Raw genomic sequence first — 69440 nt, 5'->3', positions numbered from 1 at the left:
CTCCCTGGAGATCAGGTCCCCAGTGAATGAGGCAGGCAGTGGTTTGCAGCCCACGTGCTTCCCACCATCACGCTTTCAGCTCATAGCAGAGCCAGTTTCACCCTGCTTGCTCATATTTGCCCATCATGGAAAGAAAGCATCCCTTGGCTGGCAGCAGGGAAAGCCCCGGCAGAGGCTCTGCCCTGGCGGGGGGTAGCCACTGCTGGCTGCTGACGTGAAGAGGATGTGAGTTACAGCTCTTTTGAGGAGCAAGCCCTTCTGCAAACTCACTTGCCTCTTTCTCACAGTTTTTCCCCCACCACAGTTCACTCCTCACCAAATCAGAGGCAGCAGATCAGATTTTACTTGCTCTGGCCAGGTCTGCCTTGTTTCAATATTCAAAGTCAGTCAAAAACAGCTCTCCATCGACACACATGGGTGTCAGTAAGGCTGCTGTTTGTCTCCCGCCTCAGCAGTGCCTCTGAAGGCCAACACCAAAGGGCCCCATCCCTGAAGGAGATTACTACCATTCCTTGCCAGAAGAGCTGAGCGTGGCATCTCCTCCAGCTTTCCAGGCTCATCATTTCTATTTTAACCACCCCCAGAGGCAGCTCGCATTTACAGGTGTTCAGCTTTGATGCTGCCTTGGTGGAGCCCTGGGCTCACTCCTGCTTTTTGAGCACATTTATGCCTGAACACAAGGGTTTCCAGCTCCTTGCAGCATCTCAGGGAGCCCCACCAGTAGGTGCTGAAAATCCTTGGGCCAGACCACCTGCAGCTACATCTCTGCCTCTCTGTAAGCTGATGTGCTTCTGCTCATCCACCAGATCACCAAGGAAGGCCTGGTCTGCTCTATTTTCTTACAGATATTTCCTCTCTCCCATAGGATTTTGAAGTGTCAGGAGGTTTTTTCTCTACACAAAATAATACTTTTTCCCCCATCCTTGGGCAGCTCAACACCTAAGAGTAATTCCTTTCCAGAAGCCTTGTGGGTTAAATCATGTGTTGTCTGCTCTGATTGTCATTAATAACACTGGATTATTATTGTCCTTAATACATCCCATTCCCTGGGGCTCTGCTGAACTCACGTGCTCACAATTTCCTACTGGAAAAATCACAACAGGGATGTAAAAAAGGTCTGAGGGAAACATCCTTTCCTTCTCACCAACTAGCCAAGAGGAGCTGGCAATAAAAGACCAGGTATGGCTGCTCCCTGGGCTCCATTTTATTTGTGTTTCCAGCTCGTGGAAAGAGACTTTTGGTGGGCACAGAAGTATTTTGAAAGGCTGAGCTTACAGTCTATCCAGCAGGTACTGTTGAGGGTTTAAAAAAAACATATCAGGGGCCACCCAGAGTACACAAAAGAGAGGGACTGACTGAGGTCAAGCTGCAGCATGGAGCTTAAGAAGGGGAGTAGGAGAAGAAGGAGCAGCTGGATTTTCAAATACAGAGAATTAGTTGTCTGTGGACTTCACACTGCCATGTTAAATTGTGTTATTTAAGCCGTTGTCTGAAACCAATCACATCCAAAGGTCCTGTTGCAGGTTCTCCTCGTTCATGTCCAGCCTGAGCCCAGCTGTTCATGCAGATACACCAGAAAACGCTGCAGAGCACTGCTGCCCCTTTCTCTGACAAGTTCCTATATTAAAAATAAATCCTGGAGAAAAGATGCACCTTCTGGGGTTGGGAAGGATATTTGTATGAAAGCAGCACCTCAACAGCAGAGCATAAAACCAGCTGAACTCCTGTCAGCACTGCCAAACGCCTTGACCATCAGAGATGTGTAGCACTGTTGCTGGTAATTCCCAGCTGGCACATAAAGCAAAAGCCTTCACATAATCACACAGCCAGCCCAAGTCCTGGCCTCTGTCCATATCACTGACAGCTCAGTGATAGCAATTTGCCTTTCTGGAAAGAGGAAACAGGAGCTGACACAAGAACCACATCACTGCTGGTAGCTGCAGCCATCAGCAGCTGCCAAGCGCATTCCCTTTCTCTGCCTCAAAGGAACATGCACACCCAGAGTGGCCAAGAAAACCAGAACCAAGTTCAGATAAGCCTGTGAGCAAGCAGGTTACCAAATCAGCAAGGCCAGCCTGCAGAAGAGCTGTGGCACCCTGCCCAGGAACAAGAGCACGTCAGTCTGGGGAAGGGAGTCCTGAGCTAGGAAGAAGAGAGGTCTAGGAAAAGGGGAAGCTTCCTCAGAAACACAGAAAAATTATTATCAGGAAATAGTGTAGTCAGCAACGCTGTGAGAAGCACAGATATGGTGCTGCCCAAATAGCCATAAGCAGCTGGGAGCATTGCCATAATTAATAAGAATTGCAGGTTACACTTGATAAACTCAAAAAGAAACAGACGCACTCCACTGAGAATCGGCCCCCGAGAGAAGCCACTGCTGAGAAAAGCCTGTTCTGTACCTCAACACAACCTGTGCAGAGTGGGGCCACATCCCTGAGGTATGAAAGCCTCAAACTCCCCTTCTAAAAGCGCAGAAATCTGTCTGAAGGGCAGCCACCTTTCAGGAAAAGGGACCTTTACTGTAATAGCTCCACTGCACTCACCCCAATTTCTCCCTCAGGAGCAAACAAGATGTCACATAAAAGCATTTGTGCTTTTCTTGCACTGCAATGGCAAAGATGCCTTTGGCCACCACAATGCTTCAGTAAGGAGAGTCCAGGCTCTGCTTGCTTGGAGAAAGAGGGTGTCCCCAGCAGGGATAAAGCACTGCTCCCCACTGGTGTTCAGAGTGACAGTCATTTCTGCCAGCTGGCAACAGGGATGGCCAAGCCTGGATCGCACAGAGGTTTCCCTGGCACTGCCTTTCCTCAAAAGAAGAACCTGAAAGGAAAGAGTGCTGGTAAAAGCCTTGCCCCCAGGAGAGGGGTGAGCAAGGAACTCTTCCATCCTGCCCTGTTCTTTGCCCATACTGGAGTCCAAGTGGCTGCCAGCGAACCTGCAGCCAAAATCATGCCCATGATGGGAAATTCTGAAGGTCACAGATGCAAACAAATATTTGATGAGTTGATACAATGCAGCCTTGACCAGTGCACGGCCAGCATCGGGGAGGACACCCCTGTGCCGTGGCTGAGTGTGAATGCCCTCCAGCAAACCACCCACACTCTGTTTGAGCTGCCTGCTGTGTCCACACCACTTGCTTTGTTAATGTTTAGACTTCCCCCGAGAAGGCCTGTCTGGGCTCACTGAGCAGGAGTCAGCAACAGGAATTAGCAGGCCACAAAGTGTCCATAAATACTGCTGTTATCTCTCTTCTGTGTAGGTGGAGGAGCCACGTTCCTCCTGCGCTTCTCTAGGTGACCTTTCCCTTCTCAGCTCACCTTCTCCTGGGATCATTTGACCCATGCTTCACCCACTCTGGCCAACAGAAACCCATCTGGCCACCTTCTTTCCAACCCTCCTTCCGAGCCTGACCAGCCACAGCCCAGCTCCTGAAGCTGTCTGAAGGGCATTGAGGGGAAAAACACATCGGCCCTGCTTTGATGAACCTGCGATGCTGGTGCATGTGTGACTTTGCCCTCGGGATGCATGAGACTGCTCACAGATGCATGAAGGTCCAGAGCAGTCTCAGGATGTACTTGAACTACTTTTGCTGAAAAACATGGATTTTGTCCCTGTAAAGTCGTGGAGGTTTGTACAAGATGCCAGGAAACATGATTTTGACATGCTCAGTAACCTGCTCAATATCTCAGTCTCTCCTTGTACCCAGCTCTCTGTCTCTCTCCATGTTTGCTTTGCCTCTTCCCTCCCTTGTCTCCTTCCAATCTCTCTGGGATTTCTTTCAGCCTGACTCCAAGGACAACCAGCAGCAGCTGGACAATCAGCACTGGATCCTGATGCAATAATATCATTGCTTTGGGTGTAGGCCTTTTGCTCCCTCAGGACCTGCAAAATGGGGGAAATATTCTACCCCTCTTAATTTTGCTGTGGGAGGCCAACAAATTGCATGTCACAATGTTCTCACGTGAGGGAAACCTCCTTCATGACATGAAGAAGAAGGAGAAAGCATTTTCCTGAAAGAAGAGACTTGGTGGGATGGAGTTTGTGTCTTGTTTCCTGGCTCTGAAAACTTAAGTGAACCCAAGAGTGGACGTGCCTCAAGCAACTGCTTGCTCTGCTGGGAGTTTTGTGCAAAGCTACAAGAGGGAAGTTTTAGGGTTGCTTTCCCCCCTGTTCCTTGTAAAGTGTCATATAGAAAAATAAGCCTGACCATCCCACAGGCCCTCCAGTCAAATTTACTGCCCCATCACTGTATGGCAGGAGAGAATGAGACCCAGCAGCTTCTTCCAGCTGCCCACCCAGCACAGCTCATCCGACCGCAGCACGAACTCAGGGTTATGCTGCAGCTATCCTGAGGAAAGTCCAGTTTAAAAGGAATTAAGAGGATGTTACAGCATTTTTAGAGGATTAGTTTAACTGATATCTGTATCTCAGACAGCAATAAGCCCCAGTGCCCTGGTGAGCTGTAATACCCCTTGCTGCAGGATCTGGCCACTTATTCTCACCAAATCCCCCCAACCCTCCTCAGCACGGAGGTGCAAGAGCAACAAAATGCCCCTTGGACCATTTTTTCCCCCGGCCCTGCTTCATCTTCCCAGCAAACCAGGTTTGCAACAGATTGTGTTTGAATTGTCCAGCTATGTGGCTTTTTCTTCTTTAATGCCTGGCTGCCCAAGCACAGCCGTGGGGCTCAGTAAAGCAGGCTTGACTTTCAGCCTTTGAGGTGGTTTCAGACCCAAACCACCTAAAATCCTAGTGCTAAAAATACACCTTGCAACTTTCAAGAAATAAAAAAAGTGGCTGGTAGTCGTGTTAATTCACCTGTTGCCTGGCTTTAGCATCCCCATATGTCTGCAAGGAGCTATTTCCCGCTCTGAAGAGGCGTGTTCTCTTGTATCTTTTTTCACTTTTGGTATTAGCTTGTAATCTGTGATGGAGGGGCCATTTAAAAAAGCATCCTGCTCTTCTGCAGCAGTTTCAGGTGATCCAGCTTCTCCAAGCCACACAGCTGCATGGGTCTCTGGCCAGAGGCCCGTGTATAATAACTATTTTTCTTGAAATCTTCTCAAAAATGCCAATGGGCAGCCCAGCACCAGGATTTCCAGGCTGACAAATGGGCGTGATCCCAACTTGCCAGCCTTGAGTGCCCTGGGGCTGGAGCCTCCCACCTGAGTCTGGAGCAAACCTTTCACTTGTGGACCCTGTCCAGTCCAAAAACATCAGGACTAACTAACCTTAGGCAGAAGGAATTCCCGGGTTCCCCCTAGGTAACAACCTGCCTACTCTGCGTGGTCCAACCAAAGCTTGATGCACCCAGCTGCAGGGCACGAGGAGGATGTGAAACCTGGCTCTAGGGCTCTGTGAGCAGGAGTATCCCAGCCTGCAGATCACCAGAACCTCCCACACCCACCTGGGCACCAGCTGAGCACCAGCAGACGTCAGCATGGCTGCTGTAAGCATTGCTGTTGTCACACAAGTATTGTCACAGCACTTGGCAGCCCCATCTGCAGGGTCACTGACATACCTAGAAGATAAATTATTCAGTCTCAGCTGTTTCTACACATTTAGGCCAAGTTCATCTTGTATTACTGCAGGATCTGTGCCGTGGGAATTCCCTGCAGTTACTGAGGTAACACCACAGATGTGATGGAGCACTAAAATTGGAGTCGTGCATCAAAGGCAGTGACCTGGCTGCAAACTGTGTTTTAACGTTCTTGCATTTTAGCTCCTTGCCTGGGAGTTCTTCTGTAGCTTAGTGGAATTTGAGCAAAATTGGACAACAGCTGCAGAAGGGACGTTTCCCAGCCCTAGTCTGGGAATAAACCCCACCAACAGGTGGGAATCACCCTGACTCGGTGCAGCATAACCCTTGGGGAAGGAGAGGAGTGCACCAGCAGAAATGTAGGGTAATTCCCCTCCTGGAGACCCTCTGGTGCAAGGTAGGTCTCAGCCTTTGCCTCTGTAGCCCCACTCTGGTGGTGGGCTTAGGTCTTAGGTGGTCTTAAGAGGCAGCTTAGCTGAAGGAGCTGTCTCCATGTTTTATCACCCCAGCACAGCACGGTCTGGAAAAACAGCAGCAGATGTCTGTCTGCTGAGGCTGAGGCAGAGATTAACGTGCTCAGGGCCAGGGGAAGGCATCAAAGGGGACTCTGGCCATGGGTTTCCCAGCAACACGCCTTGCATGAACATGTGCACCCTGTCACCCGGGCAGAGGCAGCAACAGAGAGCTGAGAACATCCCCTGCTCTCGTTACCCACTGATGTAAACGTGTGAGAAAAGGGTGAGAAACCATTTAGCTCAAGCAAAATGAAAATTGATATTTTGAGAGACAAATTGTAAAAGCAATTGCTCATACAGTTGTCCCTGCAACCAAGAGAGGAGGCAGCTGCAGAGGGTTTGGCGGGTTTTTTAATGTGAAACCAAGCGGAGGAAGTGTGAATCAAACCTCGCAGAGCTGAGATTTTGCATATGGACACAGAATTGCAATACGCAATGTGTGCCTTCCTAAGTATTCCCCCATCTTTCCTGGGACCTCTGGCACCAGCCTGCAAGAGTTGCAGTCTTCAGCAGCCAGCTATGCTTTTGGTGGCTCTTAGGGACACCCATCAACTCAGGGCTGAGTCAGATCCCTGGCACACCCTTAGGGCACCTACCTCCCCTCTGAGCTATCAGAATTAAGCATCCTGGGGTCTTGCTTCCCTGTCCTGGCTCTTACCCTCTCCCAGTCCCTGTCCTTTCAAGGGACCCCACCAGCAGAGCTGCTCCCCACCTCCTGCTTGGCTTTGCCTCCACGCCAGGACCACGTCACCACCCACAAAGAAGGGCCTGTGCAGGAGCTGGGGCTCGTGCTGTGCTGAGAGGAGTCATAAAGCTCCTTTTAAGATGTCCAGTACAAAGCTGAGCCTGTTCAGCCGCAGGTTGGGGGCTGCTGCCTCCCCTCCCTGCCTCTGCCAGGCACTGAGTCATCACCCTGCCATGGTGCTGCCAGCCCAGCGCTGCAGAGAGGGCCAGGGCTGGTGGCCGAGAGCAGCAGACCTGCCCCACTCACTGCTGCAACAGCCAAAACCTGTGCCTCAAAATACTGCTTCTTTCCAGAGATGCAAGTAGGAAATATCATGGAAAAGACCCAGGGAAAGGGGCAGCCACATGGAAGGGGGGTCAGCCATGAGGAAGAGGTAATGTGAAATCTTCCTTGGGTTTGTATTTACCACCACAAATCGCTCTCGATGCTCTTTTTGACACAAGGAATGAAGCAAAGATTTCTACCTGTGTCCTTCTACAAGACAAGAGAGGGAAAGTTGGAGATATTTTCCAGCTTGCAAGACCCATGGCTCTTGTGGTGTGGGCTTCTTCCTCAATGACCAAAGCCAGGGTTGCAAAAAATCTCTGCTGTTTTCTAGAGCAGCACAAATACAAGAGACACACAATCTTGTGCTTGCAGAGAAACAAAATATTAAAGGGTGGATCTCAACATTCTATCAAGTTTTTAAAGCACTTTCATGACTGATTTTTATGACACTGAGCTGTCAGGAAAGCTCACAGGTCAGGGATTTTACTGGCGCCCGAGGAACCAAGGTGCTGGTTCTTCAGCTCACTCAGAAAGTAAAGTCTGGTTCCCTAAGTGTGGATGGAGACCTCTGTAGAGATGTGATGCCTCTCATGAGCAGGCAGGAAGCAGAGCCAGAGATACACACTGTGATTTCAATCTGCTGTCTGTTAAGTCATAGAAATGTAAAAAATAGATGAAAGGCAGGATAAAGCTGGGAAAACGGTCCTGCTCAGGGCCAGGAATATGAGGTGGGTTGGAGAAATGCAGTCCTGACTCCTTTACCCTCCCATGCCTGCAATTCAGGTACACACTCCCTTAAACACCAACAGAAACAACAGGAAACAGCAGCAGCCAATTTAAATTGAGGGAAATAAGAGACTTGGAGAGAAAAAAATAAACCCCTTGAGGACATCACCTGTGCCCAGCTGTGCAAGTTCAGCAGCTGGGAGCCTTGGGCACTCTCTGGTGCAAAGGCTGAGTCACACTCCCAAGAAAGCCCCAACTGCCTGGTTTCACTGAGTAATTGCCTTTTCAGATCACAAAATTGAAAGCAGGAGGTGAGGGGGGAGACAAGCCAAGCAGCTTAGAAGCCTGCAAGTTGAGGGAAAGTAACTTCAGCAGAGCAAAAAGAGAGACTCAGTGCCAGGCAGGAGATTCATCCTCTCCATTTATGTTTTATCTGCCTGATTCTGCTTTTCCTCTCTCTATAAAAGTTATTTAAGACAGGAGAGCTTCTGCCAGCATCACCCTGATGTCCTTCCGAAAATATAAAGGCAAGGCAAGGACCAAGGACCAACTTATAAACTGGCATGGGTGCTGCATGAGCTGACGAAGGCTTCCCACACTCTGCCCTGAGCTGCACCCAAATCCACACCACTTCTGAACCCATAGATATCATGGGTGTTCTTTGACAAGGAAGTGGGGGTTTGTCTGATGCTATGATCCTGCCTGGACTCAAGCACAGGTCCTGTTCTTCTCACAGGGATCACAGATTTTAGTGTTGACCTCCCTGGTCACAAGAGGCCAATCAGCCTTCACGCACACACCCCCCCACACACCCTTTTTTTGTATTCTCAACTGAATTAACTGATTTTTAACTGATTTTGCAAGGACATGGGCTGGAATAGGACTCACCACCAAAGCTATTTTAAACCAGGCTTCCCTTTGCTTTCCAATGGTCAGCAATTCCCTCTTCCCAGGAGGATGCTCTGCCCACACAGCCCACAATGCACTGGAGCACTGAGGCACAGTGGGGAGGGAGGACTGCAGAGCTGCTGGACCATCCAGGACTCCCAGCAGCTCTTGGCTCTGCCGCCCCTTCCCAGCCCCCAGCTCCACTCTCTGCTCAAAGTCCAGGGGATGCTGGCTCTGGCTGGGAATCTCAAGCTGCAGCAATGCCAGCAAGTCTGCCTGAAGATGCCTTAGCCCCTCCATCACAGCCAGCCAGGAATGGTCTCCCCTGAAACACATCTGGCGAATCCAAGCTGGATTTGCCATTCAGTGAGCTCCTTCAACAGCACTGCAAAGTGTTGCAGGCAGTCAAGAGCAGAACAACCAGCTGAGTCACTGCTTGCCACCCTCAATTTGCCGGAGGTCCAAATTAACCTCACTGCACTCCTTCCCCCTCTGCAGCTTCTGGAAGTCACTACATGCTGCTCCCTGAGCCCTGGCATCCACCTCTCCCAGGCCTCCTCTCAAAGGACATTTCCTTTCAAGGAAAAGCCCAGGCAAAACATATCCTCTCCCTCCCTTTAAACACACTCCTGTTTAACTTCATAACTTTGTTGGGGCTGGCTGTGCTCCACAGAAAATCCATGTGGGTATTCCCATCTCTGGGCAATGCTTCATCCAACAGGGGATGTGTGAGATTTTGTGGGGTGGTCTGTGCTACTTAGAGCCAGACACTTGGTAGGGAAGAGAGTGAGAGAGGTTCCAGCTTGCTGTGGGTGAGCACTTGGCCACCAAGTTTAAATTAAAAGCTACTTGATTTTGGTGGCAAATCTTTCCTTTCCCCATTCATAGGAAGTGAAGCCAACCCTGCTGCTCATGGCAGTAACTTTTAACACCTTTACTTAGAAAAGAGCTTGAATATGTATTCCATTCCAGGCACACAATAAACACAGAAATCAGATGGGAGCCTGCTCAGGGAACCTCCAGGCACTGATGTGCAGAAAGTCCTCACCTGGCTGAGTCCCTTGCGAGGCCCTGACCCGCAGCCTTGATCCAGCACCTGCATGGAGAAACTGCAAAATTTCTGTCCAGGCACTGCAAGAGAAGGAGCTGCCCAAGCTTGGCATTTGCAGAAGGCACTGAGGTGAAGAGCTTAATCCTTACCCTATAAAGGCAGCTGTCAGCTCAGGAGTGACACTGCTCCACCCCCCTGCCTCCCCAGTCTCTCTTCAGGATACTTTCCTAAAGCTCTTTCCCAGATATAAATGTCCAAGCAAAGCAGCACTGACTTCAGGGATGAAGAAACTTGGTCTTCTGCATCCCACTCACCCAGAAAGTCACAGAAAGTCCCAGAAATTCTGCCCAAGGGAGATAAGAAACTGCCACCCAAAGTGACTGAAACATTCTTCCAGATCCCCTCCTCAACCCCCCACATATCAATTGTTTTTATTCTTCCCATTTTTTATCAACCTTCACTTTTCACATAGTCTCAACCATGCTCACTGGGGATGTGCTGGCTAACCACCCTCATGGGAGTGGGAAACTCCACCTCAAACAGGACTGGGATCTGAAAAGAAGCCACGAGCCCCCCACAGGGGTGTGGAGTCTGATGGGGCAAGTGTTCAGTGTCTTTTCAGTAGCAAAGCCTGATGTGTGGTAGACCTCACTCTACTCCTTTCCAGCTGGTATGTGCTGCCTGACGAGGTTCCTTGGCCTACAGAGACCTTCCTGCTCATCCCCTAGGACAACGAAATCCTCCTTGAAACCCTGCTTTTGGGCAATGAGCAGGGTGGGGTGGACCTCTATCAGCTCTGGTCCAGTTGGGAGACAGTGATCCACCCACCATGGAGCTGTGCCCTGTGCTGCTCTCATCTCTTGCTGGCTGGAGATGGGAAGGAGGGGCCACAGTGTCTGTGTGCCAGAGATCCTTCCCTTCCCCATCACACTGACGGTGGCAGTCATCTTCAGCCTCCCTTCCTCCTACTTACCTTAATTTTTCTTTCACTTTTAAAGATTTTTCTCACCCCCCTGCCCCTCCTTCGGGCCCCAGATTGCCTCTGTGCCTCATTGCTGGGTGCCAGAGGTGGCTTTTCTCTGCATGGAGGTGATTTTGCAAACCAGCCCTCGCAAGGGGCCGACAGCCACCAGCAAAGAGTGCAGAAAGTGCCTGCAGTCCTGGCCCAGAGAGGACAGCACAGCCTGTTTGGCTGCAGAAGGATGACAGAATATATTGAAAGAGCTTGTTAAACTACTTTGGTCATGCTCCAAAGCATGTTGGAAGTCAGGAGAGAGAGTCCCCCATTGACATGGACAGGGTTTGGACCAGGGTTAATTCCATTAACCTGGGTGCTTGGTAGCTGCTGAGCCCCGCTGAGTCCTGGGGTTATTACTGTGTATGTAAGCTGTCCCTAATAAAATAAAGAAGACAAACTGGCCACCTGTGTTTAATAAACCGTGGTGACTTGTGAATCATCAGTGTTTGTTAAGATCCATCTCGTACAAAGACTCATCTTTCTCTCGCTAGCACCCAGCTCATCCTTCCCTATGGAAACCACAGCCAGCTTTCCTGCAGAAGGTGAATTCCTTCCAGAGTTGCATTTAATCTGCTGCAAGCTAGCCCTCTAAATCCAGGCTTTTACATCCAGTCACTCCAGAGAATATGAGGAATGCCTCTGCTGGTTTTTCACTGAGCCTATTTAGCCTTTTTTGGACAGAAGGAAGCATCTGAGAGGGAGGGCGCATTTTTCCTTCTTTAAATCACAGAAGGAACACCACAGCTCATTCTTCATGTCCAGACTGCTTAACTCTTCCCATATCCTAGCAGTCCTGTGATAGCACTGGAGCCCCTGGCTATCCCTTTGCCTCCTGGTCTGAAAGCCTGGCACATATCTGAGGGACCCTGGGACACAAAGGTGTGGGGTTTTCCGTCCTTTCAGGTCTGTAGCCAAGACAGTTGTCCCCATCCTGATCCTGGCATGCAAACTCAGCCTGACAGGCAGCCCCACAGCTCCTTGCACAGCAGGGCCCCAGGCAAGAGAGATTCTTCTCTCTCTGAAACAAGGAAAGAGTGTTTTTCCCTTCCCACTCGTTTATCCGCTGCCACAACAGCTGCTCTCCACGGGCTTACTGCAGAGCCCTCAGGCTTAGCTCGGTTTTCAAGAGCACTAAATTTGCATCCACGCCACATGACCCAGGCCTTAAGCCTGCCCACATGGCTGGCAACGAGCTCCTGGGTGTAAGTTTGGCTGCAGGGACCGACTTTGTGATGACCATAGCATTACTAAGAGATTCCCTCACCCTTTTCTCCTCCTCACACTCCCATGGGATCGTGTGCTGTGCCAAATTTCTGGGCTGGAGAGCACAGAGAAGGACAGAGCACCAGTTGTGGGGCTCTGATTTTATGTATACACAGAAGGTGTCCTATATAATTTTTTTCCTAGTGTTTGAGTAGATGTTAAATTACCCATACAAGCAAAATTAAGATTGAAAACAAAGCAGATCACATCTCTCTGCCAGGGCCTGGAGAGTGACAGAAGCTGGCCACGTTCTATAATAACAGAACCTGGGGGGTTTGTACACCATCCTTAAGTTAAAGCATTCCCGTAAGCTGGCCCTGAGATGTACTTTTTTAACCGAGATGGTGATGGAGATGCTTGTTTGGTAAAAGCCCTGCTCTTAATAAATAGAAAATCCCACATGACAAAGCACTGACAACATGAAAATCTGACAAATGTGCCTGCTTGAAAGGCTGCAAAGTGAAATTATGTAGCAACAATTTTACAGTGAAAGAAACAATTGATTTCAGATGCTGCGAGCTCTGGGGACTTAAAGAATTCTCACATCTCAGCTGTGCCACATCAGCAGCTGCACCTGCACTCCCAGCAGTGGGGAAGACCCAGGGATGGAGCAGCACTGCCTGCTGTGAGACATGATCACAACCAGTCTCCCATCCCAGCAGGCTGTGCCAAGACACAGGGAGAGCATCCAAGTGCCAGAGCTGAATGTCCACCATCAGGAACACAGCATCTGTGCACCAGAGCGCTCAACAGCATACATTTCATCTCAGTTTTGCCTGAGCAGAACATCTAATTTCTACCCAATTAGACATGGTTGATGGAGTTTATGTTGTCTCTGTGCAGGAAAACAGGCAGCCCATGGTCCAGCATGAAGTCAGTGGGACATGGAGACAGGCAGCTTCTGATGTGGCACAGGGCCTTCCAGTCAGACAGAAATATTTAACAAATCTGAACCAGAAAAGTGAGTTTGCATCGGTCATTAGAGCCTTGTGTCACAGGGCTGGGATATTTTCTGATGTGGTTCCCAGGAGCCTTGAAACCACAGCCTGCAGCCCAGGGAAGGAGCATGGCAAAGGGCAGGAGGTGACACAGGATTCACCATGTGGCAAAACAGCACTGCTGCCCTCCCTTCATTCTGGAGGGCAGAGCTTTGGAATATGGTTATGGGAGGACCACACAGATGAACAAACAAATTTCAGCTGCTCCAGTGTGCTTCCAAAAGAGCCTAAGACACTGAAAACAGTAAAAAAACCAGCAGGAAAAAAATACCTACAAGGTTAGAGACACCCAAGATGGCAGAACAGCAGCTGTGCAAAACATTTCTAAGCTGATCAGACTTCTGCAGTTGTGATGGTTTCTGCAGGAGGTCAAAAGCACAAGAATAGTCTCTTTCCCTTAACAACTTCATCAGCCCAAGGCCAGGACCCCTCCTCTGAAGGGACACTGAAGTGGGGCGTGCTGAGGGAAGGGGCTTTCCCAGCACTTTCCCTTTCAGGTGCCCCATAAACCAGTGATGCAAGTACTCAACAGATTTGTACCTCCCCAGTCACCACCACTTTTCAAGGACAGGCACCAAGCAACCGAGGAGAACAAGAGGAGGAAAGGTTTCCTCCAGCGTACTCTGGAATCTCCTCTGGAAGAGGAAAGCCTGCTGGAGAACAGCAACAGCACTGCCAGCTCTTCCCAGGGTTGCCACACTTCCTTAGGTTCTAAATAAAGAGAGGCTGGAGACCAACCTCTGGCAGAGGCAGAGATGTGGCTTAGCTGTGCCGTGTTCCGGCAGGCAGGGATTGCCCTGAGCCCCCCACTGCGCTGCTGTGGCCCTAATTACCCACTCCTTAAATCACCCGAAGGCTGCAGCCCTCCTTGCAAGCAGGTTTTATTGCCTGGTGTGGGGTGGTTATGACCCTGTGGCTGTCACACCTGTGCCACTCGCCTGAGCAGCCTGCTGTGTGCCACCACCTCCAGCTGTGACTGGGAAAGCACTGCTGGGCTTCACTGGGCTACAAACCAAGCCACACGGGCAACCAGGCTGGAGATGGGCTGGCCTTGCCTCATTTAGCAGGACATGCAGACCTGACCTTTCTCCCACAAGCCAGGCTGCCTCTGCTCCCACTCAGGCGAACGAGAAGAGCCAGTTCCTCACCGGGGTCATCCCAAGGTGAACCCACAAGGAAGGTGACAAATGGGGAGAACTAAAAGAAAAAAAATGCTAAAAAGTCTTCCTCTCAGTGCCCTGAGACAGGTGAAAAATATGGGCAGAGCATGGCTGGACTTGCCAAGACAGGGCCATCAGCTGTTCTGCATTGAGCAAATGAAGTGAGAACCCATTTCTGAAAGAGAAGCATCCCTCCTTTCAACCCAGAAAAGCCATTAATAACACTGCTACTACACTCAAAAGAATGAGCACTTCCTGAGGAAGTGGGAATACACTGTGTGAAAACATGCAAGGGGAGGAGGCAGAGACACACCAGTAAAATCACCAGCTGCCTCCTTGTCTCTTTGTAGGCCAACCCCTTCTGCTGCTGCCTTCCCCCTCACTAGGTCAAGATAGAGAGTTTCTGACTCTGTGACAGTGTTACACCCCCCTAACCAGAGCAATCATCTCCCCAACAAGACAATCAGAAAATGGAACAATGTCAGACTCCATCTGGTGCATCATTCACACTCATTTTGGCCAGTTCTGGGTGTAATTAAGAGTTTGGGTCTTCCTTGCCCTGAGCTGTCATTACCTTCAAAAGCTGACATGCAAACAGAGACAGCTGCATATCTCTCAAAACCCTTCTCTGATACCAGGTTTGTAGGTTTTCAGGCAAAATATGCCTGTACTCAAAACCCTACAGCAGTTCTTAGGAAGTCCACCTGATGTCTCTGACCATGGCCACAATCTCTCAAGTCGCATGACAGCTAAACCATCAGTTTCACCAGGTTATTTTTAGCCTGGATCACTTCCCTGTTCTGTTTTACTCCTGGCCTCACAAACTGGTGTTGTGGATAAAAACTGAGGCAAGAAGATGGAGTTAAGGTTGTGTTGCTGCAAGGAGAAACATTTGGCAAATGTTTCCCAAAAAGCTTCTTTTGTTTGAGCAGGGAGAGGGTAGGTATTCCTGAACAGCACCAGGAAAAAGGCTGGAAAGGAAATCTTGTCAAGCAGACCCCAGTAGAGGTGAGCAGTGCATTAACACCCAGGGATACTTCCCTTTGCTTCACCATGGGAGCAGCCATCCTGTTTGGGATGCCCGACATGCTCCAGGCTGCTGCAAGGGTGGCATTAGCAGTCCACACAGCAACCCACAAACCAAAGGCTGCAGTGGAGATGTGCCCTAAAGGTGCATGTTACACCTGCTACAGTGATTGCAGCAGTTTAGAGGTTAGGAAATTAGGAAAATGATTTTCATTGTGCCTGGCTTGTGTCCTCATCCCTCTCCCTTTATCACCTCTGAGAGTGGGATCAAGACACCATGACAGTTTGAAAACTATCAGACACGTTTTTGGTATGATGGAACCTGGTATGTCTGGGTTTTGTGAGGATGATGAAGGATCCATTCAGGAGGGAAGAGGGTTTTAAGCTGGAGCAGATCCCTGATCCAATACACCACATAGCCACTGATGGGGCAAGGCTGGGCAGAAAAATCATAGGGGTGATAACCCTCACACTGTGGATCCAAAGCAATGTGGAGGAGTCTGTACACATGGAAGGGAGGGTGGTATCAGGCAGGAACTGCCAGGTGAGGCCCCAGGAAGTTAAGGCTGCTGAGCCTCAAATCAGAGCTCCACCATCTTTCCTTTGCTCCCCATGGCAGCAGAAACCTGCCCGTAGCATTGGGAATGTTGCTGATCCCAGAGGGGCCGTGGCTCTGCAGGAGCTCTGGCAAGGGCTGCCTGCCCACCTTATCCTGCCCCTGGGCAGCTGGGCTACCACAGACCCATGGTGGGGCTTAGAAAAATAAACTGTAAATCTGTAACCAGTGGGACTGGCTGACTCAGGAAAGCACCAGGAGCTGAGAGATTAGACACGTCATTAGCAAGAGCCCTGTTCTTTGCCTGCAAACCCCAGTACTTCAAGCCTAGAGTACCTCCTGTTTTGCAGGCAGGTGATAAGCTCAGTGTTCCATAAATCCCTGAAGGAACATTGCTGAGACTGTGCCCCATGGCATCATTGCACAGCAGAAGGAATCATTGCTGCTCCCTCTGCTTTGTTATCCCACAGTCCCACCAAGAATCCTTCTTACACAGCTCCTGTGAAGGGGCTGCACAGAAAATTAGTTCTTCAGATATCTGCTGCCTTCTCCCTGTGCAAATACCAGGCTGTTGATTGACCAGGGAAGGATAAAAATATTTACAGACAAGGTGAGGGTGGGAGCTCTGCCACACATTGAGCCTGTGGCTGCAGCTGGGCAGCAAACAGAGCTGCCAGGGTACCTGTGGCCTGTGCCTGCAGCACAGATAGACCTGGCAAACCCCAGATTCAGCAACAAATATTCTCTTCTTGGGCTGATTTCAGAGCATTTGGTTTAAAGCTGGGGTGCCGATCTGAATACAGCTGAAGTGGGAAAACAATCCCATGAACATGCCAAACAACCACAGGCCCTAGTGATACATGAGGTTCTCCAGCACAGGAGCCTCACCTCAACACCCCCCATCAGGCATTGGGACCACAAGGAGCCTGCTGCCCAGCAGGAAAGGCTGGCACCGTTGAAAGAAAGATGAGCAGCCACAGGAACCACACCACCACCTCTCAGACACCACCAAGCGCCCCAAAGACTCTCCTTTAGTTTAGTCTTTTCCTTGTCCAGGTAGTCCTGGAGCTTGAATATTCCCCTGTCCTCACACAGATCAGCTGGGACAAACCAGCCTCCCACTGGATCAAAGTAAGGAGGAGGCAGTTTCTGAGTTGGCTGGGAGTTGGAACCATGACTGTTAGGATAGTCCCTGGTGTGGCTTCAGCCCATGCCAAGGAGCTTCATTCTGCAGGCATCGAAGATTTGGGAGACAGCACGGGTCAGCCAGCACTTCCATCAGCAGCAGGGACATGGCTACCCTGTTCTGGAGGTAATTTAATAACACACAGGCTTGGCCAGACCTGACCAAAGGAGCCCACCCTTACATACCTTTAACTTCCTTCTAGCAGTGTAGCCCCCTGCATGCTCCTTTCCCTATTCAGAGACCTAAGAAAAAGCACCCTGGGGTGGGGGACTCTCTCACATTCCAGTTTTTGCAGGCACATTTATGGATTCCTCTTTGATCTGACCTTTGCTGCCATCCAAAGCATGAGTCCATTTTCCCAGGGTTTCTCTTTCTCCTGAGGCTGGAAAGCAAGTTGCACTTGCCAGGGAAGCACAGCCTGCTTTTGATGCTTAACAGGGAGAGTTTCACTCAGCCTTGCCTCAGTGAAAGAGCATATTCCTCCCAAATTTACAGCAGGACCTTATAGGATGGAAACACACTCATTAAAAAAACCCTCTCCTACCTGCTGCAGTGTCCTTGTCACAGCTCATCACCCTCCACTTTCTGCTGTTCATTCCCCAGCCTAGTGCTATGCTACAAGAAGCACCTCACTGAAACGTGCCAAGTTATTTTTCCAATCCCCATCCTTACTGGCTCCAGGAAATCAGCCGTGATATTGCTTTCATGTATCAGATTTCTGGGCTCGATCATGGACGGCAAAAACACCCATATGAAAGGAACACACCCTGCACAGCCCAGCCAGGAGGCACAGGAGGCCTAATGGAGCGGCCAGGCAGGGATACAAGGAATGGTGGAGCCCACAGGTCAGGTTCAGGGCAGAGCAAAGGTCTTCTTTACCCTCTCCTTCCAGCAGGCAAACAGCTTGTCCTCCATGGGGGAATCGAGCGGCTGGCACGTGGACACTCCTCATCAGCAAACACGACAGTCACGGATGTGGAGGGATACACCTCTCTGTGTTTGGATGAGAACACTGAAGACACACTATTCCTGCAGGCAGGGATTCCTTGATTTACTCCAGCATTGAGGGTGACACCGCGTCTCCCCTCCATTTCCCCCCCTTCAATGTGTACTTGCTCACTGCAGCATTACAACTCGTTCCTTTAAGCATTCCTACAATTCCAGGCCAAGGGGATGGACCCATTTTCTCTGGTCCAGCTCTGCAGAGCAAAGAGCCCCAAAGGTTCAGAGGGCTCAGGAAGCACCTGCTCCTGGGATGACCATTTAGAGCTGGGATGGGGACTCCTGTGCACGAGGTGTTACACAAACACTACCAAAGGTCCTGTCTTGAGCAGCTTTGCAGCTGAGAACGCTGAGACACAGCTTTCTGTAAAGCCAGTGGACCCATGATGTATCCATGCTCTGCAGTGCATCCAGGCTGACATTCTAGGGACAGAAAATGCCTCTTCCATAGAGCTCAGCAGGATTCAACCTGCTCCTGAACCCACTGTGCAGCCCAGGGCATTGACTGACTCGCTGACCAATTCCCCATGGCATGCCCTGGGCAAAGCAGCTCGAACACGTGTCCATCCGACACAGCATCTTCCTCATCTGCTTCGGACAGCAAGGCAAACCATGTCTGAGCACTGAAAAGTCACAGGACTGTGCTGCTGGTACGTGCTGCAGTTGGGGGATACTGCCACACCTCTGGCCAAAGTAGTGAGGAATCAGGACCCCATCATGTGGCTCTCCCTTTGCAACCCCCTGGGGGACAGACACCTCCCCACCTGTCCCCCACTTTTTTTGTCACATTTTTGCAGAGCTGCAGGACAGCCACTTAAACAAGGATTGTGTAATTTCAGCCCAGAGCTCAGTCACTCACCCAGAAAACAAGTCTCCTTCCAGGGCTGCCTTATCTTGTGGCTTTGGTAGGCACAGGATATGCACACACTAGCATAGAGGGGCAGGCAGAGGACAGGAGGTACACTCAGAGCTCCCATTTCCCCCTCTCTGTTGTGCTTTTAAAAGAAATGGTCCCTTTTTATACCTCCAGCAGTGTCTCGAGAAGTGCTCTACCTGTCCAACCCACAGGGGAGCTGCCAGAAGACCCCAGATCCATTGTTCCCGGAGCAAGGAATGGATCTGGGGCTATTTGCTGAGCCTGCTCCCCAAGCCACACTTGCAGGCCCCTTCTTATCTGCACCACCCACTCTGGAGCAGGTTACTGAACACCAAGCAGGAATATTCAACAGCACAATGCCAACATGCCATAACGAGATTCTTACATCCTTCCTGCCACGGCTGAACTCAGGGGACGAAAGAGGGCAGGAAGCTGTCACCACCTCCATCTTTCCCCAAAGCAATCCATCTCTCACCAGCCATCAGTCAGCAGCGTCCTCCTGGTGTCCTTGCTCCTTTTTTAGCTGCTCAGTAACCAAATAGAGCCAGGTGGTTTATTTGCAAAGATTTCTCCACTGAGACACAGGGATGCCTGTCTCCCACAGAGCACTCCCTGTTTGCATTGTACCTCCCCCTGCTTGTTGTGTGCACCAAGGAAGCTTTGGCAGTTTAAGCCTTGTGTCCTCGCACACCACATGGCTTTTATGATTAACCAGCTTCTGTAGACCAAATTATCCTGCCTGAGGAAAACTTTTCAGCCAAGCGTCCTGTTTCTCCCTCCAGAGCACATCCTCCAGTCTGCCATTTCACTCAAGCACACAAAAATTATGTGCACAGTCCCAAGGAGAGCAAATAAATTTTGCTTTTCCCCTCTTCCACTCAAGCGAAGGCCGAGCCATGCACAGCACCCAGGTGCCACATTACCTTTGGCACTTGGTTTTCTGCAGCCCAAAGGATTTTCTAAGTCATCCTCTCCAGAGCCCCTCAAAGTACCTGACAAAAAGAGATGGTGTGTGTATCCAAAATGCACAAGATGGACAGATACACAACCACCCAGCACTGGTTCCGTTGGCATTGCCTCCTGCCTTTCTCCTGCAGAACACCAAGCTCTTGATGTCCTTTTTGCCAATCTGTGCCACAAAGGAAGAAGATGATGTCCTGAGGCCTAATGTGAGAGATTTGTTTACTCCTGAGCCTTTCTTTTAACAAAAGGATGGCCTGGTCCTCAAGAAAATTAAAAGAACAGGCTCCATGCAACACACAGTTTCCAGAATGGTTGTCATTGACAACCAAATTGAAGATGAGCAAGACCATCTCTGTTTTCATTTATTGCCTTTGATTCCTCCTTTTGCACACGGAGAAGGGACAGGCAGGGGTTTTCTTCTTCACATTGTCTTGTTGACATCAGCGAGTGGTTTCCATGTCACCTTGCACATTTTGCAGGCCAAAGGACTAGAAACACTCTGAGAATCAGGTAGCCCTAAAGAAACCCAGTCCAGCCCCAGAATGCCGTGCCCAGGGTTAAGTAGGCTTCCTGCAACAGGTGGATGTGAAGCTTAAAAAGCCCAGCCTCACGTCAGGGAAGAGGAACCACATCCCAGCAAGGTGAAGACACCTAAAACACACAGGATTCCCAGCTGTGGATGGGAAAATAAAGCAGCACAGAGGGTGGGACTCAACTTGTGCAAATATACCTAGGGAGGGCTGGTGGTGGAAAGGAGGAGGTGGCACTTTGTGGTCAGTCATAAAAGGAAGACATGGATCAGGTGGCTTCGTGTTGACTGCAGACAGACGTCAGAACCTGCTATATTCAGGGCTGGGCAAACACAGCCAGGGAGCCCTGCTGGTGTAAATCAGTCTTGTGATGACGCGAGTCAACACAGCCAGGCCAGGTGACGTCAGAAGACTCTCCCAACATGAGAAGAAGCAGAGCAAGAGGGTCCTTCGAACAAAAGCTGGGCTGTGGCAAGGCTGGGAACAGCTGCAAGGGAAATCCTGGAGCAGCTTCAGAAAGGATACAGGAGTTCTGGGATTTTGACACTGTTCCCATCACACTGGGTGCCAAAGGTACCTTAAATTCACCCACAATGTCGCTATGAGCAGTTCCAAGAGGGATCCCCAGAGAACTTGCTGCTGATTTAACACATCATGTTGAAAGCAGTGACTGGTGTACGATGAGAAGTTGAGGGGCACAGCTCCCTTTCCTCTCCAGCCAGGACACCTCCCAGAATACCATGGTCTACTTGCACGAATATCCTCTGAAGCCTTGAAACAAGTCCAGCTTCATGAGCATCAGCTCAAAAACTTGGCCCAGAAAACATTGCCAAGCAAAGGCTAAAGCTCACCAAGTCAGGCATGGCCTTCTCTTTTTGTGTTCAAAACAAAACTTGGGACTGCAATGGTGTGGGCAGAAAGGACAGCAGTGGGACAGAACCAGACCTGAACTAAACAACTGACAAACCTGTCTCTGGAAGAAGGGAAATTCCTGATCCAGTGGTGATCAGTATCTACAGGTGATCAATAATTACTGGTGTACTATCAGTGGTAACCTGCTCATCTGGCCTCTGAAGCAGTCCACAGGGAAGAATGACAAGCCTGGTGATGGGTTAGGTATTCATGGGTTAGCAGCATCCAGGCAGCTCAGCCTTTGTACAGCTTGATGATGTTAATTAACAGTGATGGCTTGACAAAGTTAGTTAACCCACCACAGATGTCTGGTCTCAGCTCCTGAGGGAACTGGATCCTCCCACAAAGCTGGGAAAGATGGCACCAACATGTCCCGAAAGATCTGCCTCGAGTCTCACCTCTTACCCTTCTCATAAGGACAGGCCAGCTCTAGACATCTGGGTATTTGCAGGAACAGATGGCCAGCTGCTCCATCTGCACACATGGCCCAAACTGGTGTTCCCACTGCCAGCAACAGCAGCCAGGATATGTTAAAGATTCCAGGTAGAGAACACAGAGCCAGCACAGCACAGAGGCCTGCTGCTCCAAGAGGTCTGAAGCAAGAAAAGGCAGAGAGGGAAGGTAGAGGGAAACTGGAATGAGAGGAGCTGCTGAGTTAAACAGAGAGGCATACACTGAAAGTTTGCTAAGTATCTTACTTCCAAGTGAAAATCCCTCCTGCTTCTCACATTAATCAGGGCACTTAAAACTAGTCCTAACCAGCTGCTCTCACTTCCTTTGTCCAGCTCTTCTTAAACGCACAAGCAGCCCACTAAGAAACAGAGCAAATATGTGCAAAGACTTGCAGACAAAAACAGAGACCTTTGGAAAACACTCCGTAGAAGCAAGCACCCCTCTCCCAGCACAGAGGCAGCTGTGCTTTACAGTAGGACAGTTTCCAATGTTTTCTTTCTCTGTGCAGACGAGGGATTTCCTGTCCTCCATGGCAACCACTTTGCATTTACTGAAGGAGGCTGTGCCAATAATCTCCAGAGCAGAATGAAAAATTTTAAAGTGGCACTGCCTGTTAGCTCCTGGCTATAACTTGCTGATGTTTTCCATATCCATGGTCCCAATGAACTCTGCCACCCTGCTTAAAAAGGTTTGCCAGTGCAGGTAAATCTCCAGTGCTGCACTGCCCATGCACTGTATCTCCAGTGCTGCACTGGGGACTCAAGTCTTTCTGAAGAAGTCACCAACCACCACCACCTTCCAGCAAGAGCTGTCTGTGCACCTTCCAAAGGACAAGGTTTCTGCTTTTTCCAACAAGGCACAGCTCCCAGTTCAAAGACAGTCCCTGTCATGAAGACAGCCCTGGACTTTGATGGCCCAGGTCTTCCTGTTACAGGTTTAGAAGTAATCTTGCCACTCTTTCCTGGAAGGGAAGTGCTGGTCCAACAGTTCCAAAACACAGCTGAGCCAAACTAAGCTTCTCCAGCAACGTGTCCCTCACCATCCCCTCTGAGCTGCCCTTGCACAGGTCTGTGTGCTTCTCAGCTCCAGGGACCCAGATTCAGTGCACTGACTCGGCAAAAAGCCTTTGTTTTGTTTTGGCCCACCCCATGCCATTTTAGTGAGTTACATCAGCTTGGCCTGAGGCCACACGAACATCAGGATCAGCCCAAGGGATGCAAGAGGAACAAAACAGGAGGGGAAGTGAGGCCATCCTCTTTCAGTGGCAGTGAGCTCATGATGAAACTACATCCATTGCTGTCTCAAATTTTACTGTACTGGAACATTTCTCATTAACCTTTTATGCTTAAAGAGGTTTTCTTTAGCAAGGCCTTCAAGGACGAGCAGTTCAAGAAAGAGCTGGAAGCTCCTGACTAAATTATACTAAACCTGAGATATTTTTGGGCTGAGCCACAGGTGCAATCTAAACCTCTGCTGTTTCAAAGTCGGGCTTTGTTCCTTCTACTTTTTTCTTTTAAAATCCCTTAGCAAGGAAGCAGAACAAACTTGATCCTAACTAAACCAGATTTAATAAAGCAGGACATAGTTTTCAAAGCAGGCAGTAGACTAACATTAAACAGGAACCTTAAAGTTCTTTTTTACTCCTGTTTTATATCAGTGACTCAGACCCTCAGGGGCATTGTCCCCACACAGAACAGGAAAGTTTTTGAATAACAGCAAAGCAACATTAAACACAAGGAACAAAAAGGGAATGAGAATCCCTTAAGTGATAGGGAAGACTTCTACAGTCTTACCTAAAAGAGTTTAAGGTGCTGCAAGCATTAAGTGCACACAATCCACTGCTCTCTAGCTTTGAGTGCTGACAAGAAGCCAAAGCACCAGCACAGGAGCTCTCACAATGCATTTCTACCTGCCCAGGACTCCAGCAGCCTCTCTTGCAAAAAGTGACCTTGCAATTCTACTGCCAAGGAAAACAGACCCACAGAAGAGAGCACTAAAAGTCACTTAAACTGACTGAAATGTTTCACTGCACTGGAGCAAAGGCAGAACAGTGACATTGGCAGTTGCCACATCTGCACAGAAGAGCAGCAAACCACAGCCAAGGGACAGCCAAACTCAAAACCACCAGCACTCATCTGACTGCTTCCAAGAGCAGCTGATCAAGACAGCAGGAGCCCTGGAGTGGAATTTCAGATTCAATTTAAGTTCCTGGCTCTGTCAAAAACTTCCCATGGAACCACAGGCAAGTCCCCTTTTCTGCACACTACCTGAATTCCCTGTCCTGTAAAACAGGCACCATTCCTGCTGGTCTGTTTAAGTTGTGAAGCACTCCTAGCACAGATTATTTTTAGCATGCAAGCATGAAAACCCATTTGAGCTGGACTCTGATCTCAGCTGGGCCTTCTCATGGCTTTGTAATATTAAAAGTAAACAAAAAGCAAGGCTAAGCCCACACCAGAGCTCAGCCACCGGGCAGCATTTTGATAGCAGATGAAACACAGTTTTTGGTAAACAGTGAGCTGCAGGTCCAAAGCTGAAGCCAGGCAACAATCCGAGGGATTAAATGGATCACCAGTGCCTGCACTCATTCACTGCTGAGCAGTGATCCGCCAATGGACTGACTTCAAATCCATTTCAGATATCACTGTCACCAAGCAATGACGCAGGTGTTTAGGAGGACAAACTGAAATCACTCTTAACTGTGCTCTCAACCACAGCAGCAAGTGCTGGGAGAGCAGGGAAGAACTGAAACTTCCATCTAAGAACAGGAACTCTGCAGAGCTCTCTGCTTCACAGCACAAACAAGCAGCTTCTCCCAATCTGTTGAAAGAGATGGCAAGTCAGAAACTTAATACCTGCTGAGAAAACCTTCCCAAGTCCATGTTTTGAGAAATTCACATTTGCTATCAGAAGTGAAGCACAAGGCAGGGCCTCAGATCAGAGCTCCCCTACAGAGTGTGTAATCCAGAAGAAACAGGATGGAATGGAAAAAAGCAGAATAAATTGGGAGCACATTAAAAGCAAAAACAAATAAACAACACCCCCACCCCCCAACAACTATTTATATGAATCCCTGATTAAAATAATCATCCCAATAATCATCCCAAGATAATGGGATAATGGCAGATGAATTTCTGCCCCCACTCAGACCAGGGTGTTAGCAGAGCTTCTGGCTTGTAAAGCCAGTCATAGGTGCAGAATCACTGTGGGAAGCACAGAGCCAGCAACAACCACCATAAAGAGTACATGCCCACAGCTCTTCCAGGCTTTATGTATCCCAAAGGCACACAAGATGTTTGCTGTTTTGTTTGCCAGCCTCAGTATCAGTGATGCATCTTCCTAGAATCATGACTACTTGCATACGTCAGAGCAAACCAGTTCCTTCCTGAAGTACATTTTGATCCATTCCCTTTCTATGGCTACAAATCCATGTTATTGCAGCACCTGGAATCACAGCTGTGTACAAGAGGACACGTTTTTGGGCCTCTCTTATGGCACCAGGTTGGTTCCCATCTGCAGTATTTCTACAGCTGGATGTTTAACAAACCATAGTAAACTTGACCAAACAGTAGATTTTCCTCTGCCCTCATTCAAATAGAGGAGAACAACTTACATGTGCAGTGTGTGGCTTTTCACAGCAGTTACCATCACGGTGATAAGGCCTGTGCCTGCTCTCAAAAGCCAATTTTTAACTTATGAACTAGAGGAACAAGCTCATAAAGCTAAAGTTAACCCACTTTACAGATGGGATCAGTAAATGTACATTAGTCAATCCTTGTTTGGGACATCTATGAAACTCTGCTCTCATCCTCCCCAAATTAGATCCCAGCAATATTTCTAAAAAACTTATTTTCATATTGATGACAACCTGCCTTATCACACTGATTTGCCCAAGCTGATCTTCATTCTGCTAAGGCTTTATTCAAGGCCCTGCTGTAAGAAAAACCAGGTCCAGTGATGTAGCACGTGTTAAAGGAATATTTCTGTCCTTCCTTATGAGCAGGCTGCCTACATACACAGCTAATTTCTCTCATGTATCAACATCTGTCCAGATACCAAGTAAGAAACTGGGGAATGCAGCAGCCTTTTCAGGACTTCATCTCAACTCAGCCTGAGGGGAAACGTGGGAGGAGGTTAGAGCCTGCCACCCACTGGCCTCCAGAGGCGTGAGCTGTGCTCTGGCTTATTTTCCAAGTCACCACGTTGAAGCTGACTGCGATGCACTCTGCTGGCAGCAGCTGACACACAGCAGCTTCCTCCAGAGCAACAGTGGCATTGGCAGAGACTGCTTTACAGCTTTCTTGCAGCTATTGTAAATTAACTGTAACTAAAATAACTGCAGCATCAGTCTAAAGCCATAATTACAGCCACTCGAAGAGTTTTGCATACTTTCAATCTGTTCACATTAGTATCTTGACTGGGATTAAGGTATGTCAAGAATTTAGAGTGCCAACCACACAAGAACAAAGATCTTGTGGAAAAGCTCTAAAAGGGTATTTGAAACAGAAAAAGGGTCTCTCACTCAGCTTCGAACACACAGCGACAGGCAGTGCATGAAATCTACCATAGTCTGGAGTTGGGACATGAAGTGTTGCTTGCCATGGCAAAAACAACTGCACCCTTTCTCTAGAGAAAGCCAAAGCTTTGCCAGTCCAGTTTGGGACTACTAATGGCCCCAGGACAAGTGGCAAGGAGCTTAAATCTGTCCAGAAAGCATCACTGTCACCTATCAGCTACATAGAGGCCACATGTGCACAATGGGCTTATGACAAGCAACCACAGGTTAAAACTATTCCTGTCAAACAAAGGAAAAAGGAATTCAGACATTTTTCAGCTACTCTGCTGCAGGTGTGGCTGGCAAAAGCTGCTCAGTTTTCATGGGGAAGGAAAAGCAGTAGGTCATAGGAAAGTAAACCCATAGAAACTGCCACTGAGCTGCCTATTCTCAGAGCTTCTCTGGTTGAAGCTGCTTCAGGCAGTCTGCCCAGAGCACAGCCACAGAGCCTACTTTGAGCATGATTAGAAGTTTAGTCACATGAAATTAAGCAAGGCTGAGACATTCATCTTACCCAAAAAGCTGCCTTTAGGAGGATCTGACTCACTGACCTGTATCCATATGTGCCCACTGATAGCAAACTGTCCAGTGATGGCCCTGGGGTTTATGGGCTGAGCCACCTCAGCTGTGGCAGTGTGAGCCCAGCCAGCCATGCAAAGTTTCAGGAGGTTTATACCTCACAGAAGATTGTCCAGGCCTGTGCTTCCAGAAGCCCTGAAGATTTAAACAGCCTCTTGTTGCTAGTAGGAGGTGTAAAATTACTTTATAATGCTGTATGTGCAGCATAGTGGAAGAAAAAGTTGCAGACAGCCATGCAAACAGCAAAATGACTTGAAGTCCACGCATTTCATTTCAACACCCATTCCAAGAACAATCCTCTTGAGCCAAATATTTCTCTCTACTGCTCTGAAGAGCTCCAGGTAATGAGTAATTCATGATAGTTCTGTGTCTGAAGCCTCTTTGTCACTTTACATCCCACACAAATTCTTGCCATACAACAGCCCATTGTGTCAGACATCTTTATTTGCTGTGTTGCCCAAGTGTACAAATAGTGAATGTAGTTATAGAAATTCAAAATATATTGTAGTATAAATCTGTCTGGGAAGTGGAATGCTAAGATATTCACTTTATAAAATTATTACCCTTAAGTCACTCTCACTTGCACGTTTTAAATATATCAGGGTCATGAAGAGACAGATTATGATCCTGCAAAAAAGGAGTTCTCAGTAAACTTTTTCTGCTAGATGAAGTCAGTCAACAGCAAATTAATTTCTTACATTTGACTCATTTTGAGTTATCAGCCAACAGGATGTTAGCTACATCCAGACAATTCATACACAATTCAGCTCCCATTTATACCAATAAAGTCAATGTATCACTACCAACATTTTTAAGTATTAGTGAAACAATCTCAGTGACAATATTTATTTTAAGATAATGAAGTCAAGCCAGTAAGTTGCCCCTGGCCATTGAGTGCAATTGATGCTTTTGTCACATTTTCAGAGTAAGACTCCTCAGTTCTTGAACAAGTCAATACAGCTCTGCAGGAGAGACACATTGTTCTGCAAAGGAAGAGAATTAGTTTCAGATGAGGATGACTGATAATTCAAATCCTGCCTTTCACAACAACGCAGCTTCCCAAATAGTGGGTCCATCACAGGATTTTGTAGCCTATGCCAATGCTAAAGATCTCCTACTGCAAAGACAAACACTCAGTTGGTAAAGAACCAAAACCAGATCATACAGTCTGCCTCTTCCTGCAGGCCTGCAACCATGACTCAGTTTGTGGTAAGGAGAAGGGCAGGAGACAACAGGAAGCTTTTAAAGAGGGCCAAACTGAGCAGTGTTGTCAAGGCCTTTGTGTCACATTCCAGTTCAGCACTGAAGCAGCTGCCTGTGGTAAAGTCCAGTATTCTCAGGGAGTGGGACATTAGACTTCCCTTCTTTAAAAGGGGCTGAGGATGCACAGTTACCGCTTTGTTCTTTACACTAAGTTAACAGACCCTTCAGGCCTGCCTAGCAAAGCTTGGCAGAGGCTGCTACAAAGCCAGTGTCCCCTCTGCTGACAAGCCAAGCAACAAGGATTGACAGCCTGATCACAAACTGCAGGATGTGCTCTTGTCACAGCACTCAGGAGCACTGGAAGCAGCAGCTGCCTCTAGACACAGTCGGGGTCAAGCCCCACAGATGAGGCTGCCTGATGGGAAGTCAGGTGACCCAGCAAATCCTCCCAGTTACACAATACTCACTTCTCTCAACCCATGCCTGTTAAATTCCAGAGAACACACCTTTGCATGTTTTATTTCCAGTTCTGCCATTTCAATTAAATTTTTGCGGAATGCTGCTATTCTCTTCTGTTTGAAGCTCATCAGTTCTGTAGAGAAGGAAAAAAACAAAGATAAGAGAGAGATACAAAGTGTGACAGGTTTCAGTAATGTCCTTATGTTTCAGGAGTTGTACAGCTCAAATTACAGTATTTTTTCAAAAAAAATTGTTCAAGAGTTAGTCTTGCTGTTTCTAGACAGAGATGCAGTCATCACATGACAGCCTGAGACAGAAAAGCTTCGTAGGAAGACAGCTGGAATAAAACAAAAAAAGCCACACAAACTCTGTGAGAACACAGAACATTTAAAAGCCAGATACACTAAAGGAGCAGCATGTATACCGTGCAAGCATGTTTCCTCTGCTTTATATTGTCCAAATATATATATACACACACACATACACTTCTACTAAGAACCAGTGTTTGAAACTCTGTATAAGGCACTCAGCTGCACTGGGACAGAGCAAAAGCCTGTTTGCACAGTTCTGACTGAGATAATTAGTTACCTTCTACTACCTAAGTAGTTACATTCACATGGAGGCTGAGTTCAGTCCAGAAAGCAAATACTAGGAATAAGGTTGGTGTAGTACTGACACTGCTCTTCTACAGAGAATTGTTTTTAAAAATGTTTAGCTGCATTAGTTTTACAGGCACCTATACTGTCCTTGGGATGTCCAGGCTATTTGTTCAGGAGCCTTCAGTAGCTGAAGGTGAGATGGAGACCTCGACTGCATTAAGCTCTCCTTTAAGCGTAAGTACAGCAAAGCCTGTTTTACCTTGTTTTGCAGATTCTGAAATCTTTTCAAACTTCTGACAGCACTCCTGTTGATGTGCCTCAGCCAGCTTGACGTCCTTGCTCTTTAGTCTGGCTTTGTCTAGAGCTTTGTTCGAGTTCTCATAGTCGACTAGAGCCCTGGTTCGTCTGTACAAAAGATCCTGAATAGACAGAAATAGCACAGCAGAGCCTTAGCAGGACTACTTCCCAAACTGAGGTTACAACTACCTTAGCAGCAAGAGGTTTCACTTCTTCCAGCACCAGATTCTGCTTTTTCCAACAAGCTATTACAGCCTGCTCTTGGCATAGCAATAGGAGCCTTTCACAGTGCAGCACTGCATTTTCAGGACAGCCACTTACACCTTAGTGAAGGAAGTCTAAGAGCTGCTATAGGCATAATTTCTTCCCTTAAAGTAGTTTATCCTGCTGTAAGGTGGATCTCTCCACTAAGGAGGAAAAGCACTTTCTGAATTCCCTCAGTCTACTTCCAACAGACATTTAATTCACTGGAGATCTGACAGTTTGACTGAAGTACTGCACTAACCTAAACAGGAGAAGTAGTACAAGTCTCTGAGCCAATCCCTTTCTAATCTAGCAGGAATATAGTTGTGGTGTCTAAATAACAGTACATCACACTGAGGGAGGCTGTAGTGGATGTTCTAGGGCACCTGACATCACTGGTAGGACTCTAGATGAAGAGGCCCTGTAGGTTATACCTAGATACCTTTTTTCAGCACAGTCACCCCCCTGTCAAATCAAGAGATTAGAAGAGTTGCCAGCAAGGCTTTTGCAGTCACATCAATCTACCAAAACCCTCTTGGAAGTCCAGGCTCCAATAACCCTCACAAGTTACCACATATTTGTGCTAAGGTACTCTAAAAATCCTGAAGTCAATCCCAACTACTAATTAGTCATCATTGATTTTATTGGCAAGCCCATGAGTACTCAGGCAGGGGACAGGGAAGAAACTGCTGCAGACTTAAATTCAGTTTGCTCTAACTTACAGAAATTTAAAGAGTTCTTCCACTTTACATGCCAAAGAAAAATTGGTCCAAGGTCTTCTCTAAGTGGCTGGGCTCCAGCTAGCTAATATATAGCTTCTATATTCTGCTGTGGTTTAAGAGTATCAGGTTTCTTACACAAAACAAGGGTCCACTTTCCTGTCTTCTTAAAGCACAAAGAACACCATGAGTGAGTCATGCTGCCCATAACAAAACTAAGCTTCAAAAAGAAAACTGTTCTCACCTTAGCAGCTTCTATATTGAGCATGTAGTACCTCAACAGTTCAGAGAGCTTTAAGTCTTCATCAGATGAAACTCTACTCTCTACCTTCTGCAAATGGAAAAAAAAAAAAAAATCAGATAGTTGGTGTGTAACAGAGAACAGCAACACCCAGAGTCAGAGATTCTTCTCCCCCACACCCACCCCCAGCAAAGATTCTCTTACCCTGAGTTTCTCAAAGAGCTCTGCAACTTTCAACAAGTACCTAGTGAGAGAAAAAAAAAAATGCATAAGTAAGTTTGAGATACTTCTTAGTCTGATAAATGCCAGGATCATCTGGCAGGAAAACAGAAAGCCGAAGGCTGGAGTTTACTCCTGTATACAGACCCAAACAAGGGCTCAAAATAAATTCATTTAGGCAAAGACCTGGAAAAAAGGTTCAATGTGCTGGATTGCGGCCTACCAGAGAAGTACAGCTTAGCAGCTCAACACCATTTAATGTAACAATGCTGATCTCCAGAACATAAAGGTCTTGTGGAGAATATCCCTGCTGCTATCCAAGAGGGATAAGCTGACTTGTTTGTTCAGCTATACACTCTGTTTTAACAAGGTCTTGGTAAATTGATAGCAAAGTCAAAAAGTGGAAGAAGTCACCTCAGAAAAGGTGACTGGGTTTCCCCAGCTTAAAAATCCCCTGCTATTCTGGAAGTGCAAAGGTCCAGAAGATGGTACAGACCTAGCATAAGCTGACCTAGTGCAGTTATATTTAACAGCACAGTAGAACACACATGCATAAACCCTTTCTTCAAGGGTCTCTAGCAGTTTGTGACCTGAAGAGAAGCAAGGAGATTTCTGTTTATAAGTGTCGATGACCAGCACAAGTAACCTCTAGGACACAACAGGCAAGAGATCAACTAGTTCAGAGTTAGGTGCAATTGATAACATCAGGTCTGCCACAGCAGGAGTACCAGAGGAAGGAAAGTTTTAATGCCACTTGCTTGTAATTCAAGAAACTCAAACCACCTATGACTCAATCCTCTGGATTTTACAGAAGAAACTTGGTATTGCCAGACTCAGGATGTGTTTATGAGCAGTTAGAATTGCTTACTTTTTGATAATTGTAGGCTCTTCTAATGCCAGGCTGTTCAAACAAGCTGAAGTATAAATATAGTCATCTGCAACATCTGCAAGAACAAGACAAGGTTTTCAGGCTGAAATCAGCAAAACTGCATGATCTTTTGAAAGGGCTTTGAAAAGATTCACTTTTATGAGATCTTGTCATCTTATCTGCTTTTGCACATGCATCCTTGATTCTGTTGTAGTAGTTCACAAGAAAAGTCTTCTCTTGCTCAAAAAAATCTTCTACTTCCTGAAAAAGAATATGACCTGTTAAGTCAAGAACTGCAGAATACAACCTCTTCCCTATTTTGGGAAGGGCCAAAGAAACAAACATAACCTGGGCCTGAGCATGAGGCCCACCAGTCCTCATTGAAAAAATGTTCAAGACCAGATGTGAGGCAAGGGTTTGACAAACCAAGCCACCTGCCAAGCTTCTTTCTCACTACGCAGGGAAGATGAAGTTGACACTCAAATACTGATGCAGGTTGTCTGAAGCAGCCAGTAAGTTGGTATGGGACAACCCTCAGGACTCCCAGCTGCTGGAAATTTATTTCCTAAGCCTGCTGCAACACTCTAGCTAAGGGCTAAGCAGTTTACAAGGTTGTTTCTCATCCACACCAAACATGATACATATTGTAATGTTTCATGACGCTGTGGATAGAACAACAAGCTTATTGGGAAGTGTTGCCGTGGCAACATGATAAAAGCTGGAGCAAGACCAGTTACAGGAGTCTTTAGTATTTGATCTTGTCTAGCATAAGCAGAAACCCATCAATCATGTCTATTCAGAGCTCCAAAGCAGACAAAATCCACACGCCCATTTCCTGAAGCTATAATTTCTTCCTCTCCACCAGTGTCAGGTATTAAAGCAACTCTTCTGCATCCAGAAACTTTGTTAAATTATAAATTTAACAGCCTAAAGCTCCAGTGTCTTATTTCTATAGAAGTCAAAATTAATACAGGCTCCTCCCCTCAAGTTGGGAGAGCACTAACAAGGCAGGTTAATGTCAGTAGCACATGCACATGCACAGCACATGCACAGCAAGCCTGAAGCAGACAGGGGTAACTTCCTTGGAGCAGGAAGCAAGAAACAATCAAGATTAGGGTAAGAGACAAAGCAACAACCTTACCTTGACTCCAGAGAAGAGGACCTCATCAGCACTCTTTACTACACTTTTTAAAAAGCCACCAAACATCTCTTTAGTGTTTTTCCTCCGAACACTCAGCTGTAATAGAGAGGCCAAATCAGATTTAAAGTTATACCCAGAGAGGAAAAAACAGTGACTGTTTTGTCACTTGCAAGGTAGTAACATCCTTTATATCTAGCACGTGTCAGAGCAGGGTCATTTCCAAGCCCTCCATAACACCCATATAAAAATGTAACATGTAACAAGTGGCTTGGCTACAAGTAGTTCAACTACTCTGTGCCACAGATTTTTCTTATTTCCAGAAACAGTTCAATTTCTCCTTGCATATCTTGGATCAGCATCTATCACTCAATTAGGTGTGACAAAACACATGCAGGACTGACTTTAATACACCTCCATTCCTCCATTTTAGGATCATGCAACACAGCACAGGTACACCTGAGTCATACATGCTCCCAAGATAAAGACATGCAAAGGTGGCTTCCTGAGAAATTTGACAGACTTAGAAACACTGAGATTTATAACAGAAAAGTCTGAAGGTCAGGCTTTCATCCTTCAGTCATCTCATAGAAATACTTGCAAAATCTACTTGCTGATGCTGCAAAGATTCACAGAACATTCTGACTGTGCCCAGCAAAAACAAGAACACTCCTAACAGTTTACCTCACTTGGAAAAGGAAACAAGGAAAAAAGTCTTACATCCTGGTCATACTCCAGGAAAACATGGAAATTGCGATCTTTGCTGAGCACAGGATGAGAAGCAATCCGCTGCAGGAAGATCTCATGTGATGAGACAGTCTTCTTGAAGACAGCAAGGTATTCACTGCAAGGAAACAACAGACTGAGATCCTCCCTTGTACTGCTTTCTTCAATATACAAAGAACTGCTTTAAGTTTATCCCATGAAAATATTCAACTGCAGGCTTCTGAAATAGCCAGCTCGTGATAGTGAAGCTACTTCCAATCTCTTTAGCTAGGAAGTTTTCCAGCTTGAAAGCTGGAAAAGCTGGGCAACTCCTCAGCTCCAGGATTTTCAAGACACCCTTCAAAACAAGGGTTTTGAACTCAAGATCATTTATCACCAAATGAGGCTGCTCTCCCAGGAGGCTTCTCTAAATGCAGCTTTTGGCAGTAGACCCATTTTACTTACGCTTCCAGCTCTTGCTTCATTTTGGCAAACTCTTCTTTTGTCATAGACACTTCTCCTTCCCCCAGCTTCTGCATCTTCTCTCTGGGACCATCAAAGTCAGGCTTTGAAGGTGCTGGAGGTATCTAGGCAAGGAATTGGTTAGTCATGGATATTAGCAAATAAAGTCTTCCAAGATTACTTCTAGCCTTCTCTGGAAGAAGGCTCTTTTGCCTGGTCACGGGAAAGTGTGGTAAAGAGCGCATGACCCAGGAATTCTAGAGGCACACTGACATTTTTGTGTTATCCCTGCTTTGTGTTACCCCTGTCCCACAAGGAAAACCAACCCGGAGAAACAGTTTCTGTAATCCACCCCACAGCCAGCCACCTCCTAAGGAATCATGATAGGAAGGAAAGACCACATTTAATAGATTATTTCAGTGTGCCATCTTCAGGCAGATATTAATACCACCGCAGAGTCAAGGACTCTCAAAGCATCTTTTGCTGCTCTAAGCTATATGGAACATGGACATAAATGCCATACCGCTCAAGATGTTTAGGGAATTAAGGCAACAGGAGGCATAGGGAACACCCAAGTCACAAAACACCAGTAACACTGGTAAAACATATTTCATGCCCTTATTAGTAGGCACTTTAGATTGCTAAAGTTTTTCAGCTAGAATCACAGTCTTCAGGAAGTACTTACAATGAGTCCTGCATACTCTTCAGTTTCAGTGAGCGTATCATGTAACCACACAAAGTCTTCATGCTGCCTTGTAACTGAAAACTCAGGGCTTTGAAAAGCTGGCAGTGTAGTCTGGAAGAGAATATATAGAAGCCCCACTGTTTTATAAATCAGTGCTTTTAGAAACATTTCTGTCCATTTCCAAAGGAAGCTATTCTGCTTAGTAAGAGCCTTGCCCACTCCCTTTTAGCTGAGTTGGCACTTATTCAACAGTACCACTAAGGAGACTGTTGGAAAAAAAAGTACTGTTTTAATGCAGTTTGTTTTGTGACATTTCACAGTAGCTCATTTCCTACCCCCCAGCCTTCTGGCATCTAGCTAGGATTTCTTAGCAAAGCCAACCTAACCATCAGCTACTTGTCTCTGTTTAGAGTGTTCAAATCCTAGGAAATCTGAAGTTTCTGTATATATACATACACACACATCCTCAGGCCACCTTTAAGTGGAAAATCTCCATCTAATTAGATTTTCTTCATTGCCAAGCCCATCTTTGCAGGTATGTGTACTGCAAATACACCTGTTACTTGCACAGCCTCTTTTTGCCTGTGACCTTACCTTAGTGTGCACAGTGAACTTCACTCTGTCCTTTTCACTTAGGGCATCGGGGATATCAATTTGGAGAGAAGGATCAACATTCAGGTCTACAGATACAGACCTCAGCTGCAAGAGAATTCACAGAATAATCCTTGATCAAGCATCAAGTAGGTTTAGTGAAGTTCATTGATCATCAGTCGTGAACAAGAACCACACTGCACTATACCCCTGCCTTCAGGTACATCCCATATGACCAGAATTGCTTTCCCAGTGCTTCAAAGAGCCTTAAACTGAGCCAGCATCTTCCTTTGGGGGCTTATTTCTTCATTCATTCCAAGAGCCTAGACCCAGAACATCATTTCAAGCATACTTAAACTTTTAAAGAGCAGTGGAATAGCTTTCTCAGTTGAAGATCCTCCAGCTTACACATGAAGAGTGTCTTCTGAGAGGCCCTCCCTTGAGTGCTGCAGCCCAGCAAATTATTGCTCTTTTCTGCATAAGGGAGAAACCACCAGAGATCAAGGTCACAACACAGGGAATTTGCTGAAGAGCGACTGTATGAGCCAGGAGGAATGCTGAGGTTATCCTTTGGAGATAATTCTGAAGGCCGCCTCAGAAAAGCAGGCTAGAGAACTGCACCAGGACTGCAATCTCACCACTCTGCAGCACAGACCACACCAGCCAGGAGCTTGCTCCTACTACTGCTGTGTACACTAAGTTTCAGCATCCAAGCCCACAGGCAAATGGTGCCAGGATCTGAGCAATCCTATCATATCACAGATGGCTAAATGCTGCCTGAAGCCTCTGTAAAGCTGCCTAAGAACTGTTGATGGGCTGCCGCCTGTTGTAAGGTGAAGCTTTGCTTCCAAATGGCTCTGGAAGCTCCCTCCCCCTAGGCTGGCCATCTGCAGCCCAGACCTGGTATGTGACAAGTCTCTCTGGCTGCCTGCAGAGGACACAGCTGCCAGGACTGGGAGCATTCACCCCTGCCACTGCTCTCCCCTATGGTGAGACTGCCGTGCACAAGTGAGGGATATCCCAACCACTGCACCCTCCAGGCATGATAAAAACACTTCTGTCTGCTGTGTCCTCACTGTTAGCTAGAATTAAAAGGAGATAGGTAACAGATAAAACTTTTTAAGCCTTATGGCTTGCAACATGTTAAGCTTCCTAGAAGATGGGAAGGACAGAAGACTTTTAGCCCATCCTGGGCATTGCCTTGGCAGCAAGCACACTTACAGAGCATGCCCTGGAACACAGTTCCTAGCACTCCCTGGCACTGTTCACATCCAAAAGGACATGGTGGGACTCCAAACTCTACAGGGATTCCAACAGTAATCACTTCCCTCCAGTCACCACTTAGGACATACTGTTATGTTCCCATACAGGCAGGCAATTCTGGTCCTTGCTAGGAAGGCACAGGCCAAACAGAGGTGCATGGTTCAGAGGTCACTGACATGGGTTTGGGCAGAAGCTGCTCCACTCAGGCACTGCAGGAAGGACAGGTAGAAGGCCACCAGTCAGCCATCAGCTTCACTGAGAGCACAGCTCGCTGTTTGTTGCCAAATGAAAGGCAAGTTGGTTGGTGTTTCCCATTTCCCAGCCAGATAACACCACCGGCCAAAGCAGAAAGATGCAGACCCCAGTGTTTTACATCTTGCTTACTTCTATTTGCTGTCCAAACAGGATCAGCAGTGCTAACAATATGAACTGCTGAGTCTGGAAAGTATGATAAGCCAAAGGAAACTGTTTCCTCTCAGCTAAACTAAGGAAAGGATTACACAAAACAGACAGTCCTGAATTTGGGAGCTTTCTTACAAAGTTTTGTGGAGAAAGTAACCCATGATTAGATGCTGTCTGCACACCCCTCCATGCCTAGTAGTTGTCCACAAGAGACAGACAAGCATGAACATAAAGCAGTCCTGCTTGGTCAGGTTAAAGCAGTTAACATGTCACAAGCATGTGTCTCCTGGCACCCTGCACCAACTGCAAGTAGGACCTGGAGCTATATGAAACCAAGGATTGTAAGACCCCTGGTCTGCTGTAGGTCTGTGGAGGTCACTGTGGGCTCCTAACTCCAGGCCAGAGACCTTTAGGATTACACAATCACGGTTCAGACTAAAAAGGGAATATTCACGCTGTCTGACTTCAGGAGGAGGGAGTGCTTTGTTTCCCGACAAAAAGTGCTGGAGCAGCATTTGTCCCCTGAATGGGAAGCAGGAAGCTCCACTCCTCAGCAGAGCTCTATAAAACACTAACTCAGTGAGCACCCACAGCAGGTGTCCCACACCAACCCCTGACCCACACAAGCACCGGCTCTGCAGCACCAATGGCTCCGCACGCAGGACCTTTCGTGCCACCATCTCTGCAACACCCATCCTACAAGCAGGAATGGGGACCACCATGCTTATGGTCACATGAAGGCTGTGCAGAGCAAAGGGATTAAACATCCATCTCCAGACCCCAGGATTGTTCTTTTACCACAGCAGGCATCCAACCCAAGGCTTTCCCAGGTCACCACTCCACCTGAACTCTCTGGCAGCTCCTTCATATCCAGGGGCATTTCTCTGCTAGGATGTCACTGCTTCCTCCCAGGACTCCAAGAAGTAGGGCAAGAGAACTGAAGTTTCCCCATCCAGTCACCAGAAACCAGTCTGTCACTCCATACCCTCAAGGGATATAATCCAAGCTCAGCAGCTGGGAAGGGATTATTCCTTACTTGTAGCAGATACCCAAATAGGTACAGAGGACACACAGAGGGGAAACAGCTGGGCTGGGCTGCAAACTGAAACACTCAGCCAAAGCCAGACAGTACTCTCACCTTCAACTCTCATTTCTCTTTCCCAGAAGCAGCTTCTGGTTAGCCATGACTACAGAAACTGTTGCAGCTTCTCTGACACCTCCCACTTCTAGACTCAAGACTCGTCAGTGACTTTCTTTCAGGATTCCTGGGGTTTCTTGAGGATTCCAACAAAACTACTCCCTGTTCAGCACAGATACTGTCCACCTGTCCAACTTGGAAATTAGAACAAGACAAAGCAGAGCCCTTCACAACAACATAGATATCATATTGGTTAACATTTCTAGGTTTCAGGATGAGAAGATTAAAAATAGATATTACGGTACTGATTAGGACACCATGACAAACACCTGATCTAGAAGCCCAGGAAACATCAGAGATTACTACTGTACCCATTCTAGGTAGAATTTTAGAATTTTGCTTTTTTTTCCATTTGTTAGAGATGCTAGTGGGGAAAAAAAAAAAAAAGCTGGATCACTTAAGTACAATGGTGTGATGACCATCAGCTACCCAGACTTCTGCCTGACAGACATTACATTTCTGATCAGGCCTCACCCAAATGCAAACACATCTTGATGCTTGCAGGCACCCAGTGGAAGGAAATGCCCTCAACCACTGAAGTCTCTTAGTTCTGGTGAGAGGCCTGAGCTGCTGCTTTTACAGTTCCACCCTTTGCAGTTTTAGCATCAGCTCTGGATGACTCGGTGTCACTTCTGCATTCTAACAAAAGAATCTGCCAGTGCAAGCAACTGTGTACAACTTCTGACTGCTAGTGAAATATGTATTTGTTCTCAAAGACAGATTAATCCAGGGGTTTTCCACATAGCCAGGCTCTTGGAAGCAGCAAGGAGCCCTTCCACAAGGGCTCACATGTCAAAGCTTTCTGCTTATTGTCAGCTACCTTTTAAAAACCCTCTCCCCTTACTGATCACCTCCCTGCTGTCATTCAAGCAACAGCCCACAAACAAGACTTCAGTAGTAATTACCTCTGCCACTGCCTAGAATCCATTACTTTTTACAGGGCAGGATTTCTAATTAAAGCTGCTTAGGTGCCCTCAGGAGACCACTAAAAGATCATGATGTTTTCTGATGTTATACAGAGCCCTCCATTCCAGAGGGCCTTGTTTTGACACCCAGGAGTTAACCAGCAGAGAATCTGGCCAGCAGATAGCAGCAGCATTAGCTGCTGGAACTATATTTTAGTCATATTCAGCACAAACAGCTTAAGCTTCCTTTTAATCAGGATGCTAAAAGGACATCTGGAAGTGCACTGCAGGCATGCAGCACTACAGAGCCAACAGAGCACATGTGAAGTTTGGATCTTGCAGCCTTTGTGGCAGGTTTGCTGTTACCACTCTGACACTGAGCTGAACAGTCCTGAAGTGGTCTGGTTACACACAGCCAGGAAAATTGAACCAGGGCTTACTTATGCTATAGAAAATGCTTCCCCAAATTTGTGACTTTGGACTGGAGAGCTCCAGTGATGCAAAGGTTTAATTATTTTGCTTAAAACACAGATAAAGAGGGAATAACAGCTCGATGTAATCACACTGAAATGGCATTCCTCAGCAAGTGCAGTGCTTGCCAAGGAAGCAGAAGGCCCAGAGCACCTGTTGCCTCTGGCTGTGCAATAAACTGGCCCTCTCCTGCCAGAGGGATCTCTGCATCGCTCTCTGCAGAAACCAGCAGGTCACACCCCTCCTGACAGAGGGAAGGACACTATAAACATTCAAGGATGCCATATTCCAAGCAAAAACTTCACTGGCTCACCCTGTACCACCAGCAGCACACAGGACACCTCCACCCAAGCCACAGCTTCTTCCTCAGTTCGAGGAGTCAAGCAGGAGCTTTGGCCATGCAGGGCAATCCCCCTGTGTGCCTGCAGAGCACAGTCTGGGGCTGAGCACTCCTGGCCCCGCTCAAATGGAAATTGTGCGGCAGCAGCAAACCCCCAGGCCACAATCAGCATCCCCAAGAATGCTTTCCTGACCTCCTACAGTGAGGCCAGAGCTGGTGGCAGGGAGCCTCAGGAATACAGCAGCCTCACCATGCTGGCTTCACCTTCCATTAGCCCAAACTGCTGGGCCAGCATCGTGGAGGCTGCATGTCCTTGAGAGTGTGTTATCCCTATCCAGGAGCTGTCACCTTGCTAGCAGCTCACCTCCCCACTTGATTTCAGGCCCAGCAGCATGCAGAAGCAGGTTTTTTGCTAAGCACAGGCAAGATCCAGTGTGGCCTCATTCCTTCCAGAACATGCAGCAGAATTTGTCCAGCAGAGAATCACCATTTGTGAGCGATAACAGCAAGTCCCAGGCCATGACACAACATTTTGTCTTCTACTGATTGCTTTGAGAAAGAGGGGCTACAATACATGCTGTCAGGATTTTGATCTAGAACACTTTAACTGCAGACTGAAGCCTTAAAATACCATGAAGTCACTGATATTAAGAAATACCAAGGTATTTACTCAAATAGCTTGGAAGCCCCACTACTCACTTCAAATTCTGAAGTGCCTTTTCCTCCCCCATGACAGATTAAACCTTGTTTTCCACTGCACTTCCAATCACCCTTATCCTACCCTCCCTTCCTCTTCCTACATATCCTGATCCTCTCCTGCTTTGCCACCTCAGGGTCAGTTTTTAGTTTATACTTAACAGTGACTCCTATTTAAGTTAATGCCTAATGAAGTTTCCCTTACAGGCACGGGTTTTATCTACTGGTCACACACCAGTCCCATGTTGTTGTTTCTTTGCCTGAACAGGAACAGACAAGATAGGAGCATTTCTATCCTCCCCGGTGCTGCTGGAATCCCAAGACAGCCCTACAACCTAAAACAAGCTAATCTTTGTCCATTGAGCATCAGAGTTTAAAGCTACTCCAGCCCCCACCACGAGAATGCTTTCCCCTCCCCCCGATATTCCTGTCTGAGTTAGAAAGGCACATAAACACTCAAAAGTTACCAATTGCTGCAAGAGAGTTGATGTTTGACCTTCCACTCCACCCCTCACCTGCAGATCCTGCAGGCCTGTAAAGACTCAGTATTCTCCAAGGGCAGACACTTTAACACAAAGAGTTTCACATGCAGCAGAAAAGACTTAAAGCACTGGCCAGCTCACAGCAAGCTACTAGAAAATGCTTCTTCTACAAACTTCTGCCTGTCCTACTGACTCAGGATTGTTTCAAAACAAGATTCATATGGAAGAGAAGCAGAAAAAATGAAATTATCCAGAAGACGTTAATAAAAGCTGGTGTATTTCTTGCCTCAGCTAATATGCATGCTCCAAAAAGCTGGCGAAAACAGAGACTGAAGAGACTTTCAGCACACCTAACAGCTTAAAACAAAGTCACCTTCCTGCCAGTGAAGCTTAGCTACAATGCAAAAACCACATGCAGATGTGACAACATGAAAGGCAAATAGGCAACTTGCTGACTCTTCCAGGGCTGCCTTGCCTCCTTTTCAAGGTGTGTTGAGGGTAGTTATTAAACCTTATTAAGAGCAAAAGTTAACCCAGTCAGCTTGTCCAGTAGAAGAGATAATTCCAATCACTGTCTACACTACATAAACATTAATTCACAAAGTTCCTGTTTCAGCATTTTACTTGCATTTCCTCTGAGAAGTTGAGAGTCTTCACATTAGGAAACACCCTGTGCTGCTTCAAAGGGAAGACATGAAGCTCCTTGGCACTTACAGCTTCAACACTTCTCCGGACAAAGGAAACCCAAGCGAGCTGCTGATGTGACAACCAAGGGAAAGGGGCACCGCAGGTGAAGTAACAGCTGACAGCCTAATTAACCCAGAGCACACCGCCAGGAAGGCCGATCACTGACACGCAGGGCAGCTGACCCACTGAGGAAGAGCAAGTTTAACCCCCCGCAGCACAGTCGCCTACAGCACTTCGCCGGCTGTGCCCAGGGACAGGTCCTGGCGAGCAGGTCCTGCTCCTGCATCACCTGCCAGGCCCAGTTCCCGCAGCTCCAGGGCCCTGGTTATCGCCCTGCTCCTACCTCGGCACAGGAGTGCAACCCGCACTGGCTCACGGCAGCTGCACAGCCCTTCCCTCCTTCCTCCTCCTCCTTCCCACTCGGGCTTTAATCCTCCCCACCCCCCTGTCTTTCCCGGGGCACCTCTCCCTTCAGGCGCTGCTCGCCACGCTCGCCCCGGGCCACCCTGACCCCCCGCCATCAGGAGACGTGGGTGCGCCAAAGGCACGAGGACTAAGGCGACTAATGCTTTAAAAACAAACCCTAAACGGAGCAGAAATTAAAAACCTGTCACTGTCCCAGCGCTGCCGGGGGCAGAGGGAGCAGGGAGCTCATTCTCACGCCGCGGGGGCAGCTCGGCTGCGCCCTCACCGCCCGCCCCAGCCAGACCCGGCCCGCCGCCCTCACCTTGTCCTGCGCGTCCCCACGGAGCAGAGCCATATCTCCGGGAGAGGCAACCACCCTCCACCTTTCTCTTTCTCCTCCTCCCCGCCACCTCCTCCCATATAACCCGGGCGGAGCCGCCGCCGCCACACCCCCCGAGGGGCACTCGCCATCTTCGGTGAGGGCAGGGCGCTGTTTGCCTTCATCCAAGATGGCACCACAACGCTTTATTTTTTTTTTTTGGCTTGCATTTAAAGATTCGGGTTCTTTTCCTTATAGCCCTTCAAAGAACACCCAAGAAGCAAGGGGTGGAGCGGGCGCGCCCCTCTTACCACCTTTCGGGGCGCTTCAGCGAAGGGGAAGAGGCTGGCGGCTGGCGTTGCGGGAGAACTACAAGTCCCGTGGGGCAGCGGGCGGCGCATGCGCGATGAGCGCGGCGGAGGCGGCAGGCGGGGCGCGCCTGCGCGCTGGCGCCCGCGGCGGTGGCGGGAAGCGCGGCTGAGGTAACGCGGAGCCGTGGGTCGTGAGAACCGCGGGGTGCACGGCGGGCCTGAGGGCGAGGGAAGGCCAAGGGGAGGGGAAGGAGGGACGGGGCTGGTGCTCCCCTGGCCCAGCCTGCCCCCGGGTCCGGCAGCGAGCGGCCCGCATGGCCGGGCTGCCGTGGCTGGGCATGCCCGCGTCCGGCGGGGCTTCTTGTCCGGAGTGGTTTATCTCCCTCTGCACAAGAGCGGGCTTATCTTATCTGGGATTTTTCAGACACCTGGAGCCCATGTAGAAAGTTTGTCTGCCTGAGGGCACTTGGTGGTCACTGGTGTTGGCCCAGCTCTTTCACAGATCGCAGAAAACGCTAACTTCGTATTACAGCCCTATTCCCCACTAGTTCCATTCCCAGTGCTGATCTGGGAATGAAGCTTGAACTGGGAACTGAAGCTTGTTGAAGTTACCCTTTGGTTAAGGGTAGCCCTGTGGGCTTGTGCTTTAAACGGGTTGCTAAGTTGTCTCTCTTTGTGCCCTAAACATGCCAAAAGAGGGAGGTGTATTTTTAATCAGTAATGTAGTTTGCAAACTGCAGGGAACTCACAGTTATACCTTCATCAGTGGGTTTGTTCTCCTCAAATTAGGGACACGGGGCAACAGATCTGTAGGTGTGTTTAGCAGTGCTCTTTTTCTGAAGTAAGCCAGTGCTTTGTTTTCTTGCTGGATAGGTGGCTGTGGAGAAAAAGCCATACTGGTTATTGTCTGAAACCACAGCTGGAGGTAGGTTTTTATGGATGTAATCCTTTATATTTCCTTCCGTTAAACCATTCCTATCCTGGAAAAAAACTGCCTCAGTTGTGTTAGCTTAGTTATTGTTGGAGCTGCAAAATCAACTTGCTTGGGAAAGTTAAGTCCTCCTGATTTTATTTTTTTTTTACCTCCGGATTACTTTAATTTTTTTTTCTGTTCTCTGGTGTGGCTCATCGTGCAACACTTGATGCAATTCTGCCAGTCTTCAATACAAATGCTTTCAGAGAGAAGGGAGACACTTCCCTAGAGGGAAATCTCAGTTAAATTCTGTTATTTATGTGCAAGAGTAGATCCCAACCACTCCATTTGTTTCTTGTAAGTTATCTGCACAGAAATGCCACTGTGATTTCTTGAAAAACACATGATTCTTTATTCAGCTGGGCACAAGGGTTCCATATTTCTAAGCAATCCTAGAACCTCTTTCTTTTTATAAAACAGGACAGCAGCTGGCAAACTCTCCCTTTCCTGGTGGTTCTGTTCATACAGTGCACAAACATTTCCTCAGGTATTGGAAATTCCACAGGTGTATTCCCCAGCACAATGTAGGCTGTTAACTCAAAATTCAGACTATTCACTGAAGCACTGTGTTGCAGTAAATTAATTCTAGAACTCATAAGATTCCGTATTTCAATAGCTCCGTGATTCAAAACACTGATCTGGTATAAATTTATTCCTTAGAATGTGTTGAGGGAGCAGCTTACTACAGGTGAACTTATGCTGAATCAGTTATCCTCTTGCTTCCTGCAGCTGGCATAAAGCCAGAATAAACTTCTTCTTTTGTGCTGTGGCTTTATGGAACAAAGCCGCAGTCACTGGCCCAACGTTTTCTGATAATAATCTTCAAATAATAGCCCAAGAAACTACAGGCTTGGATACTGTTAACACTGGAATAAGAACATGTTTTTCCTCTTTTATTTTAAATCCCAGCTCTAGCAGCTCTATTTAGAGGTAAGCCCTAAGAGAGGAGAGATTAATTTTTCTGCACTGCTTTTTAGGATTTGCTGTTGAGAGGTTACTTTTGTATCAGTTGCATGCCACCAGGTTACAGCACAGGTTGTATTTGTCCAAGCCCCACAAAGAGTGTGAGAATGTAAAGCCAGTGAGGAGAAAAGCAGCATATCTGCCTGCTCCTGATTAAACTGGTACCCCTGCATGGCTTTGTCCTTCACAGCTGAAGGACAATATTTATGGATCCCGAGTCCAAAGTCTCAGCCTCCTGCTGGGAGATGCCTTGTTCTAATCAGCTGCCCCGTTTTTGGAAACTTCTGTGACAGATGCTCACCCCCACACCGTGCCCACTGCAGCTCTGGGATCTGTCCACACAAAATAACTCCCCGTGGTTTTGTTTCCCGTGGCGCCCACGGCTCGGGCGGCGTGGGAAGCGCTGTGTGAGGAGTGTGGGGAAGGAAGAGAGCGACGTGGAAGGATTGTCAGGAACAGAATGCTGCTGTTAGCTGGCAGTGAGCAGGGATTCTGTCTTTGCAGTGGATGGAGGGAGCTTTGGAATGGTAAACAGATCACTTCAGTAGGAGAATGGGGCCTCAATTCTGCGTGTGAAATGCTGCTATGGAAGTGTTGCATTTTATCCATGTGCAAAAACCTTCCTTGGGCTCAGCACTGCAGTTCCAGTGCAGCTCTAGCAGGTGTGCTGAGACTGGTATTGCTTGTATGCTGTTCTTGCTTTTAAATTTCCTAAGTGTCTTAGGGCACAGCTATGGTTGAAACTTGGTTTAGAAGAATACTTTTATATTTTATTCTGAACTTTAAAAAAAAAATCTTTGAATCTGAAAATACTCGCAGTGCATCTGGTTTCTCTTTGGCTTTTCTAGCTTCAAGTTTCACAGTTGTATATCCTGCTGTCTGTTTTCTCCTAGGTATACAAAAGAAAGATGTGGGTTTATACCCCATAAGGTACCTTGTCCCCACAATCCCCTTAAGTTGGTCATTCACTATAAACTTAAAAGTTTTAATACCTCACAGCAATGGGTTAGCTTCAGTCTCCTCTCTGTAGCTTTTATTTCCCCCTCCCTCTTTTGGGGGGTTGGTTGTGGCAGATCAGGTTTTTGTGCCTACCTCCATGGCAGTTCTGATACTGTTGCTGTAGGGATGTCCTGTGATGCACCTTTTGCTGCTTGCAACAAATCTTCAAGTGTTTCAGATTTCAGATTTGTCAGGCCAGCAGCTGTTCTTTTCGGGAGCATTTCCTCTTTTCCTTGCTCATTGAGTCTTTCTCTTATTTATCTGAAGAGTAAAGGTGGTAAAAGGTGTATGAAGACACTTTGGGCATAGCAATTCTTTGTTTGGCAAAGGGCAAGAATAGGATGGTGGCAGAGTTTTGTGACTCTGGAAATCACAAATTTCTTTTTCCACAGGAGGAAAAAATATGGTAACCCACAGACTGTTCCTGACAGAAGGAAGAAAACTCTAACTGCTCACAAACACTTCTTGTCAGGATGCAGTTCCTACAGATCCTGTCCAGGAAAGCAGGGAGCCTGGAAATGCTTTTTCAAATACCGTTTTGCCAAAAGCAGTTCCCATACACGTGTCTGTCTACCTCTGCATGTGTTTATAGTAAAAAGAAAAAAGGAAACAGTTATGAACAAGTCGACCAAGAAAAATACAAGAACTTGGTCCACTCTGTTACATCCTACAAAACCAGTGCCCAAACACCAGAGACAATACTTGAGGAGGACAATTGGTTATATGGGCCACCAAATAAACACAGACCTCCAATTAAAGCTGGGACAAAAACTCCCAAGAACTGGGTTCCTTTAATAAACCCCAGCAAGAGAATTCTTCCTGTCAGCAGTGATTCAAATGTCCCCATGAAAATTGGGTTACAAAGAGCAAAGATGCCCAGTGTTACCCGCATCCTTCAAGAAACCCTCTCTCCACAGCAAGTCTTTTATCTGGAAAGATGGAAGAATAAAATGATAGAGGAACTTGGAAAAGAGGGATTTGAAGAGTATACCAAAAGTAAGTCTAGCCACAGTGTGATTGCAGAGTAGAAGCAGTATAGATTTCTGGCAGGTACATTAGGCCAAGTGGTTTGGAAATCCATGAAGTTGTTTCCATTTCATGAGAGCATGTTGTGAGTGTACCTGTTACCAATGAGCCTAAGCTCTGGTCTTTGTTCTAGGACCAGGAAAATGGATTTAGAAATTTGTGGAAAACAAGAATCAGACTGTAAACATACTTTGCTCAATTCTTTCTGACTTCCCTTTAGTTCTCTATTTGCCAGTATCTATTTAGAAATTGATATTTTCCAGCTGGTATTACTGAGCCTCTTTGCTGTTACAAAGCTGCTTGGTGACAAGATGGAAATAGGCATTTTGAACTCCTAAAATCCTGAGTGTTTAAAAACCAGTGTGCCCTGCTGTTTATGGTGAAGTTTTTCAGTAATTGTTTAGTTTATCCAGTGTATGTATGAGTAATCAATGAGACTAAAAAAAATAAAGTAAGCATTAATATAAGGGATATATTTTATTTATATATATTTTCATTTATTTATAATTTTACTATTGACAATTTATTTTCTGTTTCTTTTCCTTCTCCCCACACCCTCAAAACTTTCAGTACAAAAACCAGGACTGGTTTAAGAGCTGCATTGTGTAAAGTGTAGGATACAAATCTAAAGTAGTGTCTAAAATGTGAGGGGGTTTTCCCATTTTTCTTAGATCTTTTTCTCCAGGGAGAGCTCTTCCATTCAGCTTTGGAATCAATTTTCCTGTCTGAAGAGAAGGCAGCTAAGGAGCAGGGCAAAGATGATGTCGTGGCTGGCTACTTATCCAGCGTGGAACATGTCTTGGGAGACATCAGCGAGGTGAAGGCTCTGGAAAGCGGAGTTCAGCATGAGACCCTGCAGTACCTGGGCCTGGTCGACTGCGTGGCCAAGTATCGGTGAGGTGCCCTTCCCTCAGACTCCTGTGGTGCCCCTGGTGCTCTGGAGGCCGGGGTGTGATTGGGGGAAGCTGGACAGAGCTCTAGGACTGGCAAAATGGAGGAACTCCCCTGGATGAACCTGCTCTGTTTTTTCTGGTGGAGAGTTCCTTACTGCAGAAGGGACAGGTTTAAGCAATCATCAGCGCTTTCCAGGAACTGTGGCAGGTTTTAGTAAGCTTTGGTTTTTAGGATCAAAACTGCCAGCGAAAGAGACTTGTTTAGAGATAATAATGAGCAACATGACATCAGGGTGAAACAGGCTGAGAGTGAGAAGTCTGTATGTGCTGTGTCATCCCTGTTTTCTTACTTGTGACCAAACTGAAGTTTAAAGCATTGTCCTATTTTGTTCTCCTGTGCAGGGGCCGATTGTGTGTGATCGACTGGAAAACTTCGGAGAAACCAAAGCCATTTCTGCAGAATACTTATGACAACCCATTACAGGTTGCAGCATATATTGGAGCCATAAATCATGATGCCAATTATGACTTCCAGGTCAGTAGGCCTGCTGCATGTCGAGACAAGCAGCAACACCTGTGTTATCTTCATTTCTTCCTGCCTGTAGAACCTGCTGTCCGTCATGCATGTGTTGGTAGGATTTGTAACAAAGGAGCCCAGTCCTAGATCAGGTTAAGCTGGCATACTGTGAAATAATTCCACTACTCCTGCTAATCCTGCTGCCCTTGGCTGCCAGTAGTGAATTTTCAGTGGTTTTAAGGAAGTGCTCAGTGGAACCAAGGGATGCTAGATGAACTCCCAGGGACTTGGCATCTGGGTGATCCCCTGTGCTCTGTCCTGTGTGTTTTTTTCCTTGTGTCAAGGGTAGGAAGAGGCAGGGGAAGAAATAAAGCAAAAGAGCTTGCAAACAAGAAAATGGTGAGGGAGGGCCTTACCTGCATCGTGTCTTGCTGAATCCCACTAGCAAATTAAGGACTAAGTGTTGCACTTGTGTCTGGAAGCTGTACTGTTTCCTCAGGGAAAAGTAGTGAATCACTTCATCAGAAGACAGTGGAATAATGTTTTTAAAGACTCTAAAAGCATTTCTAGCCTGTCTGCTTGGCCCGAACAATTTTTACCTCAATACAAGTATTGAAGGGAGGAAATACGAAGCAGAAGAGAGCAGGTTGATTCATTTGCTTTGCAAAGGACTTTCTAGAATACTGTAGAGGTCAGTAAACACAAGCACAATCTACAGACATGATCCTTATAGAGTGAAATATGGGCTGGAATTCTGCCATTAGCTTCCTGCCCCCCCACTGCCAGTGGCTGTTTAGGATTTGGGATTTGTCAGGTATGAAAGATGTCAGAACATACCTAAGTAACCATTTTTATCCAGACTGAAGCTGGAGAGTGGCACCAGTCTGGTTGTATGGCCCCTGGCAAAGCCTCCTCAGTCTCTGGCAATTTTCCTGGCATCTGCAGGATTTAAATATCACTCATCCTCAGAGTTCATGTCCCCTGGTTTCCACTGAAGTTACTCAGAACTTTGGGCTTGGGGTTTTTTGGAGTGTTTGAATTTTAAGTTTCCAAGTGTTTTATGGTGAGCTATTGCCCCTTTTTATTCCTCATGTCTTGCGTGAGATGTGTATGTTAGGAAGATGTTTTGCAGTGAGGTTTAGCTCTTTGGGTTGCCTACAAATGTTGGATTTCTGCCAGCCCCCTGTTTGTGCTGCAGGTTCGCTGTGGGCTCGTTGTGGTTGCCTACAAGAACGGCTCTCCAGCACATCCACATTTCATGGATCCTGACCTGTGCTCACAGTACTGGAGTAAGTGGCTCTTGCGCCTGGAGGAGTACATGGACAAAAACTGACCCAGACTAAGCACGAGCAAATGGTCTGAGCACAGAGACAAAGGAAGAACCTTTTTTTAAAATATACCACTTTCCTATTCTTTTTTGAGTAACTTTGGCTAATTTCTTACTAGCGGGGTTCCCCTCCCTCCCCTCCCAAAAAGGTGAGCAACTTTCAAATGGGGAATATCTGTTTGCTTATACTGTAGGTGACCTCAGTGGTCCAGGCAGAACAAAGCCAACTTATTTAGCCTCTTTTTTATCCCACACAGTTTATACAGCCTGAGGTTGATAGAAGAGTTTCTATCATCAAGTAAAAATGCTTGATCAAATCATCTTTCTTTTGTGATTTTTGAGGAAGAAAAAATGTTGCAGAACTGAGTCTTTGAAAATGAAGTTGATGAACTAAAGCAAGACAATGTCTGCAATGTATGAGCTGAGAGAAATGCAAATGATAAAGAAATTGATATGGTAGACTGGGTTTCAGTCAGTTCTCGCTCATGCCATCATCAGGCTTGTTACTATTTGTGTTTTTTCTTACAGCTACAACTGGAAAACCTGTGCTGAGGGTTTTAATGAAATAGCTCTTATTTAGAATACTACAGCAAAGTGACCACTTAACAAAAGTGGCTCAGAAAGGGAGGAACAGAATTGTAACCAATGCTCACAGAAATTTCCAGCAAGTGTTCTGAGAGGTGGGAACATTAGCTGCTGCTAGTGGCTCCTCCTGCAGGTTTCTTAACAGCCAGCCCACAGAACAGCACTGTGAAACGGGCTCTGTGCCTTGGCTTGTGAGCTCTGTGCTGCCACTGCCTTGAGCTCTCCTGACTGCTGTGGGTGTGATCCAACATGGAGCCCACCCCTGTGGAATGATCCCCAGTGTCACGTGAGTTTCTGTATCAAAGCAGGCCTGTGGCTGTGAAGCCAGGCCTTCTGAGGGGTGAAGAGCTGCTGGTTGGGTTTCTGTTTATGGGTTTCTGTTTGTTTGGGTTTGTTTGGTTTTTTTTCCAAGTAAGTTTGTGAATAAATGTGTTGAAACAGAACTTTTACTTTTGAAGCAGATAAAATCAGGTCTGTAAAGCAGAGAATAAGCCTTGATCATGTCAGGCAGTGCTGCTCTGGAAAGCTTTTTTCCTCATTCTCTTTGTCTTCTATGAATTGTATGTATGGATTTTCACAAGACTGCTGCAGCTTACAAATAAAATTTTGACCAACCCCTAAGCTTCAAGAAAATCAGCCAGAACCATAGCTAAAACCCCAGAAATTTAAACCTCTGTGCTGCTTAGTCTTGTGCCTCCAGATTACTGAACTGTGGAAATTTGTGCAGTGAAACTGAGTTAGAGTGGTACTTGCTTATTCAAACCTGGCCTAGTGATGTCATAACTCTGCTTAATTAGATTTCTAAAAAGACAAACCATGGGGACTGAAAAGCTGGTTCAGAGATGACACCATTAAAACACATCACATGTGTTCTGAAGTCCTACCTGTTCAACAAGGATCTTCCCACAGCACAAAGTGTTAGCAGGTGGCTGGTTTAATGTCACTGAACAGTGTCAGTGTTCTGTGAAAGACAGTTTGTGAATACAAAGAGGGTGGGCAGAGGTAGGAGGTGATAAAAGGTACTGAAATCCCTGGGTTGGTTGGGATTGGGTAGAGGAGGGCAGTGCTGAACTGCTGGGCAACGTTTGGGTGGGATTGCTTTCTTCATCAGTACATCACTCAGCCATTAGATGTCTCTGAACCATGTAAATGCTCAGCCTCATCCTGCCCCCTCATGAATAAGGACCAGTCTGGAGCCTGGGCAGTGTTGTTGGCTGGCACCTGTTGGATTTGTGTCCATTTGTTTAAGAAAATCCCCGTGCTTGAGGGAGGCTGCCAGCAAAGTCATTTTGTAAACCTAAGTCCCAGCTGAGTCTGTACCTCAGAGAGCCAGGAGGAGGCAGCCAGCCTTCAAAGACAGCAGCGGTGGGAGTCACCGTGTCTGGCACTTCTGAAAGCCTGGCTGCTGCCTTGGGCATCCCTGGCTGAGCTCTGGAGCATTTCTGGAGTAGCACAAGCTGGTTTGTCCTGTAACAGGACTGGCAGGTGGCTGTCACCAGTGTCACACAAACCCAAACGCACTTTGTGAACAGTTTCAGTTAAGCTGCCAGACTGTTCAAGTGCTGTGCCCAGGGCACTGCTACAGGCACTCTCTGTCCTCTGCAGACAAACCTGCCAGGCAACCAGGGCAGTTACTTCAGCTCTGACATCCAGCTTCCCAGAGCTTTGCTCTCCATCCAGAGTGGGTTTTCCCTTGTGCCCTGCTACCTGCTCCCTTTCTGTTTTGCTGTGAATCCTTTCTGTGCACACCTCACTGTGCCTGTGGTTCTGTCAGCAGGGGTGTGCTGTGGCAGTGGCACAGGAGGGAGAGCAAAAGCAACATGTGGTGCAGGAGGGATAAAAAACCAGCCCATGCATGCAGGTACACACACAAAATATGTCTCTGGCTGGAGAGGAAGGGTTTCAGCCACAGCTCTGCTGTGCCAGGGGAAGGGCTGAGGTTTCAGAGGAGCTGAGCACACAAATCCCATGCAGTCAGGCGAACATTAATCCCATTGCAGGGTGAGCAACCTTCCCTTTACACTGTTCAGTTATAAGACCTGGGGGTCGGTGCACAGGCTTCAGCTCTTCCTGTAAAGTCAGGATCTCCTAATTTACCTCAGATGCTTTTTTTCCCTCAGCAACTTCCCATTTATTAAAGTATTCTACAAACTTTCCTGCTACATAGGATAAGTTTGTTCTTAGCACAGTGGCATCACTTTATTATCCTCGTTTTCAAGGGCCCAAGCACCAACAGTTGTGTTGAATAAAGTATTATTATCCTTAGGAATGTTTTGAAGACCCCTAGAAGTTTTTCCCCATGAAAACCCAAGCAGGTGCCTGTACAAAATTGAAGCAAGTTGAAAAGATTTTTTTACAATTCTTGCAAAGTTGCTCAGAATCTCTCATTTTAGCAGCAGTGACTGTGAAGGTCCTGTCTGTGCCTGACTTTGTATTTTAGGTGGGAGGAGCCTTCTACACTGACAGTGGTCATAGAGGAGCAGCCAGATTGGTGCCTGCAGTTTTGCACTGATCTCCTGAAGAAGACACAAGCTCAGCCCCACTTTTCATGGCATTGTTGTATTAACGAACAGGCACTTGAATATAAAAGAGAAAAAAAAATCCCCAAACACACACACACACACACCATAAAATATGCACAAAATTGCATTTCATCATGACAGAAAATACTTCTTTTCAAGTCATTACAGTGCTTTCTTTGGGTTTCTGGGTTGATACTGGTGTATGTTAAAAGGATGTGGTCATAATCCTCAAAGTGAGCATGACAAATCCAGAAATGTCAGAGTTAAGATTTCACTTGTATATCAACATGACAAAAGTAAATTCATGGCTTAAAGTACCTAAGACACAACCAAAAGTCTGCCCTGGAATAATGTCATTTGCTAGTAGAGAAACTTTGGGAAGAAAACGTTCTGCATCCTCTGAGAAGAGTTTTCAACTCACCTTGGATCCCACTCCCATAACTTGTTAGCAGACTGCACAGGGGGCAGAGTTAAGGGTATTTGCACATTTTAACTCATTTGCTGATGCAATGCACTCCTGTTCTTAAGGCACTTTAATTAATGTTGCATAGAGTACCACTCTTACCCAACACTTTTCACCCAAACCTCTCATAAGTAGTTTGCACAGGAGGTAACAGTTACTAACTTTACAAAATACACTGGGGAAAAGTGAACTGATTTGTCAGGGGTGTTCAGACCTGTGGTAGAGCTGGAACAGAAAACAGGTTGCCCAAATGTCAGTTCAGTAAATACTCCATCTGAGAGGTGACAGCCTTTGCAAGCATTCCGTTTTTATTGGCCAGATAAAAAAAAAGTCTGATGCTTCCATCACAAATGGGAATATTTCTGTCAAGTTGAGGTTTTACCAACATCAAGAGAGTCCCGTTAACAAAAGCATCCCTTTAATTTCAGGTGATCCTTTCAAAATTGTTCTTAAAAAAATAATATATATAGTCCTACATGTAAACTTCATTGCTGTCGAGCACTGCGAGCCCCCGTGTCACTCGTCCTTGCCATCCTCTTTGGAGTTCCTCTGCAGGACGGGGCTCAGTTTGGTTTGCAGAACAGCTGCGAGTTTTTTGGAGGTTTTCTTCAGGAAGGCGCTGCCGGGGTGGACGCCGCTGACGTGCAGGTACAGGTCCTCCTGCGTGGGGCCCGTGTAGCCACAGTCCTCGCACACGTACAGCTTGTCCCTCCTCTGCTTGTAGGCGTACTGCTGCTGCACGCCGTGGATCTTCTTCAGGTGCGACTCCAGCGAGCAGCGCTGCGTGAAGGCCTTATTGCAAACCTCACACTTGTAAGGACGAATCCCTGCAGCGGGAAAACACAGGGGTTACCATCCCGAGTTGTGTCTCCTCACCTCAGCTGCTGAGTACGTATCTAGCAGCCCAGGAACTACCTCTCTAAACAAAACATCCTGCTTTCAGGCTAAGGTGTTCAGGAATGGGTTCTCATATTCAGGTATAGAAAACCTAGGAATGTTTTGAGAAGGCACAGACAGATGCTGAGGATAACAGATGCCCATTGGTGGTTTGGTCCTAAGGCAGCCATTATCAACTCCTACGAAATTTATTTTAGACCCCTGACTATTTGAAATCCTGTGATTAGGTAAAACTATTGGTTTCAGATTTTATAATGAATAAAAACTTCTGTCTTGATAAGACTTTAATTTTTCTCTTTTAGTTTAATGAGACTTCAGTGAACATCAGTGAATGTCCAGCGATCCCAAGTGCTTCAAAGGAGCGAGAGCGCTTTCATACAATACAGATTTGATGACTGAGATTAGAAATTGTAGAAAAGAAGTGCCAGGAAGATGAAAGAAGTAAGTCTGTGTGTTTCCAGAGGAGGGACAAGGAACTGACTTGTGATTTGAATGCCCAGACAACCAACATCACAAAAATCAATTTTACCACCAATCAACACTGATACAACAACAACCCCCCCCCCCCCCCCAGTGCTTAAATAGCTGAGGATGTAGCAACACTTGAAAGAACCTAAACCAGCTGGAATTCCACTTACTAGACTAGATCAGTGAGTTTCCAAGCAAAAACCACCCTTAAAACTGATATAAGGAGTTACCTAACCCGTGCTTTTCCCCAGGGAAGATGGAATGCCAGGGTCTGGAAGATCAGACCTATGGTGAGCCAGGCAGAAATGGGTACACCAGGTTGGTCTGTTCAGACAGTTGTAACTTTGTGATTGCATTAAGTTACCAGTCAGGAGCTGATTTTTCTACCAGAAATCCAGGCTAAATAGAAGTTCCAATAAGCAGCATCTCAACTGCATTTTTGTTTAGTTAAAAGAGGTTATCCCAGTGCACCAGATTAAACTATCAAGACAAAAGCTTCCTAATGCCTGCTGCTGTGAAATTGCTTCATTTCCATTAAACTGCAGTTGGAGAGAAAGCCCAAACTGTCTTTAGAATTCACACACAAAAAGCTGTTTCATGCTCATTTGAAGGCAATTTAAACCTTCACCATCCTCGGTGCCTGCTCCAGTGCTCCATAGGCAGGAACAGAAGCGCAGAAAGGGTAGTGCCAGGATGGCACAGCCCATCAGGACTGTGGGAACCTCTTCATCACCTAGGAATCATTTTAGATAATTTAGGAATCATTTTAAATGATTCTGACCAGAGACCCTCTTGGATTTAGTTTCTGACTCTCTGATGAGGGGACAGGTTGAAAAATCACTTCTTTTGGAAGCACTGACTCCACACTGCAGCCATACCCCATTGGCAGCTCCCTGCTCGCAGCCAGCAGCTCTCCTTTCCACATGAAAGCTTTGCAAACAAACCCAAACAGCCCAAAACATTGGCTCCAGCCAATGCCTTCCCATCCAAATGGGTGTCATTGGTTTTGGGGACTCTACTACTTAGAAACAGCTGCTGCCTACCAACATCCCTGTGTCACCTCTAGCAGTTCACCTGGTTAATGGGGTCTAAACCAACAAAGGGGCTCTGCAGAGCAAGCCCAAATAGTCTCCAGCTCCCACTGGGTGACCACACATCTGGAAAGATGGGATGTGCCTGTGAGATGTGGTGGATGCACCTTCTGGGTGCCCAACAGTGCGAAATCAAAGCCTGCTGGGAACAGCCAGCATTGCCCTCAGTGAGCATGGGGTTGATGTTTATTTAAGCCACTGCTTCCACCAAGAAAAAAAAGCCAATCAATCTGGCAGCCTTCTCCCTGCTCCAGGCTGAGGTAAGAACTTCTAGGAACAGTGAGCTGGATTTGAGGCAACAGAAACACAAGCACTGCTATTTGGGATGGACTCAGGAACTGACCCCACTGCAGAGTGGCCACAGACAGCACATCCCTCCAGCCTGGGGGAGGCACAGCATGAACCACACCCTGGTTTCTCCAGACGGTGCCAAAATCTAGCCATGATCCCATCCTGCCAACGATCAGCTGGGAAGGCTCTCAACACCAAAAAGCCCGGGAAGCTGCTGCTCGTTGCCTCTAGAGGGCAAAGCATTTTCATCGAGCTCCTGCCTCCACTCATCTCTGCACATTGATAACGTGCAGTGATTTGCTATCCCGGGGGGTTATCCTGGTGGGTTATCCCAGCTTCGATGCCCCAGGCATGGCAGCACAGGGCTGCTGTGCCTACACGAGGCGTGGATGGCAGGTCCTGCAACCCTCACTGCTTCACACGGATTTCATTAGTTCTCCTCAGAGTTCATCACTCCCAGGACTTTTCCCCGTCCATGCTCACATATTCCCCTTTTCTCCTCTGCATCCTCACTATTTTTGGCAAATGTTGTTAACCAGGGCTTTGTGTTATGGTCTTGCCAGGTTACCCTCACCCTCTCCTTGTCCTTGTTCCATCCCACCCCTTCTCCCCGGAGCCTCCCACGGGTCCCCAGGGAATGCGTTCTCACCAGTATGGGTCCGGACATGCCTTTTCAGATCAAAGGTGTCGTTGAAGCCTTTTCCACAGAAGGTGCACAAGTGTCTCTTCACCTGGCTGTGGCACTTGATGTGACGGTTGAGCATCCTCTGCAGGCGAAAGCCTTTTCCACACAGCTCGCAGCTATGCAGGGCAGCATCGTTACAGGTGCCCGTGGTGAACTGAGGAGTGGGAGAGGACTGCGTGAGCATTGGGATGAACAACAGAGCACCAACAGAAGAAATAAAGCGAAATAAGCAGGACTTATTGTGGCATTAAAAGAAATATTGGGATCTGTTAGAAACAAAAAGTGAAAGCATTCGGGCTGAATGCTTCACTGCAGGGTGAAACCTTCACGCTTTCCTTGCTATCAAGTGGGGGACTCAACGTGAACCGTTTGGGACTGAGGCATCTCTGGCCAGCTTGGATTCAGGGATTAAAACAAATTCTGTGTAATGCATTCCTTCCAGAGGCAGCAACCCTCGTCTGGCTACATCCATGAACATGAGGGCTTCGGCTATGAGCACCTTTCTGTGGGACAACTCGTGTGTTTGCTCCTGCACTCAGCTGGTATCCTGGATGGAGAAGGGAAGTCCTCTCTGGTGTGAGAGAGTTGTGTTACGCAGCGCCTTCACTAGTCACGCCTCCAACTGCTCCGGGTCCCTCAAAAACCAGCCAGCAGTGATAAAAAGGTGGTTTTGGAGAGATAAGCCCAAGGCACGTTGTGCTGACTCAGCAGAGACTGAGACAATGGCCCTAATCTCCCCCCCCCCCCCCCGTTGGTGTCCCCGGCTCGTTAATTAACAGCAGGGTGACATTGGGGGGTAACCTCCTGATTCCTGCTCCTAGCACCGAAAGCATTTTGCCAACACCATGACATAACTAAAGAAGACGCTGATGATTCAGCTCCTGGGAAGATCGCTCCTCAGAGGAATGTCTGGAAAATGTAAATACTGCACTGCTGGTTTAATTATTCCTGGTAGAACACACGAACACTGTTAGACGCCCGGGATGAGGGAAAGCCAGCAGAGCAGACAGGACCACGGGCACACATCCATCAGCTGAAAAAACTCAGCTCTGCTGAAACGAGGTTTTGCTGTGACAGACATTAATTGCCCAGGTTAAATTATACAAAGTAGGTTAAAGTCAAACAGTGGGAGGGCAGGCTCTTCACGAAGACGGGAATACATCTGGGGTTTCTTTTTCCTGAAGAGCCAGTTATTTTTCCCGGTCCTCCTCCTTTGCTTACTACCGAAGCAACGCTACTCGAAATTGTAAAGAAAGATTAAAGAAAACGGCAGCTGTGAAACCACGAGCTGTGAAACTGGAGGGGGAGCCATCTGGGAAGAATCTGTTGGGCAACAGGGCTATGACTCCACCTCAAGCAGCTGCATATAACCGGGGCGAAACCTAATCATGAGACTTAAGAACACGGTGACTGAAAGGCTGTCAGCCCGGCACAGACAATGGTAATTTTTACAGCTCCATCCAGCAAAGCAACAGCCAGGGTTTAACGAGGTGTTAACTACCAGTGGTAAACACATCTCCTCCTGCCTAGCACTGGGGTGGCCTGGCTCCAACTCTGCTGAGGGGACCCTGGACGTTCAGAGAGAGACGGCGCTGTTTGGGAGCTCGGTGTCGAGTTCTTAGGTACCACGAGGACCTGAGGCGCCGTGAGCAATTTGCCTTCTCAGCCTTGGGAGGGAAATCACTGCTCTGCTCTGCTGGTTCTGCCCCAGAACACCCAGAGAGCCAGGGCTCCTGCTCTTGCAGGAAGAGAGGCTCTTCAGCAAACTCAGGGGACAGATGATTGCTTCATTTCACCCAAGCCTGCAGGTCGACCTCAAGGTGGCAATGGTCTTTCACAGCTATGGAGGAGAACCTTCAGCTGCTTTCTTGATAGGTCAAGGTGTGAGGGGGCAGCGTGAAGATTCACCCAGCCCCTCTTGGTGAAGGCTTGAGTACAACCTAGAAGGCAGCTTTTAAGGAGGCCCCACGCTAAGGAACAAGATCCACCCACGCACCATGGGGCATGACTCCTGGCTGCCAGGGCTGGTCCTTCCTGGCTGGATTCAGAGCTCCTGCGGGAGCCGAGCCAAGCAGGTCAGGGGCAGCACGTCCCAGGCAAGGATAAGAGAAGGCAAAGGGCACTGGAAGATTATGGCACATCTCTTAGGAGGCTTGCCCTGCTGCTGCCATCCTACGGCCGGCTGTTCTCGCAGGCCTCCATCTCGGTGTGCGGGACAGGTGTTGTCACCACTCACAAAGAGAGCCCAAGGGACAGTTGTCACCTGGTGTCCCCGGGCAGCAGCCAGGCCTTGACCTTGAACTGGGGTCACGCCATTGCCAGAGAAAAGATGGTTGTGGTGCAGGCGTTTACCTTGATTTTTGACCTGACCATGGGGCGCTTGACGGCCAGGTCCAGCAGCATCCCCCCGGCCGTGCCCAGCTCGCCGGGGGCAGGTTGGGGCGTCGGGGGGTCGCTGGGCTCGGCGTCCCGGGTCCCGCTGCTGCCGCTGCTCTCCAGGCTGCAGCTGTCTTCATATCCCAGCAGCACGCAGCCGATCCCGCCTGCAACGGGGTGGGGATGCGATAAAGCGGGGGGACCCCGGAGCCGCGGGCAGGGCAGAGGAGGGAGGCGGCGGGCGGGAGCCGGCGGGCCCCGGTGTTTAACCTGCGGGCGGGCCGCTGGCGGCGGGGGAGGATCCCCGGCTCACGCTGCAATCGGAAACTCAAACACGAACGGTCCCAAAGTTCAAACAAGCCAGCTCCGCCGCCTTCCCGTTATACCCCGGGCAAGGGCAGGAGGAGCGGGAGGAGGAGGAGGAGGAGAGGGGGAGGCCAGGAGTACATCACCCCCCCTCCCGCCTGGGTCCTTCCTTCTCCTCCCCCAGCCACCTTTCTCATGCAAACGAGGTTTCCCACCTTCCTGGACACACACACACACATTCCCCCCCACCTCCCCGCCCCGCCATACCCGAGGGCTCCCCGGGGTGGGAGACGCTGCCAGGCATGGGGGCGGCACGGCCCGGCGGGGCTGGCACCCCTGCCGCTGCCCGGGGACTTTTCCCCCGAGTGTTGTCCCCGTGCCCTCCACCGCGTTTCGCACAACTCTCTCTAAGCCGCCGCCCGCCCCCTCGGGGCTCCCCCGGCCCGGCAAAGCCCCCTCCCCAAATCGCCCCCTCGGCGGAGCGCGGGGACCCCGCTCCCTCCGTCCCTCCCGGCGGCGCCCGGCGCGGGGCGGCGGCCGCCGGCGCCGTACCTGGGATGTAGGTGTCGGCTCTCTCCTCGTCGGGCAGCCCATCCCAGCTGCGCACCGCCGGCTGCGGGCTCCGGCGCTTCACCAGGAAGGCTCTGGGCATGGCGAGGGCAGGGGGCACGGCTGGGCACGGAGCGCAGCGGCCGCTTCAGCCCCGCCGCCCGCCCGCAGCCCGACGGGGCGCGGGCGCTGCGCTGCCGTCCGGGGGAGCGGGACCGCACGCACCGGGCAGAGCCGCTGAGGCGCGGGGAGGGGAAGGGGAGGGGAGGAGAGGGGAGAGGGTGGGGGGGGGGGGGAGGAAAGTTTCATAAGGTGGAATAGAAAAATGCACCAGGAAACTTGGGAAGGAGCATGCGTGCTGCAAACATAACGGTGTCAACAAGTCTGCTTACCTGTCCGACCGGTTGGAGCAGCTGAGCTTTGTTCCAGCCCTTCCTAAGGCATGAATGTTTGCAAAAGAATTTAACGTCTGAAAATTAAAAAAAGAAAAAAAAACCAAACCAAACAAACAAAAAAAACCAAACCAAAAACCCAAACGAGGAGGGGAGACCCCCGCTGCTGCCTGCCCGCGCCCCGCCGGCGGAGCCCCCGCCGGGCCGGACCCGCTGGCCCTTTCTCTGTCGCCACACCGGGATGCCCTGCTGGGAATGGGGGCCAGGGTTGCTCCCCGTTCGCGGGTGCGGGTCCCGCCGCCCACGGGGGGCTCAGCGGAGACCCCCCCCCGGGACAGCCCGTCGAGGGGAAGACTTGCCGAGGCGCCGGGAGAGGCCGAGCTGTCCTCGGGGCAGCAGCAGGAAGAGAAAGTTGTTATTATTTTTCTTAATGACCAGCCTTTCTTCTGTTAAGAAAAGAAGAAAAAAAAAAAAAGATTTTTATTCTTTTTCAGTCATTGATCTAAAATTAAAAACGTGTCACAGCTTTTTCTCTCCCCCCCTCCTTTTTTTTTTTTTTTTTAGTTTTTTTGCCTCTTGTCGTCTTCCCCCTCTTCCCAAAGTGGAAATGAAACAAAGACAAGAGGTTAGAGCATTGGGGAAGGAAGCAAAAGAAACAGAATAAAACCCACAAGAAGTCGGCGAGCAGAGCCTGTGCCTGGCGTGGCCTTGGGTGTTTAACAACATTCAGGGATTCCTTCTCCTGCCTCCTGTTCAATCTGCTTTTTTATTCAAAGCAGTGGAAATGCACTTGGTGCCTCCCTCCCCAAGCTCATCCCTGCGGCAGAGACGGCACCGGGCTGGAGCAGTTGCGGGAATGAGCACCAGGAGCTGTTTCCCCACATGAAGGAAGAGGCCTTTCAAACGGAGTCACTCCTCTCTGAGGGTGCCGCTTTCCTCCCACAGGGCAGAGCACAGACCGGGGGGAATTGATGGGAGTTTCACTGTTGGTTTCATTGAGACAAAAGTTTAACTTCAGGGGCTGGACCTGGAGCCTCTGCAAAGAACACGCCTTCAAGTATCACGGCCAAATGAAAGAGCTCTGCTCGATGCATGTCCCCGTTAGTCTTTTGGGCATGAGCTCTTGTGGGGGCCTGAGACTCTGAGACTGGGAGTGTAGGACAGCCTGGAGCCCCAGGGATAAAGCTCCAGCCCCACATCGGGTGATGCACCGCCAGGGAGCTCCTCCAGCAATCTGTACTTCCAGTAGGATCTCCCAGCACCTACTTGCTCCCCCTACTCCTGTGGGGAGTTTACAGTCTCTGCAGGTACCAGGTGAGAAGCCACCTCAGCATGGCTTCGGGCAATACCTCAGCAAGACCGCACATAAAACCTTCCCTTTCTCTCTTTCTCTTTAAGGCTATGTAATTTCTCTGTTATGTCTGAGATTTTGCTCCAGGACAAAATACAGCTATGTGGGGCTTAATTGATTTTTTTGCAGTGCTTTCAACTTGTGGTTTCTTTTATTTTAATGATTCCTTGTCTCTTAAGCCGAAAGAGGTAGCAAATGACATTAATCAGAGCGCTCCCAAGCCGAGAGCTTGCTGTGACAACTTCACTGTCATCTGGGCTTTCTCAAATCCTGCTTTGAGTTTCTCAATGAGGTCCTGGAGCACACACTTCACTTACACCGGGTGCTCCAAGTCGGACGTGCAGTTACAAGCATGGCTGAATCAGGAATAATAACAATAACAATAATAATAACAATAGTAATAGTAATATCATCAGCAGCTCTGGAGCCTTGACACGAGTGGTCAGGGTTGAGGTGTGCCCAGCACCATTGGAGACACAGTGGAGAGAAAGTCCTGCAGCCTCTGGCAAGGCCAGAGGTGCTGGGTGGAGAGGCACCAGCTCCATGAAGGAGAGCATTCCAGCAGTAGTGGGCTGCCTACTCGCTGAGCTACCAGGTGGAAGTGCAGACTGTTCACCAAACTTGGGTGTTGCTTGGCCAGAGCCCGTAAGAAAACCATGGTGCCTTTCCTAAAAACACCACTCCTTGGTATTTTCTAACCTGGAGGAGCCTGGGGAGTGTGCTCACAGCATGATCCCACCGACACCATTGCAGGGAGGCACATGGAGCACCATGAAGTGGGGTCCTTGGGGATCCTTGTCTTCAGCAAGGCAGTCCACAGACACGTCACCGGATGGCCACGTCCTTCTCCGTACTCCCACTGGAGCAATGTTGCTCCATATAGCTCGAGCACTGTAATTAAACTCGATAAATAATGATGCTAATGAGATAATGGCACACAGACATTTCTGTAGGATCTTGTTTAATTTTCAGCATTACTTGGGTGTGGGAGAAAATCCAGTATGTTAAATTTAATATTTCGGGTGTAAATCAAATTAAATGTACAAAATGCCCTGTAGGGTCAAAGCACAGCGGGACCCACCCTTAAGGATTTGACTACTAAAATGTGTTTCATTTCACTCAGATCATTTGGGAGTGAGGAGGGAGAGATGGGATCAAAGAAAGAACCAGCCGTGTGTCACTGTCTCAATCACATCCTGCCCCTTCCCAAACTAACCCTGTGTAGGGTTGGATGGATGGCCACATGCGAGGGCAGGGGGCTCATCCCCCTCATTCTGGAGGACCCCATGTCACTGCCAGCCTCACCCTGTTGATGTGGCACCCAGAAGGGAGTGGGGACAGCATGCTTGGGGCAAGGACCTGGGTGTAGGGAGCAAGCGAAGGAGCTGGGCATGGGCAGAGCAGAGGGAGAGATGCTCGGGAAAGGAGGTGTAAGGAGGGCACTGCTCAGGGGACAACAACTCAGTTTGATCTGTGAACAAGGAATATTTCAGCTGTGATCCCAGGGAGCCCTGTCCATTCTTCTACTTGCCTGGGCTACTTTTCACCACGATCAGCACAATGTGGCTGCAGAGGGACGTGGCCTGGGCAGGGATGAGGGTTTGATTGCACAGCCCATCAGAGCTGAACGTTGTTGAAAGTCACAGTCCCTCAGCAGTGCCCTGGCAATGTCTTTAGCACAGAATCCAGCAAAGGGACCTTCCTGCTCAACCCCCAGCAGCACCTTGTCCCCAGCCATCACTCCTCCAGCACGGAAATGGAGGGACTCCAGCAAGTCCACCTGCAGGGGCTGCGGATGCTCTGCCCACAAGGCTGAGAGCAGTCACTCGGGACCCCTTTTCTGGCCATTTCTCATGATTTTGAGCCCAACCAGGCCAGACAGAGATGAGAACCTGGCTGGTACAGCAGCTTGGCAATGCGATAGCACAACCTTTGGTTTCTGGCTTCCAGCAGAGCTCAGGTGAGGAGATTTATACAAGTTTACTGACCATGCAGGAGAGGCCACAGCTTCATACCCTTGGGAAGATGAGCCTTCATCTGCAGGGTCTGTAGTGTTCTTGACACACCATGGCTGGGCCAACTGATGTGCTGCAGGTCACCCAAAAACCCGGCTGACAGCAGCTTGGCTGGTGAACCCCCACACTGCTCTCAAGAGGCATTTTGGGGGAGATGGGGTGGAGTCCTGGTGTCAAAACACTGCCCAGTCCTCTGCAAGACACACCCTGGTGTGACACCCCTTCCTTGAAAAGCTCCACATGTCCCCATCCGAGGTGGGATGGTGTATTGGGTCTGACTGAGGTAAACAGGGACAGTGTCAAACCACGACGGATGGTGAGCACAAAGCCCAGTGCAGCACCCAGGAACGGGCACAGCAAGGCCACCGGGAGCCCTGGGGTCACATCCCGGCCATGCCACAGAGAGACGGCTCACAGAAGGAAGATGCTCTCATTGCAGCCAAGGCCAGACTAGAGCAAGGGACAGTATCTCCTGAGCAGCCTTTTCCAACTGCCTGCTTCCTTGGATTATCCAGTGGAGGTCAAGCAAATCATAGGGTCTTTCAGGGAGGATTGTGAGGACCTCTGAGCACTGTGTCTTAAAAGCCCACAGAAAAGCACGGAGGAAATACCCCCCTGCTCTGGAAGAAACCCTCTCCTTGGACACATGCTGCTTCCAGCCCCAGCTTTCCTTCCACCTGCTTGTCTCTGTGCGGCCGCTCAGCGTCTGTCCGTGAAGAGCCGAGGTGCTCCCGGAGATGCTCCGGTCCTGCCCGGCCCTCGCTCCATCGCACGCCCGCGGCAGCGGGGGTGACTCAGCCGGGTTTCGGCAGCCGCCTGCACGCACACACCGTGCCTTGCCCGAGGGGCTGCTCTTGTCTCCGAGGGCAGGTTCCCACCCAAAGCACGGCGTTTGCGTGAATACGGGCCCGCGGTCCCGCGGGGGTCAGGGGGATGTGAGCATTGCTGGGGTGGCAAGGGCTGGCAGAGCAAAGCTACTGCCCCGGTCACCCTCTGTGCTGCCGGCTCTGGGGCCAAGCCTGGCTACTGGAAAGCCCTGCTTCCAAGCCAGGGTTTGGCAGCTCTCCTGCTTAGATGAGGAAACGCTTCACCGCAGCGGCAGGAGCCAGAGTGGCTCCACGCCAGCATTATCTTGGAAGGAGGGAGCAGTGGCTCTGTAGGCTGCCCCAGTTCGGAGGGCGATCTGCTTTCCTTGAGTGAGCAGGGAGGGATGGAGAAGGTGCCAGCCGGGGGAGATGGCTCCCCAGGCTGCGGCAGAACCTGCCCTGCCTGTGCTTCCCTGCCGGGTTTCAAAGCACCCCACCAGGCTGACTCACCGGGCTCCCGTCTCCCTGCCTCCCACGGCCCCTGCCACTCCCGGCGTCTCCCTGTCTTTCTCGACCTATAGCTCCACTTCCTCCCCACTCTCCCCAGCCGGCTCAGCACTGTCTCTCTGGCCGCCCATTCACTGTGGCTCTGCTCCCACGGAGCACCCAGCATCACCACAGGTTCCCACACGAGCCTCTGGGTTCCATTCCCTGTGGAAATGGCCCCCCTGTGAGGTCCGTGCCAGGTGTTGGACCCCAGCAGCATCCCCTGAGCATCCTCCCCAGTGGTATCCATGGCCCTGTGCTTGGTGGAAGAGGCTGCTGGAGGATCTTGTGTGCCTCACATCCCCTACACATGGTCCAGCACCAGCCTGGGAGGACAGTGACCCCCTTGGAGAGATGTCCACTCTCACAGGGTGGCCAGCAGAGCCCTGAGCTCTCAGACTGACATGGCAAGGTGATTCTGTGAGCATCTGCCTCTGGAGATCTCTGAAGCCCCTTGCCAGCTTTTCTTGCACTGTCTAGCTTTTTTGTTGTTGTTGTTGTTGCTTGGTTTCCTGCAATCCTACTGCCCAGTGTTTCCTCCCTGGGAATTTCAGTGCGTTCCGACCAAGCCTGATACAGCAGCAAAGGTTCCAAGGGTAGTGAAATCCCAGGAGTACCCTGCAAGTCAGTAGCTAAACAGCAGACAGAAAGCTACTCCCTCTGAATATTTCTGCTGTGCTTCAAAATACATCACCTTTATTAGACACCAGCAAATCCACATGGGCTCTAACTTCCAAAGCCTGCATCCATGTAAGTCAGAGCCCCTCCAGCTCTTCCAGCAACCAGTCACTGCTGGCAGTGGCCTTCAATGCCCTGTGTTTCTCTGGTGTTTTCACAAGAGACATCTCTATGCACCAAACCCAACAGCTGGGTGAACAGTGAAGGGATGGGGCAGCAGCCTCTCCCCATTCTTGCCCAGTTGTTTGGATTTTGGATTCCCTCTGGCAGGTCACAGAAAGCTTCAGCCAGGTGGGTTTGGCCAGATGAGCAGCTTCCCAATTCAATCTCTGGAGGGGGCTGCTGGAATGCAGTGGAAAGCCCACCACAGGTGGTCTGCTGACACCCCACTCCCTGGCTTTATCCTTGTGAGGGGCATTTTCCCTCTTTGCATTATGCTCGACTCATCATCACCACATCTCCCTGTTCCCATTTTGCTGCCCAGCTGCAGTCTGCTTCAGCAGGGTGACCATGCAGATGGGAGGCATTGCCCTGGAAAAGCCACCTTTTCCCTGACACTGGGAGGCACCGCATGTTGGGATGCACTGCCACCAGGATGCACTGCATAGCAGGATGAGCTCATGGAGGCTGAGAGCTCAAAAAAGGAATGTGAAGCCCATTAACTGACTGGGATGACAAGCATTTGTTGGGGTTTTGGGAGCCAGGGGGAAAGCTCTCCGTGAAAAGCTGGTGGAAAAAAGCTGGATGAGCCACAACTGGGGGCTGACTCAGTCAGTCCCTTTCTAGGTTCCTAAAAATAATGAGCGTGCCTTTGAAACCCGTGCTTCCCGCAGCTGGCATGGCATGATAAACTGTGCTTCCTCCCTCCCACAGGCCCTGCCATCTCTGCCACCCCCCTTTAAGCTCAAACCTCGGTGGTAGAAAATCCCCTGTCCCCTCCCCAAGGACAAATGGCACCGCTGGGGCCCCCCAAGGCTTCCTCATTCCTGCCGGATGACGGCTGCCATAAATCCCATTGTATGCGTATGGAGTTCAAGCATTTCTTTACCATCTCAAAAATCTCCAGGAGGGACTAGGTGCTGTCCCCACCATCCCTCTCCTTTTGCAGGATTGATGGAGTGAGAGAGAAGTGATAAGGGCAGAGAGGGTCAGCAGGAGGAAGGAATAACTGTCTCCAGCTGGGTGCTCTGGGACAGTCCCATTGCTGCCACTCCTGGCCAAGCACCCTGGCAGTGCAGCTCCTTAGGGTTTTGGCAGCCAGAGAAAGAGAAGGTGAGGTTCTGCTGGACTCCTCTCAGCTCCTCCCCAACAAGGAAACCACCAGGACAGCCTTGGCCACTGGCAGTGGTGATGCCAACCCGAGCACAAAGCGGCTCCAGGCAGGGCCAGGGGACGGGACGGGATGTCCCAGCCCCTGTTCAGGCACTGCCGTGTTACAGGTGCACCTTTGCTGCTCCTCGTCCTGCTGCCACGCGTGCAGGGGGAGCGCTGCTGCCCAGCGGGGATCCAGCGCTGCTGCTGGAGAGCCCCTGCCTTGTCCCGCCTGTGCTACAGCAGAGCATGTGCTCCAACACGCCCAGGATGAGTGAAACACCGGGATACACACCCGCTGCCTGTGGAATTGCCTAGGGAGCTCAATGGTGCCGCTTCCAGCTGGGCTACTTTTCTTACAGCTCTGGTTTGACCGCTGAGGGGGCTCAGTGCTGGCTGCAGCACCCATGGGTGCCTCTGGCCCCTCCACGCATGCACAGATGAGGCTAAAGCCTGACTTTAGCCCTCCTCTCCCTGCTCCCCTCGTGGCTGCAGCCCAAGAATCCCTCCTCGTCCTGGGAGGGTGTGAGCTGAGGGGTGCAGCTCACCCTGCTTTGGGGGCCAGGACTGCCCCCACCTCCCTGTCTTGCAGCAGCCCTGCAAGCTGCAGGGTGACTGCAGAATTACCCTGCCAAGCCTTTGGGGTTCCATGCACAATGTGTTTTATCTCCCGGTGCCTTTTACAATATTTTCCAGGAAAGAAAACACCCAAGCCCAAGCCTGCAAGCACCCCCGCCCTCAGCTCTCAGCAGCACCGCCGCAGTTCCCGCCGGCCGCGGGCAAGGGTCTGTGCAATTGCCACCAATATAATTGTTATGCGCTGGGATTACATCCTCTCCCTGCTGCACAGCAGGTAGACTTTGGCCTCTGCCTGCATTTCATTCCCCTCTCCGGGGAAGCACTTGCAGGAGGCAGCCAGGGTGCACTCCCAGGGTCGGGTACCCTCTGCAGCACCCCAACACGAGGGGCAGGGACCAGCCGTGCCATGGGGAAAGCAGGGAGAGATGTGGTGGGGAGGCAGCATCCAGACCCTCCTCCTCAGTCCCCCCATCCTGGTGATGCCAGGGGAAGGATCATGGGGTGTCTGGGGTCATGGGGGGCCCCTTTGCACCCTCTGGCCAGGGCAATACGAGGGGTTAGCACCCGGTGGCAGCCCCACACCCTAAGTTGATGTAGCTGGAGGTGACCCGCCAGCTTCTCCGGGGCTGGCTGGCTAACGTGTAACCACACGAGCCCGGCCATAAAACCAGCGAGGCTCCTGTAGCGGCTGCCCGGAGCTCCTGCCCTCGCTGCTGGAAGGAGGAAGTGCACGGGGAGTTTAAAATCAAAAGTAACTGTTTCGCAGGCTGCCCGGGCAATGGAAGGAAAGTCGCAGTGCTCCTTGCTCGTAGAGAATGCTGTCATCTTCCCCTCTAGTTTTATCTTTCCTCCACCATTCAAATCTCAGGACAATCAGATTTGCTTCCCTCCAGCTCTCTGGGAAGAACTATAAGAGGGCCCTGGGGCTTGTCTGAACGGGAGGAGCAGCAAAATTCATCCGAATTGCTGGTGAGAACAGGTTCACGGAGCTCCTTTCTCTACAAGTGCTGAGGGGAGGAGTTCCAAGGGCTTTCACTTCATTCATGCCCATCATAAAGCAAAACTCACCCAAGCTGGGCACACCTCCACCTGCCTGGAGAGGAGGCTGACCTGGTCAAAATAAGGCATTTTTAATACATACATTTCATGAATTAAAACTATTTTTAGAGTTTCTGTGCACAGAGGAGCCCTCAGTGACCCCTCTGAATTACAGAAGAGGGACACAAAAAGTAACACATTACAATTTTTTCCTCTGCATAATACACTTTTGAATACCAGCAAAGACGACCCTGCCAGCAAATCCTACAGAAACGTTTCCTGCAGGGGCAGGGTGGCTGCAGCTGGACCATCAGTGCCCACACTGCCACAGCCAGGTCCATCCCTGTTGCGGAGGGATGGGAATAATTCTGTTTCTCGAAGCGGAAAAGGTATCATGGTGAGGTAAAAGTGCCTACAACACAGCATTTCGCTATTTTTGCTGCTATAATTAGCACTGCCATAAGGAGAAAATCAATGCCAACAGCAGCAGGCCCAGCCTGCTCCCCTCCTCAGCTCTGCCTCTACCCTGAGACCTCGGCAAAGCTGTGCAGGCACCCACACCCACACCCACACTTGTCAGCCACACTCAGCGTCAGAGAGCACATGGAAACCTGGGTTAGGCTGAATTCAGGTTTTGGGGTTTTTGTCTTCTTTGCCACTGAGGTGGCCAAGCCCCTGTGTCCCAGTGGAGAGCTCTGGGTGTGTGCAAAGTCCCCCCATGTGAGCACACACACTCTCACACACATCCACTGGGAGGGAGGGAGAGCTGCCTCTGCAAAGATGGAAGGACAGCCAGCAGCTCACCAGAACCCTGGGGGAAAACCCAGAAAGCTTTGTGAACACAAACCTTTAGGATTATTTTTTTATTATTTTTGTTTGTTTGTTTGCAGTTTGATAAGAGAGATTGATTCCTCACATTACATGGGACAAACAGAGCAGGAGAAGGCTGTGGTTCAGAACCTGGACATGGGCTCTGTCTGGACTTTTCTCCCTCTCCTTCTTTATCTTGCAGGGGTTTCCTTAGGCTTCAGTTGTTTTTCTTTTTCCACTAAGGCAAGCCCCAACTGAGCACCCTA

At 48.8% G+C, this 69440-nt stretch overlaps 3 protein-coding genes across 5 annotated transcripts; 1 reads left to right on the top strand and 2 right to left on the bottom strand.

Annotated features, from left to right (window-relative positions):
• Positions 1-27235: 27235 nt before the first annotated feature.
• On the bottom strand, positions 27236-42513 carry SNX5 (sorting nexin 5). Its single transcript, XM_042051619.1, has 13 exons — positions 42410-42513; positions 35242-35346; positions 34648-34758; positions 33966-34087; positions 33516-33639; positions 32799-32894; positions 31813-31918; positions 31658-31733; positions 30775-30814; positions 30574-30660; positions 29330-29489; positions 28519-28604; positions 27236-27792 (listed from the first exon to the last, which is right to left on the bottom strand). The coding sequence occupies exons 1-13, from the start codon at positions 42440-42442 to the stop codon at positions 27745-27747; spliced, it is 1194 nt and encodes a 397-aa protein (XP_041907553.1). The 5' UTR covers positions 42443-42513; the 3' UTR covers positions 27236-27744.
• A 327-nt stretch (positions 42514-42840) lies between these two features.
• On the top strand, positions 42841-50633 carry MGME1 (mitochondrial genome maintenance exonuclease 1). Of its 2 annotated transcripts, XM_042051620.1 has the most exons (6): positions 42841-42888; positions 43591-43642; positions 46045-46648; positions 47350-47572; positions 47974-48106; positions 49287-50633. In XM_042051620.1, the coding sequence occupies exons 3-6, from the start codon at positions 46126-46128 to the stop codon at positions 49419-49421; spliced, it is 1014 nt and encodes a 337-aa protein (XP_041907554.1). In that variant the 5' UTR covers positions 42841-42888; positions 43591-43642; positions 46045-46125; the 3' UTR covers positions 49422-50633. The 2 variants fall into 2 exon arrangements, with proteins under 2 accessions (XP_041907554.1, XP_041907555.1); XM_042051621.1 differs by lacking the exon at positions 43591-43642 and having other exon boundaries at positions 42851-42888.
• A 2000-nt stretch (positions 50634-52633) lies between these two features.
• On the bottom strand, positions 52634-59878 carry OVOL2 (ovo like zinc finger 2). Of its 2 annotated transcripts, none has more exons than XM_042051624.1 (4): positions 59652-59878; positions 58770-58960; positions 56379-56571; positions 52634-53809 (listed from the first exon to the last, which is right to left on the bottom strand). In XM_042051624.1, the coding sequence occupies exons 1-4, from the start codon at positions 59749-59751 to the stop codon at positions 53502-53504; spliced, it is 792 nt and encodes a 263-aa protein (XP_041907558.1). In that variant the 5' UTR covers positions 59752-59878; the 3' UTR covers positions 52634-53501. The 2 variants fall into 2 exon arrangements, with proteins under 2 accessions (XP_041907558.1, XP_041907557.1); XM_042051623.1 differs by having other exon boundaries at positions 52634-53812; positions 56382-56571; positions 59652-59865.
• Positions 59879-69440: the final 9562 nt, after the last annotated feature.

This window comes from Corvus kubaryi, unplaced genomic scaffold (assembly GCF_017639235.1).
Source record: "Corvus kubaryi isolate FWS band 111438036 unplaced genomic scaffold, C.kubaryi_AGA036_p1.0 76, whole genome shotgun sequence".
In the NCBI taxonomy this organism is placed as follows: Eukaryota; Metazoa; Chordata; class Aves; order Passeriformes; family Corvidae; genus Corvus; species Corvus kubaryi.
This window is presented reverse-complemented; position numbering and strand designations above follow the sequence as displayed.

Coding starts and splice junctions, on each gene's coding strand:
- SNX5 (XM_042051619.1), bottom strand. CDS start 42,442: ATGGCTCTGCTCCGTGGGGACGCGCAGGACAAG. Junction 30,815..31,657: donor GAGCCTACAATTATCAAAAA/GTAAGCAATTCT, acceptor TTCTCTCACTAG/GTACTTGTTGAAAGTTGCAG. Junction 27,793..28,518: donor TGGAAATAAAACATGCAAAG/GTGTGTTCTCTG, acceptor CTTCCTTTGCAG/AACAATGTGTCTCTCCTGCA.
- MGME1 (XM_042051620.1), top strand. CDS start 46,126: ATGCAGTTCCTACAGATCCTGTCCAGGAAAGCAGGGAGCCTGGAAATG. Junction 47,573..47,973: donor GACTGCGTGGCCAAGTATCG/GTGAGGTGCCCT, acceptor TCTCCTGTGCAG/GGGCCGATTGTGTGTGATCG. Junction 48,107..49,286: donor ATGCCAATTATGACTTCCAG/GTCAGTAGGCCT, acceptor TTTGTGCTGCAG/GTTCGCTGTGGGCTCGTTGT.
- OVOL2 (XM_042051624.1), bottom strand. CDS start 59,751: ATGCCCAGAGCCTTCCTGGTGAAGCGCCGGAGCCCGCAGCCGGCGGTG. Junction 58,961..59,651: donor AGCCGACACCTACATCCCAG/GTACGGCGCCGG, acceptor ACCCCGTTGCAG/GCGGGATCGGCTGCGTGCTG. Junction 56,572..58,769: donor TGGTCAGGTCAAAAATCAAG/GTAAACGCCTGC, acceptor CCCACTCCTCAG/TTCACCACGGGCACCTGTAA.